This window comes from Papio anubis, chromosome 1, assembly GCF_008728515.1.
Source record: "Papio anubis isolate 15944 chromosome 1, Panubis1.0, whole genome shotgun sequence".
Lineage (NCBI taxonomy): Eukaryota > Metazoa > Chordata > Mammalia > Primates > Cercopithecidae > Papio > Papio anubis.
This window is the reverse complement of record NC_044976.1, coordinates 89,494,576-89,566,664: the sequence shown is the minus strand read 5'-3', so window position 1 is coordinate 89,566,664 and position 72,089 is coordinate 89,494,576. Positions and strand designations below refer to the sequence as shown.

The following is a 72,089-nucleotide window of genomic DNA, read 5'->3' as shown; positions in this document are numbered from 1 at the left end:
GGTGGAGGCAGGGTTGGTAGCTCCCTGATGGTCAGGGGTGGTGTCTTCACCTGGAACTGGCTGGAACATTTGTTACATGATCATCTGAAGCTTGATGATCTCTAGGTGAGAAGAAATGAATTTGGTAAAAAATTTTAATGGGAACTTCAGGGAGTGGATACCTATGCTGTCAGAAATGCTTTTTATAGAGATTTGCAGGAGAAAAAACACACCCTGGTCTATTTTAGAATCTATGTGTTTCTTTAAATTCTTAGCATGAGCAACTCCATTTTGGTTTGGCTTGGTTTGTTGGGGCCTACTGCACGAGTTTAGTCCAAAACAATGGATTCCCATAATTTTGTTTAAAAAAATTTCCCCTTTTTAGTCATGCTCTCACTTAGGTGAGAGTGTAACCAAAACTTAGGGCCTTAGTGCCACTCTCAGTTACCAACATTTTGAGTTTCTGGTCTCAGCACATCATTTATAGGTGTCTTCACGGTTGCACATTTTTTTAAGCTCCTGTTATTCCACTTGAAGAGAGACTATATGACATTCTAGAGATGGTGCATGCAACCATTTAAAACCTTTGAGAGAATACAGCACACCAGGGAGACTGTTATTATGACTATTGGGAGGATAATACCAAGAGTTTGGGGTATGTGCCTTACCCAAGGTCCCCATAAACTGAAACTCCTAAAATAAAATCGATCAAAGAATGAGCTAAAGAGTTTACTTGCTTAACTAAGCAAATTCTTTGTCAATCCCTTACCACTGAATTTCTGTAATCTTCATTTGATGTATTTCTGAATAGGACACAAGTGCTAGCAGCTACACAGGTACTTTTCTGTTTAGCTAATTCTATTGCTTAGCGTAACTTTCACAAGACAATTTAAAGTCTGTTGTGTAACTGTATGCTTTACAGTAGAATTTGCTGTACAGCATATCAGCAGGATACATTTCTAATCATTGCTTCTTTTACTGTAAACCATGGAAAAAGGACCTAACAAACGATGCCCTTTTAGAAGAGTGAAAGCCTCCTGGCATTGTTTTCTTTAACCCATGATGTGGGTTAACAGGAGTGAACCAGTGTTTTGTTTTTGACTGACTATGAGGAAACATATGTACCATTAACGTTTCTTACCTACATTGGGCCTTTATTCTTTATCTATCAAAGTATAAGGTAATCCATGTATAAGGCTGGCTGCAAACTCCTTCACAAATAAAAGTACACCCCATTAGTGCACAAAACAGACCCCTTTTTCACTTCCACTCTTCATAGAGGCATAAGCAAGAAAAAACATTCAAAGGTAAGAGTTTCATGACAATAGAAGTCTTAATCTGTGAATTTGGGAAAAGCTGTTCACATCAAGGATGCCATCTTCTTCTTAGAAAAAATTTCCCTCGTTAGCTTTACCTCAAGGGTTCCAATGAGTGCATAGTTCCAAAAGTGTGGAGGGACCCTTCTCGGTTGCAAGACCATGAACCTAAAGCCCAAAATCTCAAAGTTTTGTTGTAGTGTGGATGGCAAGGAAAGTATGTCTCTGATGTTTCCAGATGATTCAAACTGTAAAAAGCTAGTTTTTACCTGGTGAAAAATACACTGTAGCATAATAATCTACTGTTATAACATCAACCCTCTTGCATGAGAAAGCTTTTATACAACCAGAAAAATTGCATTAAAAATAACAATTGAATGAAATCCCTTTATAAAATGTTTAAATGGCCCACCAGGTGACCAAATGTACCTGAAGCTTTAATTGTTTTCCCAGGAATATGGGATCAAGCATTAGTTATAAACTATTTCAAACAATTTCAGTATTAGCTGGTTTAACATGAAAGTATTTTCTTGATATTTAATTTTTTGTTTTACTTGGGTTAGTAGCTTTGTACAAGGAAATTTGGTTATTTCTGTGGTACATAATAACTGTAATTGTGATTAGTAGTATATACTTAGACATTAGAATTTTAGAAATTCTATCTAATTTTGGAATATATATTAGTATTATTCACAAAAATATAACCTAAAGAATATTGAACATTATTTTGGCAATCCCATGTACCTAAACACATCAAATAATCCTTTTTACCTCTTTTCTGGATGTTTTCAGGGGCCTTTTGATCCATCCAGAAAGCCAGGCATTAGGAAAGACAGTTTTGAAATGGAAGTTTGATTTTGGAATTCCAGATTATGGTTATTTATTTTGCCAAAATAATGACAGAAATTTTAAAGAAGCAAGAACCTTTTATAACCTTAAAAGACAGACACACACACACACACGCGCATTCTACTGTTCTTGCACACCTTGCATGTAAAACTGTTTCTAATAGTCTTAATTGCATGTTACAATGGCAACTCTTAGAAATTTTAACTTTAATGTAGTAAAACCTGGTAAGTTATGTTCTGATAAGGTTTGACTCTTGCCAGCATAGCTAGGGCATGGCCAACTCCATGTGCGTGTCCCCAGGTCTTACCTAGCTGGAAAGCAGTCAAGTTAAACTATTTTCAAAAGCCAAAGAAGCAGTTTATGACCTTAAAGCATTTAGCAAACCAATGTTTGAACATAATTTAGAACACGTTTACATTTTGAAGGCAATTGTATTTTACCAATAATCTTTAAAACCATCTTTATTTCCCAAAGATTGCTAAAGTCAAGTGAACTAAAAAGCATTACACTTTCTATTTTTCTGACAAAATATTTAAGTTCTTATTACTAAACCAATTAATTTAAAACTTCACAGAGGAGATTAACCAGTTTACGCAGAGCAAAAGAGGTAAGAGACTGACTGGTAAGATATTCTTACCCTGCTGGGCCTAAACTGTAGACCCTGGCCAACAGATGAAATGAGTAGTCAGACACAGGCATGCAGTGTAAGAGCAGCTAGGTGATTGTCTCACTCTAGTGGCCAGAGAGGAGCTCAGGAGCTCCTTGCTTTTATTCAGTGTAGATACAATGCCAAAAACCTGGAGCCAACACAACCTGCAGGTAATTGACATTTGTTGTTCCCCTGTCAGGGAATGCATGGATGATCAAAGATCAGTTCCTGGTCAACATAAGTAAACAAGCCTGTTTAAGACAAATTTCCCCACACTCCCTTGTACCTACTCCTTGCCCTCTGCCTCAGGGTTATAGAACAGCTGCCTTCAGCTATTCTCCCCCAGGGTTCTACAGAACTTTCCAACCTTTCAGAGGTTTGCGTCCTTTCCCTATAGTTTTTCTACCACTGTGACTGATCTCCTACATCTCTCCCTTTTCTGTTTTTTACATCAGGTTTTGTTGATTGAGGCGTATAGATGTGCACAGTGATAACCTTGACAGGTGCAGCAGTTACAGCTCATGTTCCAGCTTTGCATCCTAGAACCAGTAAATAACATAGACCAACATCAGTATAATCAGTTTTGTTCTTTTCCAGTCAAGGAGTGATATGTAGTATTACTTGGCACCTCAGTCCAATGTATGCCATTACTGACAGACCCCACTGGAGGCATTCAGTCCTTCCCAGCCTATCAGTCACATTGTTAGAGGCTGGGAAGGGGGTGTTTGCCCAAGTAGCAGGGTTGAAAAAAGGTGGATCTAGAAGATGGACCCAATAGGCTGTAGCAGGTACAGCTGGCAGGCAAAGTGAGATAATAAAAAAGGTTAATACCCTATGAGAGTTGCAATGTACAACAGAAAACATAGCAAGGAACAAATTATCTGGAGTGAATGGTGTCTGTGTCTGGCACAGGATTTGCTTGGCCTCCTGAGTTGTCTTCTTCAGCATCCCCCAGGTAATATATGGGGCCTGTGTCATCCAAGGAAGCTGCATCGTCCAGGCTCGTGGGTCCTGCAGGGTGGGTCATTTTCTTCATTTCTGGTACCAGGTTGGGTGCCAGTCATGCCATGGTAAGGTTTGATGCACTGTGCTGAAATCCAAAGAGGACCTCAGGGGATGTGAACACAAGCATATCCTCTTCCCCACATTAGCAAATCATTTGGCCCACACCATACACTACTATTTACATTTCCATAAAACTGAAGGTTTTATATCTTGAATGTTTTTTGCAAAGTGCTTTTCTATAGTTGATTGAAATTTATCATCTAAATTTAAGAAATTAAGGGTAAATAAGGCTTGTGCCAATAGTATTGCAGGATCCTTACTCATATTCCCCCTTTTTTGTTTTCTGAGCATGTTTTTAAGGGTAAAATGGGCACATTCCACTACGGCCTGTCCTTGGGGTTATATGGGATATCTGTGGAATGTTGGACCTTCCATTGTTGACACAATTGTTGAAATTGTGAGCTGGTGTAAGCCAGACCACTATCAGTTTTAATCTTTGTGGGCCACCCTATAAACACAAAGGTTAAGAGATGTTTAATGACATATCAGGCTGACTCTCTAGGAAGAGCATGAGCACTAATTAGGTGGGAATTGGTATCAATGGATACATGTACATATCTTAGTTTTCCAAATTCAGGGATATGCATAACATGATTTACCATAACTGACTAGCTTCTAGTCCTCTAGGGTTAACACCTGTTGAAGGGGGGGAACATGCCTGTGAGATGGCACGTTTTGCTAGTCTTTGGCTAAGTTGAAATTGTTTAGATAAATTTCTCCAATTCTGATGAAGAAACAGATGTGATTGTGTGGCTTGGTCAAGTAGTGACATCATGACCTGCAAATCTGCTTGATCATTGGCATGAGCCAGGGGGCCAGGCAGTGAGCTGTGAGCCTGAATGTGCGTGATAAAGACAAGATGTGTTCATTGAATTAGCAATTGCTGAAGTCAAAGGAAAAGGGGACTCAGGGTGGGCTCAAGAGTAGACTTAATGAGGGCTGTTTCAAGGTTTTGCAATAAATAAACAGAGTAAGCAGAGTCACTAACAATATTGATGGGCTGAGCGGAAAAGGTTTCCAGGGCCAATATTAGGGCTTCAACCTCAGTTCTCTGAGTGCTAGTAAATCCAGATTGAGTAAGGGAGTTATGCAGTTCCCACCAGATAGCTGCTTTTCCATTTTTTACCAGAGCCATCAGTAAAAAGCATTAAAGTGTTAGGTATGGGGGAGTGAACTATTTTGTAGGTGTAACTACAGGAGTATGAAATAAGAACTGGAGTCATTTATCAGCAGAAAGAGCATGTTCTAAATGGCCCACATAATCAGAGAGTGCGATCTGAAGGTCTAGAGATAGGGGCAGGACTGCTTCAAATTGTTTTTTACTTAAGGGTATTCTTATGACATCAGGGTCATAACCTTGCAATTGATTGAAAATTATCTACTATGGCGTCAATTAATCCTTTCATGAATGGGCGAGCAGCTCTTGTTTCTCTAAAGCTTTTTCTTTTTTCTTTGTAAGTGTTGAAAGTAATGGATTCATGTACTCGATTGCCTTGTTGATCTTGCATCACCAGGCAGGCCAAGAGCTCCCCTTCTAATACCGTTTGCTTAAGACAGGATCCCATAACTGTAATGTATCCCTTGCCTTCTTTCCAATTTATTGGGGAAGGGGGTTCAGGGAAAATCTCCATCTCCTCTGTGGCACCTTTACCCAGTAACGGTGGGGCTGAGGGAGAAGGAGGAGGTGGTAAGGTATATGATGGTCCCTCTTCCCTTCCCTTTTTAGGCTCTTCTGTGTAGAACAGGGCCAAAGCAGCCCTAATTAAGGCCCATAACGTTAAAGATGTTACTGGGACCCATTGTCCTTGTACATGATGTCATTTAAGATTTCTTCCCACTTGTTCCCAGAGCTCCAGGTCTAGCATGCCTTCTGGGAACCATGGGTTATGGGAAACAACAGTCAGCATTAGGTCCCTTAATTGGGCCTCTGAGACTGAGGCTCCACTAGCTTTAAGCAGCTGTTTCAATACTTTTATATACTGCTGCTGTTGAGCTGATAACTGTTGTCCCATTGTGTCCAGAATTGGTGGGTTTTTGGTCTCACTGACTTCAAGAATGAAGCCGCGGACCCTTGTGGTGAGTGTTACAGTTCTTAAAGATGGTGTGTCCGGAGTTTGTTCCTTCAGATGTTCAGACATGTCTAGAGTTTCTTCCTTCTGGTGGGTTTGTGGTTTCGCTGACTTCAAGAGTGAAGCTGCAGACCTTCATGGCGTTACAGCTCTTAAAAGCAACACGTCTGAAGTTGTTCATTCCTTCTGGTGGGTTCGTGGTCTCGCAGGCTTCAGGAGTGAAGCTATGGACCTTCACGATGATTGTTACAGCTCTTAAAGGCGGTGCATCTGGAGTTGTTCATTCCTTCCATCCGGAGTTGTTTGTCCCTCCTGGTGGGTTTGTGGTCTCGCTGGCTTCAGGAGTGAAGCTGCAGACCTTCACAGTGAGTGTTACAGCTCTTAAAGGTGGGGTGGACCCAAAGAGTGAGCAGCAGCAAGATTTATTGCAAAGAGCAAAAGAGCAAAGCTTCCACAGTGTGGAAGGGGACCAGAGTGGGTAGCCGCTGCAGGCTTGGGCAGCCTGCTTTTATTCCCTTATCTGGCCCCACCCACATCCTGCTAATTGGTCCATTTTACAAAGAGCTGATTGGTCTGTTTTACAGAGACCTGATTGGTCCATTTTGACAGGGTGCTGATTGGTGCATTTACAATCCCTGAGCTAGACACAGAGTGCTGATTGGTGCATTTACAATCCTCTAGCTAGACGTAAAAGTTCTCCAAGTCCCCACCAGATTAGCTAGACACAGAGCACTGATTGGTGCGTTTACAAACCTTAAGCTAGATGCTGAGTGCTGACTGGTGCATTTACAATCCTCTAGCTAGACATAAAAGTTCTCCAAGACCCCACCCGACTCAGGAGCCCAGCTGGCTTTGTCTAGTGGATCCCGTGCCAGGGCTGTGGGCGAAGCTGCCCACCAGTCCCATGCCACGTGCCTGCACTCCTCAGCCCTTGGGTGGTCGATGGGACCCAGTGGAGCAGGGGTTGGTACCTGTCAGAGAAGCTCTGGCCACATGGGAGCCCACCACGGGGGGCTTGGGCACGGCAGGCTACAGGTCCCAAGCCCTGCCCCGCGGGGAGGTAGCAAAGGCTCAGCGAGAATTCGAGCACGATGCAGGTGGGCTGGCATTGCTGGAGGACCCAGCACACCCTCTGCAGCTGCTGGCCTGGGTGCTAAGCCCCTCACTGCCTGGGGCCAGTAGTGCCGGCCGGCTGCTCTGAGTGTGGGGCCTGCAGAGCCCGCACCCACCCAGAACTCACGCTGGCCTGCGAGCACCTTGTGCAGCCTCAGTTTCTGCCTATGTCTCTCCCTCCACACTTCCCCCAAGCAGAGGGAGCCGGTTCTGGCCTCGGCCAGCCCAGAGAGGGACTCCCACAGTGCAGTGGTGGGCTGAAGGGCTCCTCAAGCACGGCCAGAGTGGGTGCCAAGGCCAAGGAGGTGCCCAGAGCAAGTGAGGGCTGCCAGCATGCTGTCACTTCTCACCATCATGAAACCCTAGCTTGCAAATCCCCTCAAACTTGGAAATCCCCAACGGGCACCAATTACTCACTGTGCAGTCACTTCATTTTCATTTTTGAGGGTTCCATTGTAATCCATTGCAGCATTCCTCACATGGGGTACCACCTGCCAGGCCTGTGCTGCAGACCCTGGCTGATGGATGAAATGAGTACTCAGACACAGCTATGCAGTGTAAGAGCAGCTAGGTGGCTGCCTGGCTCTAGTGGCCAGAGAGCAGCCCCGAGAAGCTGGAGCTGCTTGCTTTTATTCAGTGCAGGCACAATGCCGAAAACCTGGAGCCAACACAACCTGCAGGTAATTAACATTTATTGTTCCCCTTTCAGGGAACATCATGCACATGGATGATGAAAGATCAGCTCCTGGTCAACATATGTAAACAAGCTGTTTAAGATAAATTCCCCCACATTCCCTTGTACTTACTCCTTGCTGTCTGCTTCAGGGTCATAGAACAGCTGCCTTCAGCTATTCTCCCCCAGAGCCATGCAGAACCGTCCAAACTTTCAGAATATTTGTGTCTTTTCTCTACAGTTTTTCCACCACTCTGACTGATCTCCTATGTTACCCTTTTGCCAGCATGCCAGGTTTCTGGGTTTTTTCTCCCTGAGTGGCCCTGGCAACCCTGTTTGACTATATGCAAACAAACACAATGCCATGAATTAAGAATATTCATAGATATTTTACAAATTTTGGAGAAACTAGGAAGAGAGAGAAATATGACTCAAATTCTATTTGAAAGGGTATACTCAACATACATAAAGTAGCCTAAAATCTGAAGCCTAAATCTGAAAGTAGCCTAAAGAAGCCAAAAATCTGAAAAGTTAGTTTAAGGATTAAAAGCTGGTGTGCTCCATTAATTCCTGCAGCCTTACAAAGGTAGCTCACGAATTCCAGACAAAAGGAATGAATGACAACTTGCTAGGAATGCATAGGAAACAAAATAAACCATTCACAGAACCAAATAAAAGCCTTCCACTAGCATGATTTTTTATATGTGGATACACAAGCAAAGCCAGAGGAGAATAGACAGCCAACAAATGAACACTAGAAGCAAAAATAAACACAAAAAAACCAAACCTAAATTTTCATACTCAATTTGCCCTGAAGGCTACAGTGTTACATAGGGCCCCCAAAACCCCACATATTGAATACTTTAATATGCAATTCAATATCCTTAAGTTCATCAATATCATTATACATTCTGTGCAATCAAGAAATTCACTGTAGGCACATGACCAATAAGTACTCTAGCACTATCCACACAAAACAGTAAACGTAGTGTGAAGCAATGCAAGCATGTGTGTGAAATTTGGCTCCATGCTAAATCCAGCTTCATGCTTAACTATACTAAAAAAGAATTGCCAAACTGCCAATGCATTTTTACAAGATTTCTTACTTTAATCAACACTAAGAGTTTTAACTATGAAAACGTTAATTAGCCAAATGTTTCCAATTCTTTATCATGTTTTGAAGAATATTTTATTTATTTATTTATTTATTTATTTATTTATTTATTTATTTTTTGAGACTGAGTCTGGCTCTGTCGCCCAGGCTGGAGTGCAGTGGCCGGATCTCAGCTCACTACAAGCTCCGCCTCCCGGGTTTACGCCATTCTCCTGCCTCAGGCTCCCGAGATGCTGGGACCACAGGCGCCCGCCACTTCGCCCGGCTAGTTTTTTGTATTTTTTAGTAGAGATGGGGTTTCACCGTGTTAGCCAGGATAGTCTCGATCTCCTGACCTCATGATCCGCCCGTCTCGGCCTCCCAAAGTGCTGGGATTACAGGCTTGAGCCACCGCGCCCGGCCAGAATATTTTATTATTTAAACTTTTTCCACTCCTTTCTCCCCTATTTAATGATTCCTTACTATACTGTCTCATAAATAACCTTTACAAATCTGTAATTTGAACTAACTTTTAGATAACTTCTGAATTAGACAAAAGTACTATTTTTCCACTAATAACAGAATGCTTTATGGCACATTTTGTATGCGGAATTACGTGTTAACTAGAATTTTATCCTTAGTAACCTACAACTTTAGTGAAACCCTAAAACTCAAGAAATCCTGAACCATTAGACACGGGCATTTATACATAAGAACAACTCCACAATTTTAGAAATATTCCTTCATATTACAACCCGTTTTAAATTGGAAAAGGCCCAGATATCAAATGAGCATTAAAAATAACTTTAAGATTTTAATTTACACAAAGTTTACCTAAAACAATTGTCCTATTCACTGTACTTAATTTTTTATTTTTAACAAGGGAGACAGGAGACATCAATCAACATATGTAAAACAAACATTGGTTTGGTCCCGAAAGGCAGGACAACTCTAGGCCAGGAGGGGGCTCAGAGGCTTTCAGATCACAGGTGGGAAACAAACGGTTGCATTCTTTTGAGTTTCTGATTAGTCTTTCCAAAGGAAGCAATCAGATATGCATTTATCTCCGTGAGACTTTGAATAGAATGGGAGGCAGGTTCACACCAAGCAACTTCCAACTTGAATTAACACTGATGTTTAAAAATATCAGCCAGCCACTGTGGCTCACGCCTCTCCACTTTGGGAGGCTGAGGCAGGTGGATCACGAGGTCAGGAGCTTGAGACCAGCCTGCCCAATATGGTGAAACCCCAACTCTACTAAAAATGTAAAAATTAGACAGGCATGGTGGCACACATCTGTAGTCTCAGTTACTTGGGAGGCTAAGGCAGAAGAATTGCTTGAACCCAGGAAGTGGACATTGCAGTGAACTGAGATCACACCACTGCACTCCAACCTGGGCAACAGAGTGAGATTACGTCTAAAACAAACAAACAAACAAAAAACCCAACAGGCCAGGCATGGAGGCTCATGCCTGTAATCCTAGCACTCTAGGAGGCTGAGGCCAGTGGATCACTTGAGGTCAGGAGTTTGAAACCAGCAAGGCCAACATGGTGAAACACTGTCTCTATTAAAAATTCAAAAAAATAGCTGGGTATGGTGGTGGGTGCCTATAATTCCAGCTACTTGGGAGGCTGAGGCAGTGGAATTGCTTAATCCTGGGAGGCAGAAGTTGCAGTGAGCCAAGATCGCGTCACTGCACTCCAGCCTGGGCAACAGAGCAAGACTCCATCTCAAAAAAAAAAAAAAATCTAGCAAAGGCAAACATAAAATTCAGACAAACTGTATGCTGACAACTCTGAAGGCCTTTCTATTTTTATTCCACCAATAATTTTAAAGCAAGTTTAATAAAATTATGCTTAAGTCACATGAACTTAAAAATTGCTTAGGCTTATTTACTTAATTTATGAGTGTTCTTTTACTTATAAGCCAATATGGTAGACACAACATATAATAAGTGTACATACAAATAAACATATCTAGACATGTATACACACACATAAAAGAAGATCCAATAGCTTGGAATCTTAGCCATGAGATAGCAACACAAGCTTGCCAGTTTTACTTTGCCTCAATAGATAATCCAAGAAAGGCTGTGAACCAAAGTTTTGGGTAAAGCAGTCTCCATGGCAGTTTGTTTTTTAAAGGCTAAACCTCCCCAGACTCCAAGGAGCATGGGGGCCAAAGAGTATCAAAGTAGGGTGTCACATGTTAACCAGGCCCCCTGCTTAGAACAGCAGCACAAAAACCTGGATACATGCAATGCCATCCCACTTTCCCATTAGACAGTAAACTTCAGATTCTAAGCAATTTTGAGGCCAAGCAGCATTGCAACTGTGAGACAAAATTCTAAGAAGGGTTTAATACTAGATCTCAGAACCTCTACCAACAGTGTCCTCTTTGGAGAGTTTGAGGTCCTGAGGATCCCCCAGAGCATCCTCCTATGGGGTCCAATCTTAGAGTTCCAGACATCTCTGGCCTTACTTAGGTCGACACCAGTGCCACTTTCCATGCAGTTCCCCCAGAGCCTACTATGAGCTTTCCTTTGGTACCTGGGTGTAATCTCTGACTTTTTGCATCCTTATAATTTGATAAGGCCATACTTTCCCATGCTTTCCATTCCATGAACTTTAATGATAGGAACTGGAAGTTGGGTGTGTTTCCTTTGCCCTTAGTCAGTTGAATAAGGGAAAGGAAGAATTTAGCATAAGAAAAGAAGGTTTAAGTCACCTGAAACATGTATGAGTTTGCTCCAAGCTGTGCCTCATAGGAACCAAGGACCATGCACAGAAATGATTTTTTTTTAAATGGTCCTTTCCCCTTCAGGGAGCGTGATTGTTCCCATTTGTTCCTAGGCCTTTGGGCAATACCAACAAGTGACCTCAGCCAATTGCCCAAAATTTCCAAAGAGCTACTAGGAAACAGCCACTCAAAGACTGAAAAAGACCCAGGTTTCTTGAACAAATTGGCAGTGGCGGTCAGGTTATCCACATGGAAACCCCTTAGTTTCACTGGCCATGGTCAGAGGCCTGCAGTTGCTTCTAGGTTTAGGTGCTGCCCACCAAGCATCCTGGTTTGAAAAGGAAAAGAGATTTCTCTGTATGGAGCTGAAAGGAGAAGGAGAAAGGAGAAGAATAAATCGATGCTTTGGGCTTACCTCGTCCTCTGGGGTAGCTCACCAAAATATGTTAACGGTGGAGGGTGTCCAGGTTCTTGCCATCTTGAACAAAGAATTGGACAAAACACACAAACAAAGCAAGGAAGGAATGAAGGGATTTATTGAAAATGAAAGTACACTCCACAGTGTGGGAGCGGGCCTGAGCATAGGGGCTCAAAGGCCCCGTTACAGAATGTTAGGGAGTTTAAATACCCTCTAGAGGATTCCATTGGTTACTTGGGGTAACCCTATTGTTAGATATGAGTTCTAAATTTCTTTTCAAAGAATTAACATGTCAGTATGTTCAATTCTTTGCCTTCTACTTTTAAGTTAAGCTTTTAAGCTTAACTTCCTCATAAAGCAACCCTTTTTGATTACCTACTCCACCCTGACTCATTCTGATCACCTGCTCCACCCTAACTCATTTCCATCACCTGCTCCACCCTAACTCATTCCGATTACCTGCTCCACTCTGACTCATTCCAATTACCTGCTACCTGCTCTGCCCTGACTACCGCCAAAGCATTCACCCCCTCATTCTCTTTAAATTAGCCAATCGGAATTAATTTAGCCTGTGCAGTCTAACCCTAGCCAATAGGGGAATGACACAGCAGCAGGGACCATGTGCGTCAGGGATAAGAACCCCGTCCCCTCCCTTGTCCAAGTGTGCACTCACCATTTCTCCATCTGTAAGGGTGCACCCTTCTATAGAAGTAACTTGCCTTGCTGAGAATTAAAAATAAAATTTTTTATTCGAGTGCTATTTCTTTTGTGGCACCAAAACTCTCTATATAACAATTTGGGTGCTCATCTGGGATTACATTCCCCTCCTGGAGGGTCTCTGGTTCTATCTCCTGAGGAGGCACGCCCTGCCCCCTTGTGGTGGCCTCAGGAGTGAGAAATCAAGACCCACCCAGTGTGAAGAATAACCCCAGCTCTCAGCAATGGGCGGGGTTGGGGTGGGGGGAACTGACCAGTGACCTAGTTTGAAGGATCATCACACACTGCAGTGACAACTCTGTTCACAGACCAAACAAGGAGAAGCTGCAGGAGCCAATAAAGTACCTCCTTGGTGGCCAGATTCTGGAGGGCTAAGTGTGTGAATGATCACAAACAACCCTGCTTGCGGCGGTGTGTTGTTCATGTGAATGGTGACAAGTCCTACTGCTGGACCGAGTGAGTGGGCCTTCTCCGCGGTTGCATAGCTACCTCATATGGCTTAGGGCAGGTCCTGCTGTGGGATTTATACCAGCACACCAACACTAAGAAGTGCCTAATTCTCCCTTGAGGAAGCAGCCAGAGAGGACAGCACAAGTGGGAAGTGTGCAAAGGACCTTCAGCGGGGGAAAGGAGGGAAACAGATCAACCTCCCAGGACAAGTAAGGCAAGACACCTCCTAGTTTAAGGGGTTGAGCCTTACAGGACAGGCAAGACACCTCCTGGTTTGAGGGGTTGAGTCTTCCAGGGCAGGCAAGGCAAGACACCCCCTGGTTTCAGGGGTTGAGCCTTCCAAGACAGGCAAGACACTCCCTGGTATGAGGGGTTGAGTCTTCCCGGGCAGGCAAGGCGAGACATCCCTGGTGAGAGGTTGAGCCTTCTGCTAATTTAAAGGGTTGAACCTCATACAGCCCTTTCTTTCCTTTCTTCTCAGGGGAAGAAAGAGTAACTCCACTGTCCCAAATACATTCAATCTGTAGCAACAACTGCTTTACTAACAGAAGAAAGTATGAGGCTATTCTGTTTTTGTTTTTTTTTTTTTTTTTAAAGTGATTCAACATTAACCACTGAAAATTCCCTTAACCCAGCAGGTTTCCTAACACGGGATCTAAACCTTAATTACTATACAAAGGTCAGACCAGACCTAGGAGGAACTCCCTTCAGGACAGGATGATAGATGGTTCCTCCCGGGTGATTGAGGGAAAAAACACAATGGTTATTCAGTAAGTGATAAGGAAACTCTTGTAGAAGCAGAGTTAGGAAAATAGCCTAATAATTGGTCTGTTCAAATGGGTGAGCTGTTTGCACTCAGCCAAGCCTTAAAGTACTTACAGGAAGGAACCATCTATACCAATTCTAAGTTAATTTGGACTAAACAAGTCTTACTAATAGCAAAGAATAATTGAAATCCCAAACTTACAAGGGTTTCAACAAAAGTAAAGTTTGCTAAAAGTTAACAGTGTAACATGTATTATCCTAACTTCTAATCTTGTGGCCTTAGGCAGTCTAGTCCACAGACATCAAGAAAGTCCGTTTTGGAAAAGAATGGTTATCATCTTTAGAAAAAAAAAAAAAAGGGTGGGGGGAAGAATTTATATAAAAAGAATGTTACATGGTAAATTATTGTCCTAAAATAACTTAACTGGTTGTTTAAAGAAAGGGATGTTTGCAACAAGTCAGAAGGTTGAAGCATGTCGAAGATTGTGAAAGTTGTGGGGGAAAAAAAAGTTATAAAAGGGAATTTGTGCAAGAAATGTTGTATAATTTAGAAGTAATTAGGCCTCCTGAATGTAAAACTATTGAAGAAACAGTTTATGTGCAAGGTGTATAAGGAAAGTAAAATATACTTTTGATAAGAGGATTATAAGGAGGCATAAGAATGTGGATTTTTACCTACATAAAAAAGTTTTAAAATTTTTTGATTTGAAGGTTTAAGCAAGTTTTAAAATGTTAATTGTAAAGGAAATTCTGTGTGTAAACATTGGCTAAAGTTAAAAAGGTATCATCCAGTTTTTCTGTGAACTGGACATTAAAAGCACAATGGGTTTTTCTTAAAGCACTAACCTGCTCTTTAACAAAAATTATAAAAGGTTAAAAAGAGTCTATGAAAATCTTACCTTATGGTCAGACATTAAAAATTGGACAAATATGTCTACAAGGTTTTATTAAAATTAAGTTTAACATTAATAGCACACTAATATAAAAGTGAAATTTAGCTTATCTGGTATAAAAATCATACAGGAAGCATTGTCAAATATAAAATGGTGTTTGGCTTTCTTTGATCTAAAAACTAATAAAAATATGTCTAAAAAAATTTCTCAGTAAAAGGGCACCAAGGACTATAAAGTCCACTGCTGATGTCCCCACTTTAAAACAGAAGATCAATTTCTTAGAAATTATATACTTGGTTTATCTTCCACTTTCCTTTCCCTCAAAACTAAAAGTCTTTTAGCACAGGTATCACCCTTAGAATTTCCAGTAAACCAACACCAGCCCGAGGATCACGTTCTCATCAAAAGGTGGAAAAAAGGAAAACTCGAGCCAGCCTGGGAAGGACCCTAGCTTGTGCTGTTAACCACCGAGACTGCTGTTCATACAGCGGAAAGGGGATGGACTCATCACACCCAAGTCAAGAAAGTGCCACCCCGTCCAGGGTCATGGGCCATAGTCCCAGGGGAAAACCCTACCAAACTAAAGATAAGAAAAATTTAACTCTCTTTCATCTATTCTATTACTCTTTCTTCTTTCCTTGCTCTACTGCTGACCATCTAGTTATAACATAACCAAGTCAATTTCACCTCAAACTATTGCATTTGATGCTTGCCTTGTTATACCCCGTAGGGGATTGCCAAGTCAAAGACTACTCTCTACTTCAGAAAAGTACCTCTGTCCCTCATGACTCTCCTCAGACTGGGCCTTAGTAAACTAGGACCATTTAATCCAGGGAGATTTTGATAAAGACCCGCGTCAACCAGGAGTCTTGCCCTCTGATAGAGAGCCTTTATGCCATAGTTGGTCCAACATTCTGTGGACCACTAAAGAGCAAGGATGGACTGCCCCAACCGGTTTTTGTAATTTCCTAAAATCATACATTCATTTTACTAGAGGATGGTAGAAGTTAAAGACTTAAAACAACTTTGGCAATTAAGACAGGTTACCAAGATGCAATTGCCTGGTTGGAATGGATCAAATATTCCATCCGCACATTAAACAAAAGCAACTGTTATGCTTGTCCACATGGCAGGCCAGAGGCCCAGATTGTCCCCTTTCCACTAAGGTGGTCCTCCAGTCGACCAGGTGTTGGCTGCATGGTAGCTCTTTTCCAGGATTCTACAGCCCGGGGTAATAAATCGTGCCAAGCTCGCTCTCTCTGCTATATCCCGAAGTCCAGCACCCTGCAGGTCAGCCCCCAAGGGTCACCCAGCTTCCATCTCCCAACATTAAGTTCACTTGGTGTCTCTCACGACAGGGAGGAAACAGTGTTCCTTGGAGACCTGATGGGATGCAGTGAGCTTAATTATTTTCAAGAGCTTATCAATCAGGTAGCCTTTGTTCATCTCTGAGCAGATGTGTGGTGGTATTGTGGTGGACCTTTACTGGACATTCTACCAAATAACTAGAGTGGCACTTGTGCTTTAGTCCAATTGGCTATCCCCTTCACCCTGGCATTTCATCAACCAGATGAAGGAAAAATAACACATCGTAAAGCAAGAGAAGCGCCTTATGGGTCTTTTGACTCTCACATCTATTTAGACACAATTAGAGTCCCACAGGGAAACCAGATCAATTTAAAGCCCAAAATCAAATAGCTGCAGGATTTGAGTCAATATGTTTGTGGGTGACAATTTAAAAAATGTAGATTAGATAAACTACATCTATTATAATCAACAGCTATTTATTAACTACTCTAGAGATGCTGTTAAAGGAATAGCTGAACAATTAAGGGCTACTAGCCAGGTGGCTTGGGAAGATAGGATAGCCTTAGACATGATATTAGCAGAAAGAGGAGGAGTTTGCATCATGATTAAAACTCAATGTTGTACCTTCATCCTAAATAACACCGCCCCTAAAGGAAGTATAACAAAGGCATTGCAAGGTCTGACTGCTCTATCCAATGAGTTAGCCAGCAACTCAGGGGTAAATGACCCCTTTACAGGATGGCTAGAAAAGTAGTTCAGTAAATGGAGAAGAATAATAGCATCAATTCTTACTTCCCTCGCAGCTGTAATAGGTGTACTTATTCTTGTCGGGTGCTGTGTCATGCCATGCATCCGTAAGTTGATGCAGAGGCTCATAAAAACGGCACTTACTAAAACCTCCCTTAAGTGTTCTCCACCTTATCCAGGGAAGCTTCTTATTTTGGAAAATCAGAAAAAACAACTAAGCCAAGACATGTTAAAAAAAAAAAAAAAAAGAAAAAAGGTTTGAAAAGAAAGCTGTAAGGAAATACAAGGGGAGAGGTTACTAACAACCTGAGTTCTAAGTTTCTTTTCAAAGAATTAATATGCCAGTGTCTTCAGTTCTTTGCCTTTTACTTTTAAACTTCTCTTAAAGCAACCTTTTTCGATTACCTACTCCACTCTGACTCATTCCAATTACCTGCTCCACCCTGACTCATTCCGATTACCTGCTATCTGCTCTGCCCTAACTCCCGCCAAAGTGCTCACCCCGTCAGTCTCTTTAAATTAGCCAATCAGAATTAGTTTAGCCTGTGCAGTCTAACCCTAGCCAGTAGGGGAACAACACAGCAGCCGGAGCCACATGCGTCTGGGATAAGAACCCCTTCCCCTCCCTTGTCCAAATGTGCCCTTACCATTGCCCCATCTGTAAGGGTGCACCCTTCTATAGAAGTACCTTGCCTTGCTGAGAATTAAAAAGAAAATTTTATATTCGAGTGCAATTTCTTTTGTGGCACTGATTCTTTATATATAACACTATGTAAATGGAGAGTATGAAGTAAAGTTACAAGGTCATTTACTTGGCCTACACCCTATGAAGAGGATATTTCCTGTCATAGCTGAAGTGTGAATCAGTCTTATGTTCCCTGCCTCCAGACCCATTGTCTTGCCTCAAATCAGATTTCACAGAAAGAGAGACTGTGAGCCTGTCTGGTTAAAAATTCTTACCTCTTTGCTGGCTTGTCAGGTCCTGGGTTCCCTTCGCTGTGGCTTCTAGCAGAGAAGCTTTGGTATCCTGCTCAGAGTACCAAAACTGTATGGGCCAAGGGAAAGTTTCCCCTTCACCCTCTGAAGTTTCACTGAAAAATCAACTCACAAAAGGAGATTAATAGGAGAAATGGCATGCACATTCTTCGTTGTGCACATGGAGGGTGAACCACAGAGTGACTACCCCTCTTTTAAAAGAAAGAATGTGGGTATTGTATAATTCTAAAAAGTATCTGCCTATCAGATGGATGCAGGAGTAGGAAACCTAACTGAAAATCAATGTTGGCAGTATTTTTCAATTTAGAAATTGTTTTAGACAATCTTGATTTCCTCTTATAAATATGTGATTTTATCAAAACCTTTTTTGGAAGCTTCTAAGTATGTTGAAAATAGATCTCCCTGGCCAGGTGTGGTGGCTCACCTGAAATGCTAGCACTTCCGGAGGCCAAAGCAGGTAGTGTGCTTAAACTCAGGGGATCAAGATCAGCTTGGGCAACATGGTGAAATCCCATCTCTACAAAAAATACAAAAATTGGCTGAGTACAGTGGCTCATGCCTGTAATCCTAGCACTTTGGGAGGCCAAGGTGGGTGGATCACCTGAGGTTAGAAGTTCAAAACCAGTCTGGCCAACATGGTGAAACCCTGTCTTTACTAAACATACAAAAAATTAGTCGGGTGTGGTGGTGGATGCCTGTAATCCCAGCTACGCGGGAGGCTGAGGCAGGAGAATCGCTTGAATTGGGGAGGCAGAGGTTGCAGTGGGCTGAGATCATGCCACTACACTCCAGCCTGGGCAACAGAGCGAGACTCCATCTCAAAAACAAACAATAAACAAAAAACAACAACAAAAATTAGCTGGGCATGGTGGTGCATGACTGTAGTCTCAGCTACTCAGGAGGCTGAGATGGGAGGATGACTTGAGCCTGGGAGGTCAAGGTTGCAGTGAGCTGAGATTGCACCACTGCACTCCCACCCAGATGACAGAATAAGACCCTATCTCAAAAAAAAAAAAAAAAAAAAAAAGAATAGATCTCCCAGTTATTTTGTTTTATTCTTCAGCTGGCTGTTTTCAGCTGAGTGTACAGATAATTAGATAATTAGAATGTTGTTTAAAGACAGTTTATTCAAGCACAAAGATTGAGGACTCTAGCCCAGGACACACTTCCAAGTTGCCTTGGGGAGTGTTCCAGAGAACAAAAGAGAGGCTCAAGATTTTAAAGGAAAAAGGGACAAATTAGGAAAGGGGGTAATTATGAAAGTTGTTCATCAGGAATTCTCCTTAGTTTACAGAAATAACATTGGTAGTTACTGGCTATATATTATTAAACTACAGGGTGTGATATAGCTTGGATGTTCATGCTCTCCAAATTTCATGTTGAAATGTGAGGCTCTCTTGATCCCAGGAGTTGAAGGCTTCAGTGAGCTATGATCACACCATTGCAATCCAGTGTGGGTGACAGAGTAAGACCCTGTCTCTAAAAAAAAAAGAAAGAAAGAAAGAAAGGGACTGATTGATGTATCTAAGATGTTTTGTAAGTATGTATATAAAACTAAGTTTGTAATTTATATATACATCTATAAATTATAAAACTTCTTAGATATCACTGTACATGTATGTATGAAGTGTGTGTGTATATATATAAATATATATATATATTTAGGCATATAAGTAACTTAGGGGACAGAAATGATTTTTAAACTTAAGGAAACTGAGGCTCAGAGAAATGAGATTACAGCCCAAGATTCCTGACCTATGGGGCCAAATTTCATTCCCCTCCACATCATCCCTGGCAGCACTTTGCTTCTAGTGTCTGAATTTTGAGGTGGATGTGCATACGTGTGTGTGTGTTCAGTTTTCTACATTAATATTGTGCTTGGAGGTTTTTTGCAGTTATTAACATCTCTGATAGGTTGGCATGGCAGAGATGTTTGTCTCTTTATCAAGCTGGTGACAATTTAATGATAGTATTGTCAACCAGTGTCTTCAATGATTATGCACATTTATCAAACAATATAATCATCTCTACTATGCCAGTTGCTCACACACCAGAAATGAAGCTCCAGAAACAGTCTATTGCTCTGACAAGGATAATAGGTCATTATTACCAAATCAGCAGCCAGTGAGCCCGTGTTTTAAAAATAAACGATCCTGCTTCCCACCATTACTTATTTTTCATAAGTGCCCAGGTTTGTCTTGCATCTGACAGCAGGAGACAATTATGCTATAATATTTTTCTGCTTTTAAAAAACATGTCTTAAATGGTAAATGGAATATTTCTATTGACCCCACAGTAGACACATGGGTGATTTTTATAGGTGCATTAATAGAAAATGGGTAGAATTCATGATATGTGCACACCAAGTACATATAATCTTTTCCTTTTCCATCCAGTTCTCTTGAAAAAGAATGACCAGCTAGGAAAATAGGGGTGGGGTGAGGGTGGGGATGGGGGCAGAAGAAGTACTACATGATTATCACATGACTGAAGGCGAGTTCTCAATGCTCTCTTATTGCTGTTTGATTGGGCAATCAGAGTGCACAAATAGTCTCCATACACTGTCCCTTTCCTATATAGAGGGTTTTCAAATATAATCTTATAACTTGTGAAAGGAAAAATTCTTCCCCACCTGCCAGGAGTTACCCCTTCTCCTCCCCAGACAGGACAGCCTGATGGGAGCTTGGGAGTCTTTCCCAGTTGAACACCTGCCCTTACCACCTGGCCACAGACTGTGCTCAGAGGACACCTCTCCTTGTAATGAAGTCTGGATTAAATTCCAACTCAGACTAGAGATTGTACCATACCATACCTACAGCTGCAATGGGAAAGAAGGCACCACTGAGGAAAAGGGCATTTTTTTCTAAGGAGGGAAAGGGGAGAGCAGCTGAATGACAAACTGTGTTTCTCTAACAACTGAAAACCATCCTGTTAGAAGGGGCCGCTCTCGCTTTCAAAACAAAAAGAAGCTTGTAACTGTAAAAGGCTGCAATGGGTTTCCTGCTACCCCACCCACTTAGAGGAAAAACCTATTTATGAGGCTTTACTAAGTGCAAATAAGTCCCTGGGCTTCAACGGAGAAGGAGCAGCTGCTGAAGATGTGGTCATTTGCATATAAATGACATGATTTCAGCTCAGAGAAGAATATTGAAAAATATACATGTCGACAATGGACTCCTGATAGATTCGCACATATTAAGGTCAGATACTGTAATTTTTAAGACTGCTGCATGCTGATGACGGCATCATATCATACATTCGATTCTGTTTGGATTATATCATATTATCTTCTATGAAATGGAGGATTTTTATTGTGAATTAATTAAACTACTTTTTTTCCCCTAAAGATGAGAACATTTGGGTCAATAAGCTAAATGATCTACAAATATATAGGCTCTGTGACAACCAAAGTTACCAACCACAAACTTGGTTTCCTTCACAGTTAATAAGGAAGGTTGTGTGCTCAGGTGTCTCCTGGGGAAGAGACGACAGAGCTTTCTCTCATTTCTGTCTCTCTATGGCAGGGTCAACCTTTTTTTTGAAGAGCCAAGGAAGTTTCAGTTTCCATATTCTAAGAAGTTTTCCATAACCTTGGCTCGAAGATTAGTGGGAAAATTATTGTAGCCCAGAAATTTCCACAAGTTTGTCACCAACCCACCATTGTTTCCTTGCCCCGGGGCCTGTGCTTTGAGGTTTACAGCTGGCAAAAGACAGCTTCTGGAATCTCCACACTGATTTCAAGCACAAGTCCTCTGTGCTGATTGGAGGAAGTAAGTGGGCTTACCTGAAATCTGCCTGGGATTCTGGCCTTGCAGCAGACAGGGTGCTTATTGGCGCCTTCCCCACCTGCAATATAATTTTTTTTTTTTTTTTTTTGAGGCAGGATCTCACTCTGTCACCCAGGCTGGAGTGGAGTGACATGATCGTGGCTCACTGCAGCCTCAGCCTCCTGCTGGGCTCAAGTGATCCTCCCACCTCAGCCTCCCAAGTAGCTGGGACCACTGGCATGCACCAACATGCCCAGCTAATTTTTGCTTTTTTTTTTTTTTTTTTTTTAGTAGAGACAGGCTGCCCTGGCTGGTCTTGAACCCCTGGGTTCAAGGGACCTGCCTTGCTTGGGGTCCCAAAGTGCTGGGATTATAGACATGAACCGCCATGTCCGGCCAGAGGATATATTTCTCTCTTTCTCTCTTTCTTTCCTTCCTTTTCTTTCTCTCTCTCCTTTCTCTTTCTTTCTCTTTCTTTCTTCCTTCCTTCCTTCCTTCCTTCCTTCCTTCCTTCCTTCCTTCCTTCCTTCCTTCCTTCCTTCCTTCCTTCCTTCCTTCCTTCCTTCCTTTTCTTTCTTTCTTTCTTCCTTTCTTTTCTTTCTTTCTCTTTCTTTTCTTTCTTTCTCTCTTTGTTTTCTTTTTCCAAACTGCTTGTTGTCTAATAGCTGCTAGGAAGGCATGGTAATGTATTATGGAACGCTACCTTAACCTTGCCAGTCAGTCCACAACACCCTCAGGCAGAAAGTTTCCCCATCAATGATGATTATTTACATAACTTTAGATTTTCACTTTCAAAACCAGCATCTTGTGTTCCTTGAAGTAATGGATTCTATTCGTATCAATTCAACATTTATCATTGAATTATTTATTAACTAAGTCAGAGGTCATTAATTTTCAACATATTTTTAAACCCTATGTATTAACATTTACTGGATGAATAAAATTCTTAGTATATACACACTCTTTATAAAAGATAATTAAAGATGGCTGATAAATCATTACATAGCTAGCAGGGAAAAAGGAAAATTTAGAAAGTCACCATAAATATGTGTTTCATAGAAAGCTTTAGCGGCATTTGAGAACTCTATGATGCCAACTTGGAAAAAGACCTGAATGTCAATTCACTGATGTGTTCAACATATTCTCTTAAAATGACTTATAGAGATACCTATGGTGATTTAGGTTTAGCAAAGATTTTGAAACTATCAATTCTAAAAAGATTAGTCTTAGTTATTGATCAAATTATATACATAGAAAATGATTACATTATCCAACATTTAACATCCCAGGATAAGAGAAGGGTAATTTAGACTACCCAGGAGTGGATCCAGGTATTGTAAGGCCTGAAGCTTATAAAATTTGGAGAGCTCTCTTTAAGAAAAAGAAAACAAAATTACTGACACAATATTGGGTACTAAATTAAACATTTATTTAGAATGAGAAAAACAACAAATTATAAATTTCAAAAAATAAATTCCAACAAATTATAAATCTCGGCCAGGTGCGGTGGCTCATGCCTGTAATCCCAACACTTTAGGAGGCTGAGGCAGGTTGATCATGAGGTCAAGAGTTCAAGACCAGCCTGGCCAAGATGGTGAAACCCCATCTCTACTAAAAATACAAAAATTAATAGGGCATGGTGGCAGGCACCTGTAATCCTAGGTACTTGGGAGGCTGCGGCAGAGAATTGTTTAAACCTGGGGGCAGAGGTTGCAGTGAGCTGAGATTGTGCCACTGCACTCCAACCTGGGTGACAGAGTGAGACTCCATCTCAAATCTATATGTATATTATATATCTCACAGAAATCATTAACTGGCTGACATGCCTCTATAATACTTTTCCCCTTACAACTGATTGTCTCTTCAGTCTGTCTTCTAATACGAATGATAAAAATTTGATTTTTAGTATAAGGAGTTTAGAAAAACTTATTTCACCTCCACAACTTGCTATATATAATTTCATGTAAATTTTAGAAATGTAAGATTTGGTAAAACCTTTATTTCTTTCATATGTGAGCTGTAAAGTTTGTGGGAATTTTCTTACTTTATGCCTAATCCTAAATAGTGCCACATTTTCCTAGCTCCTGGGGCCTTGGGCACATTGTTTTCTATTACAACATGCTCTCGTGACTTTTGTGTCCCTGGATGCAGGAGGTAGTGTGTTTCTGGAAGCTGTCCCTGTATCAGGATGGCTCCCTTTACTATACACAGATGGGACTGTGAAACACAAAATTAAATGTATTCCCAAATTAATGTATTCCCAACTCAACTTTGCCATGAGGGCAGGGGGAAAGACTCTAAGAGTGAGCCCTGCTGAAAAATTTCCAGCCCTTTCTGCCTTTGGATAGTCTGATGGTTCTTTATGCCTGATCATTGCTGGCTTTCAAGGCACCAGATCTGTGATGAGGGAAGAGAGGTTGTGAAAAGCAGTAAAAGGTAGTTGAACACAGTTCCCCTCTGGCAGCAAACAAGCTTCTTAAAGATTTTTTTTGTTTTAAACTCTTCTCTAACTTCATGAAAACAATGCCCTCCAGACTGCCTCCTACTAGCATTCTCTGTACAATAGTTCAGTTTGGCCAGAGTAAAATTAAAACCAGAAAAGCCACAATAAATAGAAAGATAAGTGCCTCAAGTGGATGCCAGTCTCTCTGGGGTGTGACTGACTGCACACAATCAATTCTCTAGTGGATCAGTACCCATCATCCCTGGGAAGAGCATGGCTAAAAGCCGTGCATCCCAGAGCTGCCAGAGATGAAATGGACACTCCCTTCTGTCCTAGAGAGAAGATGAAGCTGGCAGTTTAGATTGCTGAAAAACAGTTTGAGATAAGCTTGTGGTTCCATAGAAATTAATCCGTGCCTCTAGACAGCACGTAAGCCTATTGGAAAGCTTCTTCAATTCAAGCAGTTAATAATATATCAAGTCTTGTAGCTTAAGGGATACAATTTTCAAAATTATTGTACTGAGGGAACCATAAATTCCACCAAGAGGAAGGTTGTAGTCCAGATATTTTATTTTAGATTTCCATCTAGGGTGCATTATGACACTCCACATGAAAGTCAAATCGTCCGTGTAAAATGGTTTCCAGGTGATAAGTTTACCCCAAGGGGTCCAGTAAAGTAATACATTCAGAGTTATATCTGACTTTCACAATCTATAAAGACTAGTTATCAATTTTTTGAAAGATTTGATAAGCAGGAACAAAAAAATAGCTTATGGATGCTGACATTTGTCTCATTAATGGGAGCAGCATAAGAAGTACAAGCTCCTTCTGGATTTGGCTGTAAATACACCACTGACATACATTTTGGAAGGTTGCTGTTTTGTGCTGGTGGGAATGTATTTGTCTAACCTTGCACCAACTACAATAGACATAAGGAAGCAGTGATACTACTGTCAGCCACGTTCAGCTTTTTAAAACGGGCACCCACTCTGCCAATATCTGTCAGATTCCAGGATACTGCATATTAAAAATTATGTTCCATTAACACTGCCTGGCCTAGTAGAAGTTTTATAAGGAAATAATTCTGTTGTGTTTGGGGAAAGGAAGGAAAAAAAACACATTACACAATAGAATTTAAAGGGATAATTAATGTTTCCTCCTGCCTCAGAATAGGAATGCTGCTGACTTCTCTAGTGTTTCATATGGAACACTGCAGCCCACTTTGCAGGGGCAAAACTAATAAACATGTTCCAAATAGCAAGAGACCAAATGTTAATTAATCACCAGTTTGAATGTTGCCTATCACTACATCATTCTGTGTATTATAGAGCAATATTTTCCATAAGTTGTTCCTTTATTACCAGGGAAAAAATTAGATCCTTTTTTCAGGAAGATAAGATTGGTAAGTTTGCTGAAGATGCTTCTTAACGCAGTAATAGTAAATAACACGGTGCTTACATTTGCTTGGCCCTGGATAAACTTTCTAGTTTAAAGTGCATTCCTGGGAGGATACTGACTGCTCAAATTGCAGAAGAAATGCTTTGAGCTGCCCCATCCTCTCTTAGGTTCATGGGGTGAAATACAAGAATGGCTATACTATTCAACTGTCCAGAATTTAACACTAAACCCAATCTTTAAAAAACTCACCATGCACTTCAATAAAAGTGTATTGCAATAATACCTCATTTATCTAACACCATCAGTTAATGAGTTGTTTTCTATAAAAGTGAATCTTCCAAATAACTGTATTTTTCTTTTAAAGCATTCAGGGTGACCATGTTACATTTTAGCCTTTCTAAAATAATTACATACTTCTGTATCTCTTGATGCTAAGTAAACATAACTTTTTCTTTGTGAAAATGAATTATTGTCACCAGTTACCGCCTAGGCTTCCAGGGCTACTGAGGTGCCTAAGATTCTTTGATGGTGGCGTTCGGGCCCCTTCTTTGCCTTAGCATCTTCCCCTGCTTCTCGTGTGCTTATCTGTAAATCCTACTTACCTCTTCTCATCAGAGGGAGGTGGAGTATAACAGGCGAGAGCAGGAGTTTGGGACTTTGACACATCTGGAGTGAATTCCAGCTCCACCACTAACTACCTGTAAGAACTTAATTAACATCTATTGGGCACGGTGGCTCACGCCTGTAATCCCAATGCTTCGGAAGGTGGGGGTAGGAGGATCACTTGAGACCAGGAGTTCGAGACCAGCCTGGGCAACATAGTGAGACCCTGTCTCTACAAAAAAAAAAAAAAAAAAAAGTTAAAATGAGCCAGGCATGGTGGTGCATGCCTGTAGTTCCAGCTACTCAGGAGGCTGAGGCAGGAGGATTGCTTGAACCTAGGAGTTCAAGGTTACAGTGAACTATGATCATGCTATTGCACTCCAGCCTGGATGACAGAGTGAAACCCTGTCTCTAAAAAATAAAAAATAGCTGGGCATGGTGGCTCATGCCTGTAATCCCAGCACTCTGGGAGGCCAAAGTGGGCAGATCACCAGAGGTCAGGAGTTTGAGACCAGCCTGGCCAATATGGTGAAACCCCATCTCCACCAAAAATACAAAAATTAGCCAGGGGTGGTGGCATGTGCCTGTAATCCCAGCTACTCGAGAGGCTGAGGCAGGAGAATTGCTTGAACTTGGGAGGCAAGGGTTGCAGTGAGTTGAGATCGCACCACTGCACTCCAGCCTGGATGACAGAGCAAGACTCTGTCTCAAAAAAATAAATAAATAAAAATATAAAAAGTTAGTGTTGTCAGTTTTCTCGTTTATAAAATGGAGGGTTGTGAGACACAGGGATGTTAGCAGAGAATCAGGCACGGAGACTTCTGGGGTCCGAGGCATCAACTCCTCAACTTCTGTAAAGTACAACTAAAAGTAAATAGTTCTAAGCAAAAAACCTGGAGCTTTGCAAAGGCTCATTTCACGTTCAGGGCCCTTATTTATTTACTTGCATGTCCTTTGCTGGGTATTAGAGGGCTAACCTTGCCAGCACCTCACCCCTGAAGACATGGACAGACCATTGCCACAATGGTCCAGCACCATGGGGTTTAAAGCAGTACCATCCAGCATCTTCTCAGTGCCTTTCTGTTCGTCTTTGTAAATAAGCACAATTAAGGTTTTGAATTGTTTTTCCATCACGTGAAAATGATTGAACAGATTTCACCATACAGTGTATGCAGGCCTGACTTTGTATATAAGCTGTACAGAATACCCAACAGATCCTCAGTTCCGTGGTTCTCAAATTTGAGCATGCATCAGCATCCCTGTAGGGCTTCTTCAAGTGCAGATTCCCGAGCCCCATTCCTAGAGTTTCTGATTTAGTAGGTCTGGGGTGGGGTTTGAGAATTTACATATCTAACAAGTTCCCAGGTGCTGCTGATGCCGACCTTGTTGGTGAGAGCCACTGCCTTAGGTGTTCTAGAGGACAACGGCTGTTGATGTGCAAGCAGTAGCCTCATGTACCGGCTACTCCCCGGGCTAGGGGTTCCCTGGAGGCAGGCTGGGAGGCCTGCTAGTTCTAGCTAGTTCTACTAACCGAAGCCTGATCTTAGGGGCAATGGCTATTTGCAACTTGATTCCTAAAAAGAGTACGATGGAGGTGAGGTGTGAGGCAGATTTTCTTGTAGCCTTAATTTCTTCCCACTCTCCATTGCCTAGTGAATGCAAATAGCTGAGCCCCCAGTCCAGTGCCCGGCCTGCTCTTACTTTGTCTCCTAAATCTGCAGTGGCAGAATTAGCTGGGATGAGTGGGGCTTGTGGTCTGGATTATTATCTGATGGGTAAGGTGACGCCCATTTCTGTTGTTCTTCTCAGTTTCCCATCACACATCTGGGTTGAGAAGGAAGCAATTTTCTAATGACTTTAACTGGAAATTGTTTTCATAAAACATTTAATTGAGATAATCCCAAACCATGTTGTCACAATTCAAATCACACTTGGTTAACTGAAATAAAAAAACAGCTTTCTGAGACCTGGTCTTAGTGTCCAGGTCTCGGAAAGCTGTTTTTTTATTTCAACTCCTTTAATTCAATGCCTTTACCTTAATGACACTGCAAATAAAGGCATCCCAGGCAACTTCTCGCCAGACCCAAAGAGGAGAGCTATAGCTGTGGGCCAGGCCTGTGTCTATGTGTGGCCTGAGGAGAGAAGTGGGCACTGCGAAATCCTGAGGGGTAGAGGAGGGGTGACCAAGGGACTTTTAGGAAGAAGGATACCGAATTTTCCACTTAAATGCGTTAACATCTTGAACTGTGATGAAACCCCTAACTTCAGGATGAGCCTGCTGTGCATGCCACTCTGTACCAGTAGGGTACAGTGGTCTCCGCAGGATGAGAACAGCACCAAGACCATTCCAACGCATGTCAGGCACACAGTTAGCAGGCCTGAGAACTTAGTGAGAGACGTAACTCAGAGAACTTAGGCCTCAGGGATTTACTGAGATTTGGGGGTAGGTGAGCTGGAACTCCCTGCAGCCTCAAACTCCTGTGTTCAAACAACCCTTCAGCCTCCGCCTCCTAAGTAGCTGGAACTACAGTCATGCACCCCAGGGGCAACTCGTTTTTTAACTTTTTGTGGAGACGGGTGTCTCACTATATTGCCCAGGCTGATCTCGAGCTCCTGGCCTCAAGTGATCCTCCTGCCTCCATCTTCCAAAGCGCGGGGATTACAAGCACGAGCCACTGTGCCCAGCAGACATGAATGAAGTTTATACAGGAGTAAATAGTAAATAATAAGGTGACATAGCAAGGGGACACCCAGGTAATAAACTTCTGTGTAACCTCAGGTTATAGGAAGGTTATGAAATCAACAGCAGTGATTAATTTTGCCTTCATCCTTGTTCAGGTATCTCCAATCTGAACAAAACATATTCTTCTATTCAATAGATATTTCCAAGCAGCTGCTGGGGGCCCAGTTGTGTGCCAGGTGCTGGGGATATAATGATAACCAGAAAGTTGGTCCTGGTCTCAAACAGCTGGGATTCCCGGCTCTCCTCTGTGTCCCCACTCCCTCTGAAGCCCAGTCCTGTCACATTTACATGACCCCTCCACCTTCCTCTTCTGCACTTTCACCAATGACCCTCCCAGAGCCTCAGGTATTCATTCATTTAGTCAACAACTGTGTGCCAGGCACTATTCAGGGCAATGGGGACTCAGCAGTAAACAGAATTGACTAAAATCCCTGCCTTCTTAGAGTAGATGGAAAAACAGTAACTAGGATAAAATGCAGCCAAGATACAGCGTGTAGCAGATACAGCATGTTGGGCAGTGACAAAAAGAAACAACAGAGCAGGGGAGAAGAGAGGTAGTCTGAGGGGTGGTCCAGCCAGGCCAGGAGTCTTTCAGAAGGTTTAAGACAGGAAGAACTGGAGAGAGGATCCCAGCAGCAGGAAAAGCAAACACAAAAGCCAGGGGTGGAGGTCCACTCCTGACCTCATGAGCAAGAGCAGCGGGGAGCAGTGTGGCTGCAGCGGAGTGCAGGGAGAAAGAGACGGAGGTGAGCCCAGAGTGGGGTGGGGCTGGAAATCAGACCAGGTAGGTCCTTGCAGGAAGAGGAAGAACCTGGCTTTTCCTCTGAGTGGTGCAGGAAGCCACGGGTGTGTTTTGAGATGTGGGGAAACATGGCATGTCTTAGTTTAGCAGGTGGCTGGCTGCTATGGGAATAGCATAAAAGAGCAGGAATCTACTATGGAACCCAGGCAAGAGATATTGGTAGCCTGGACCAATGTGTGACGGTGGAGTGAGAGATGTGGTCAAATCCAGGATATATTTTAAGGTGGGGACAATGGGATTTGTTGACAGATTGTTAGATATAAAAGACCTAAAGATGACATCAAGTGTCTTGACCTGAGCAATTACTGAAACCAGGGAGACTGCAGGAAAAGCTGATGGGAAAGAGCATAAGCTTGACTTTGGACATGCTGAAGTCTGAAGAACCTATCAGATGTGCAAGTGGAGATGTCAAGTAGGCAATTGGATACTTGGTTCTAGCTTAGGAGAGAATTCCGAGCTTGAGATGCAGACTGGGGAGTAATTATGACTGACTATGGACTTTAGGCTGGGAAAGGAGAAGATGAAGGGTTTAAGGGACAGTAAAAAGGGAAAAGGATTATTAGATTTGGGAGTGGAGGGTGGGGAGGGTCACTACCATACTGAGAAACTGAACAGGCCATTGCTTGTCCTCAGCAGAGCAAGTTTCAGCAAGGGAAAGGGAGCATTCAGAGAAGAAGTGCAGAGTTGGGGATTTTGCTGATGACTGGCAGTGAGTTCCAGAGAGCACAGAAGTTTCAGGAGAAGCAGGGGAGAAGAGGAGGTGGGGCTGGAAAAATGTGACATTCTGAATAGAATGTGCATAAGAGGACAGAAGATGAGGAATGGTCTCTGAGTTTGGGGCCTGTCATGGGGACAGAGGTAAAGAGGGAAAAAGGCATAAGGATGTTGGACCTCTAGGGACCAAGACCAAGGAGGTGAAGAGGGCGTGAATGTTCTGGTGCACGGGGTGAGGGTGGGCCTGGGGCAGGGAGCACTCCCACTGGACTTCAGAGTCCACCCTCACATAGTTACCTTTCCAGCCTTGGCCCTGGGCTACACTGCTTTTCTCCATTCCATCTTAGCCTCCACCCAGGCACTTTTCCTTCTGACCTGTTGACTGCAGGCTCCCAGGCCTCTGTCCTGAGCCAGGCTCTTCTTTCTTTTGCACTGCTCTGAAAACACCAAAGCTTACAAAGATTCCTTCTGTTTCATGCAGGTGCTGCACTTGCCTTCTTCGAGGTCCTGAAAGTAAAGATGTGTTTGGGACTCATGGGATTGCCCAATGTGTGCCCAAACTGAGCTCATCCTTCACAAGCTGTCACATTTTCCCAACATCTTAACGTCTATTTCCTTTTCCTCACAGCCACTTCCTTAACCAGCCATAAATGAAACTAAACTTTTTAAAGCCAATATTTTGCATTCTTTGTTTTTAATTTTTAAAACAAATAAAAGTCAACTGTCTTCCTCCTTCTGGGGTCTCCTCCAACCTTTTTTTTTTTCTTTTCATATATTGATTAATTAATTAATTAGTTAATTTTGAGACAGGGTCTCCTGTTGCCCAGGCTGGAGGGCAGTGGTGTGATCACAACTCACTGCATTCTTGACCTCCTGGGCTCAAGAGATCCTTCCACCTCAGCCTCTGGAGTAGCCAAGACCACAGGCACACGCCACCACATCCAGCTATTTTTTTTATTTTTTGTAGAAATGGGGTTTTGCCGTGTTGCCCAGGCAGGTCTCAAATTCCTGCCCTCAAGCAATCCACCCACTCTGGCTTCCCAAAGTGCTGGGATTACAGGTGTGAGCCACCACACCTGGCCTTTAAAAAAACAAGCAAACAAACAAACAAAAAACAAACTATAAGATTGATAGCCTTCTGTGATGAAAGGATTCCCTTGTGTTCCTCTAGCCCTTTGAAGCATTGGATTTCCTACAGAATTTTTCTGAGGGCCTTCTCCTCTCTGGGCACAGTGTCACCCATAGCCTTTCTCCAGCCCAGGGCTTCTACCCTTTGGCCCACATTCTCTGGGCCCCACTTCCTGACCACCAACTGGGCACTGGCTCTCCAGGAACCCCATCTGTCTTCAAGCAAAACTAACAGCAGAAACATCACCTGGCAGAAGAAACAAACGGGAAGATGGTGCTTGACTGACTACTCATCTGACATGGTTTGGCTCTTGTGTCTCCACCCAAATCTCTTGTCGAATTATCATCCCCAGTGCTGGAGGAGGGGCCTGGTGGGAGGTGATTGGATCACAGAGGTAGATTTCCCCCTTGCTGTTCTCATGATAGTGAGTGAGTTCTCAGGAGATCTGATGGCTTAAAACTGTGTGGCAGTTCCCCCTTCTCTCTCACCTGTCAAACTGTGAAGAAGTGCGTGATTCCCCTTTGCCCTTCCACCATGATTGTAAGTTTCCTGAGGTCTCCACAACCATACTTCCTGTATAGCCTGTGGAATTTTGAGACAATTTAACCTCTTTTCTTTATAAGTTACCCAGTCTCGGGTAGTTCTTTATAGCAGTGTGAAAACAGACTAACACACCATCCAAGAATGAGCAGGAACAGAAAAGGCACATTGTACGCAACACTGTCAGATGGAAAATACAAGGCTAATCAGAAGGACAGAGAGAAGAAACCCCTTCAGTGGCCAGGCTGTTCTCTCTAAAGGTGTAGTCTTTTTAAGCTATTGTTTGCAGCTCTGCCAACAGGTTTCCTATCAGAGATTCCAGGGCAGAACAAACTAATCACCATTAAATGTTCATAAGTAGCTAGCACAGAGTTGGATCAGAGCGAGTGATGGCTGGGTTCTTGGGTTTGCTTTCTTTCTTCCAACACAAGCACATGACATTGGTTGCCCTGACTTGTGGGCAGCTGGGCCTGCCCCTTGCTCCTGCTGGGCTCGTTGGAACAGATTTTTAAAAACAGGTCAGGGAGGAATCCGTCTCACATGATGCACTGCACATGAACGGCTCCCATGTGCTTTCTCACCCTGAACATGTCCTCTTATTAATTATGATGACAATCTCAAGCTTGGATGCTTTAGGAAGTCATCCATCTGCCTGTGTGTGTGTGTGCGCGTGCACGTGTGTGTGCGTGTGTGTGTGTGTGCTATGTGTATGTTCTTTGTGCTCTGTGTGCATGTGCGTCATCTTAGACAAGAAAAAAATATTTCGCTGTTTAAAATACCTTGTCAAGGTACAGGTGGCTGGCAAGATGGCCAAACAGGAACAGCTCCAGTCTGCAGCCCCCAGCGAGATCAATGCAGAAGCTGGGTGATTTCTGCATTTCCAACTGAGGTACCCGGCTCATCTCATTGGGACTGGTTAGACAGGGTGGGGCATCACTTCACCCAGGGAGTGCAAGGGGTGGGGGAATTCCCTCTCCTATCCAAGTGAAGCTGTGAGGGACTGTGCCCTGAGGAATGGTGCACTCCAGCCCAGATACTACACTTTTCCCATGATCTTCGCAACCTGCAGACCAGGAGATTCCCTCAGGTGCCCACACCACCAGGGCCCTGGGTTTCAAGCACAAAAATGGGCAGCTATTTGGGCAGACAACAATCTAGCTGCAGGAGTTTTTTTTCATACCCCAGTGGTGTCTAGAGCACCAGCAAGACAGAACAGTTTGCTCCCCTGGAAAGGAGGCTGAAGCCAGGGAGCCAAGTGGTCTAGCTCAGTGGATCCCACACCCACAGAGACCAGCAAGCTAAGATCTACTGGCTTGAAATTCTCCCTGCCAGCACAGCAGTGTGAAGTCAACCTGGGTACTCAGCTTGGTGGGGGGAGGGGCAACCACCTTTACTGAGGTTTGAGTAGGCAGTTTTCCCCTCACAGTGTAAGCAAAGCTGCCAGGAAGTTTGAACTGTGTGGAGCACACTGCAGCTCAACAAAGCTGTGTAGCCAGACTGCCTCTCTAGATTCTTCCTCACTGGGCATGGCATCTCTGAAAGAAAGGCAGCAACCCCAGTCAGGGGATTATAGACAAAATTCCCATCTCCCTGAGACAGAGCACCTGGGAGAAGGGGCAGCTGTGGGCACTGCTTCAGCAGATTTAAATGTTCCTGCCTGCCAGCTCTGAAGAAAGCAGTGGATATCCCAGCAGAGCGTTTGAGCTCTGCTAAGGGACAGACTGCCTCCTCAAGTGGGTCCCTGCCTCCTGATGGGGAGACACCTCCCAGCTGGGGTCAACAGCCACCTCATACAGGAGAACTCTTGCTGGCATGAGGCAGGTGCCCCTCTGGGATTAAGCTTCCAGAGGAAGGAACAGGCAGCAATCTTTGCTGTTCTGCAGCCTCCACTGGTGATACCCAGGCAAACAGGGTCTGGAGTGAACCTCCAGCAAACTTCAGTGGACCTGCAGCAGACAGGCCTGACTGTTAGAAGGAAAACTAACAAACAGAAATGAATAGCATCAACATCAACAAAAAGGACGTCCATGCCAAAACCCCATCCAAAGATCATGAACATCAAAGACCAAAGGTAGATAACTCCATGAAGATGAGGAAAAATCAATGCAAAAAGCCTGAAAATTCCAAAAACCAGAATGCCTCTTCCTCCAAAGGATCACAACTCCTCGCCAGCAAGGGAACAAAACTGGATGGAGAATGAGTGTAATGAATTGACAGAAGTAGGCTTCAGAAGGTGGGTAATAACAAACTCCTCCGAGCTAAAGGAGCATGTTCTAACCCAATGCAAGGAAGCTAAGAACCTTGAAAAAAGGTTGGACGAATTGCTAACTAGAATAACTACTTTAGAGAAGAATGTAAATGACCCGATGGAGATGAAAAACACAGCACAAGAACTTCGAGAAGCATACACAAGTATCAATAACCGAATTGATCAAGTGGAAGAAAGGATATCAGAGATTGAAGATCAACTTAATGAATTAACGTGTGAAGACAAGATTAGAGAAAAAAGAATGACAAAGCCTTCAAGAAATGTGGGACTATGTGAAAAGACCAAACTTACGTTTGATTGGTGTATCTGAAAGTGATGGGGAGAATGGAACCAAGTTGGAAAACACACTTCAGGATACTATCCAGGAGAACTTCCTCAACCTAGCAAGACTGGCCACATTTAAATTCAAGAAATACAGAGAACACCACAAAGATATTCTTCGAGGAGAGCAACCCCAAGACACATAATCGTCAGATTCACCAAGGTTGAAATGAAGAAAAAAATGTTAAGGGCAGCCAGAGAGAAAGGTTGGGTTACCCACAAAGGGAAGTCCATCAGACTAACAGCAGATCTCTCTTCAGAAACTCTACAAGCCAGAAGAGAGTGGGGGCCAATATTCAACATTCTTAAAGAAAAGAATTTTCAACCCAGTATATCATCCAGCCAAACTAAGTTTCATAAGCGAAGGAGAAATAAAATCCTACACAGACAAGCAAATGCTGAGAGATTTTGTACCACCAGGCCTGCCTTACAAGAACTCCTGAAGGAAGCACTAAATATGGAAAGGAAAAAACAGTCCCAGCCACTGCAAAACACATACAAAATTGTAAAGACCATTGACACTGTGAAGAAACTGCATCAACTAACAGGCAAAATAACCAGCTCACATCATAATGACAGGATCAAATTCAAACATAACAATATTAGCCTTAAATGTAAATGGGCTAAATGCCCCAAGTAAAAGACACAGACTGGCAAACTGGATAAAGAGACAAGACCCATCAGTGTGCTGTGTTCAGGAGATTCATCTCACGTGCAGAGACACACACAGGCTCAAAATAAAGGGATGGAGGAAGATCTACCAAGCAAAAGGAAAGCAAAAAAAAGCAGGGGTTGCAATGCTAGTCTCTGATAAAACAGGCTTTAAACCAACAAGGATCAAAAGAGGCAAGGAAGGCCATTACATAATGGTAAAGGGATTAATTTAACAAGAAGAGCTAACTATCCTAAATATATATACACCCAACACAGGAGCACCCAGATTCATAAAGCAAGCCTTTAGAGACCTAAAGAGAGACTTACACTCCCACACCACAATAATGGGAGACTTTAACACCCCACTGTCAATATTAGACAGATCAATGAGACAGAAGGTTAACAAGGATACCCAGGAATTGAACTCAGCTCTGCACCAAGCAGACCTAGTAGACATCTACAGAACTCTCCACCCCAAGTCAACAGAATTATACATTCTTGTCAGCATCATATCACACTTATTCCAAAATTGACCACATAGTTGGAAGTAGAGTACTCGTCAGCAAATGTAAAAGAACAGAAATCATAACAAACTGTCTCTCAGACCACAGTGCAATCAAATTAGAACTCAGGATTAAGAAACTCACTCAAAACCACACAATTACATGGAAACTGAACAACCTGCTCCTGAATGACGAGTGGGTAAATAACAAAATTAAGGCAGAAATAAATAAGTTCTTTGAAACCAATGAGAACAAAGACACAATGTACCAGAATCTCTGGGACACAACTAAAGCAGTGTTTAGAGGGAAATTTATAGCACTAGATACCTAAAGGAGAAAGCAGGAAGATCTAAAATCTACACCCTAACATTGCAATTAAAAGAACTAGAGAACTAAGAGCAAACAAATTCAAATGAATTCAAAAGAAGACAAGACATGACTAACATCAGTGCAGAACTGAAGGAGATAGAGACACAAAAAACACTTCAAAAAATCAATAAATCCAGGAGCTGGCTTTTTGAAAAGATCAATAAAATAGACAGACTGCTAGCCAGACTCATAAAGAAGAAAAGAGAGAAGAATTAAATAGATACAATAAAAACTGATAAAGCGGATATCACCACTGATCCCACAGAAATACAAACTACCATCAGAGAATACTATAAAAAATTCTATGCAAATAGACTAGAAAATCTAGAAGAAATGGATAATTCCTGGACACATACACCCTCCCAAGACTAAACCAGGAAGAAGTCAAATCCTTGAATAGACCAATAACAAGTTCTGAAGTTATGGCAGTAATTAATAGCCTACAAACCAAAAAAAAAGCCCAGGACCAGAGAGATTCACAGTCGAATTTTACCAGAGGTACAAAGAGGACCTGGTGACATTCCTCCTGAAACTACTCCAAACAATAGAAAAAGAGCGACTCCTCCCTAACTCATTTTATGAGGCCAGCATCATTCTGTTACCAAAACCTGGCAGAGATACAACAAAAAAAGAAAATTTCAGGCCAATATCCCTGATAAACATCAATGTGAAAATCCTCAATAAAATATTGGCAAACCAAATCCAGCAGCATATCAAAAAACTTATCCACCATGATCAAGTTTGCTTCATCCCTGGGATGCAAGGATGGTTCAACATACACAAATCAATAAACATAATCCATCACATAAAGAGAACCAATGACAAAAACTGCATGATTATCTCAATAGATGCAGAAAAAGCCTTTGATCAAATCCAACACCACTTCATGCTAATAATTCTCAATAAACTACATATTGCTAGAACATATCGCAAAACAAGAAGAGCTATTTATGACAAAGCCACAGCCAATATCATACTAAATGGGCAAAAGCTGGAAGCATTCCCTTTGAAAAGCAGCACAAGACAAAGATGCCCTCTCTCACCACTCTTATTCAACATAGTATTGGAAGTTCTGATCAGGCCAATCAGGCAGGAGAAAGAAATGAAAGGTATTCAAATGGAAGAGAGGATATCAAATTGTTTGCAGATGACATGATTGTATATTTAGAAAACCCCATCATCTCAGCCCAAAATCTCCTTAAGCTGATAAGCAACTTCAGCAAAGTGTCAGGATACAAAATCAATGTGCAAAAATCACAAGCATTCCTATACACCAATAATAGACAAACAGAGAGCCAAATCATGAGTGAACTCCCATTCACAATTGCTACAAAGAAAATAAAATACCTAGGAATCCAACTTACAAGGGATGTGAAGGACCTCTTCAAGGAGAACTACAAACAACTGCTCAATGAAATAAGAGAGGACACAAATCAATGGGGAAACATTCCATGCTCATAAATAGGAAGAATCAATATTGTGAAAATGGCCATACTGCCTGAAGTAATTTACAGATTCAATGCTATCCCCCTTGACTTTCTTCACAGAATTAGAAAAAACTACTTTAAATTTCATTTAGCACCAAAAAAGAGCCTGTATAACCGAGAAAATCCTAAGCAAAAAGAACAAAATTGGAGGCATCATGCTACCTGACTTCAAACTATACTGCAAGGCTACAGTAACCAAAATAGCATGGTACTGGTACCAAAACAGATATACGGAACAATGAAACAGAACAGAGGCCTCGGAGATAACACCACACATCTACAGCCATCTGATCTTTGACAAACCTGACAAAAACAAGCAATGGGGAAAGGATTCCCTATTTAATAAACGGTGTTGGGAAAACTGGCTAGCCATATGCAGAAAACTGAAACTGGACCCCTTCCTTACACCTTATACAAAAATTAACTCAAGATGGATTAAAGACTTAAACATAAGACCTAAAAACCATAAAACCCTAGAAGAAAACCAGGCAATGCCATTCAGGACATAGGCATGGGCAAAGACTTCATGACCAAAACACCAAATGCAATGATAATGAAAGCCAAAATTGACACAGGGGATCTAATTAAAGGGCTTCTGCACAGCAAAAGAACCTATCATCAGAGTAAACAGACAACCTACAGAATGGGAGAAAATTTTTGCAATCTATCCATCTGACAAAGGCTAATATCCAGAATCTACAAGGAACTTAAACATATTTACAAGACAAAAACAAACAACCCTATCAAAAAGTGGGCAAAGGATATGAATAGACACTTCTCAAAAGAAGACATTTATGTGGCCAACAGACATATGAAAAAAAGCTCATCATCACTGGTCATTAGGGAACTGCAAATGAAAACCACAATGAGATACCATCTCAAGCTGGTTAGAATGGTGATCCTTAAAAAGCCAGGAAACAACAGATGCTGGAGAGGATGTGGAGAAATAGGAATGCTTTTACACTGTTGGTGGGAGTGTAAATTAGTTCAACCATTGTAGAAGACAGTGTGGCAATTCCTCAAGGATCTAGAACCAGAAATACCATTTGGCCCATCAATGCCATTACTGGGTATATACCCAAAGGATTATAAATCATTCTACTTTAAAGACACATGCACACATTTGTTTATTGCAGCACTATTCACAATAACAACGACTTGGAACCAACCCAAATGCCCATCAATGACAGACTGGATAACGAAAATGTGACACATGTACACCATGGAATACTATGCAGCCTTAAAAACGGATGAGTTCATGTTTTTTGCAGGGACACGGATGAAGCTAGAAACCATCATTCTCAGCAAACTAACACAGGAACAGAAAACCAAGCACTGCATGTTCTCACTCATAAGTGGGAGTTGAACAATGAGAATACATGGAAACAGGGAGGGGAACATCACACACTGGGGCCTGTCAGGGGGTGGGGGGCTAGAGCAGGGATAGTGTTAGGAGAAACACCTAATGTAGATGATGGGATGATGGGTGCAACAAACCATCATGGCACATGTATACCTATGAAACAAACCTGCATGTTCTGGATATGTATCCCAGAACTTAAAGTATAATTTAAAAATATGTATATATATCTTGTAATGCTATTCTTTTAAGGAAACAGCCTGAGGCAGTGGGCAATGGAGGAGATTATACTTGATGGATTGTTTAATAAAAAATGATAAATGAATATAAAAATAAAGTTAATAGAATAGATAAAACTGCATTTTAAATAGTTTTTACTAGATATTTATTGGGTATGTTTACTATTCTAGGCATTTCATATACAAGAACTTGGTTAAGCTCTCTAATAGCCCCAATTGAGTAGGCATTATTAATTCTACTTTATATATAAGGCAAAGTAACTTTTTAAAAAATATGCCATTAATAGGAGATAAAACAGAGGTTTTTAAGCAACTCTGCCTTACTCTAATGCCCATGCTTAGCCCACTACATCATGATGACTTTAAAAGCAACCAAAGGGCCCATCTATAAGGTGAAAATGTCTTTTGCCTGGCCATTATGGTTTGAATGATGATGTCCCCACAAAAATTCATGTTAAAACTTAATCCTCAATGCAACAGTATTAGGAAGTGTGGCCTTTGGGAGGTGATTAAGTCACAAGGGCTTCATTCTCATGAATGAGATTAGTGACCTTATAAGAGGGCTCACAATTGAAGGAAGCTCTCTCTTGCCCTTCTGCCCCTTCTGCCAAGTGAGAACACAGTGTTCCTCCCCTCTGGAAGATGCAGCAATTAGGGACTATCTTGGAAGCAAAGAGGAGCCCTCAGCAGACACCAATCCTGCTGGCACCTTGAGCTTAGACCTCCTGGCCTCCAGAGCCATGAGAACAAATTTCTATTATTTATAAGTTACCCAGTCGATGATATTTTGTTATAGCAGCACAAATGGACTAAGATACTCACAAATAATCAAGAAGTGTTTATCAAATATTGACTAGATGGGCAGCACCGAGATCGGGGCTAAGAACTCTTCCCACATTCAGATGAGACAGAAGCTAATTCTTGTGAGTTGTAGTTGGCTAACAACTGGGAGGGTGGCATGTATTTTTACTATGTCAAGCATTGCTTCCCAAGTAGCAAAGAGTGAAACTATTGATGTCTGAAGGAGGCAGCAAGGGACTAGGCATATTCTACACGGTCTTCGGTTGTGCCTCAGCTCTGACGTAAGTCATAGTATTACCTGGGACTGCATCTCGGGCTTGGCTCAGAGGACAAGAACAGCCTATATTCCAGCTGGAACACACACACACTCCTCCCTACACTTTACCTGCCCCCAGCTGATACAAGTCCATTTTTTTTTTTTTAAGATGGAGTTTCACTTTTGTTGCCCAGGCTGGAGTGCAATGGCACAATCTCAGCTCACTACAACCTCCGCTTCCCAGGTTCAAGCAATTCTCCCACCTCAGCTTCCTAAGTAGCTGGGATGACAGGCATGAGGCACCACGCCTGGCTAATTTTTTGTATTTAGTAGAAATGGGGTTTCACCTCATTGGTCAGCCTGGTCTCAAATTCCTGACCTCAGGTGATCCACCCACCTCAGCCTCCCAAAGGGCTGGGACAACAGGTGTGAGCCACTGTACCCAGCTCCTCAGGGAATAGTTCTTTTTTTTTCTTTCTTTTCTTTCTTTCTTTTTTTTTTTTTTTTTGCGGTTGCAAGATTTAATAGAGTGAAAACAGAGCTCCCATACAAAGCGTGGAGACCCAAAGAGGGTAGCTGTTGCTGGCTTGAATGCCTGGGTTTATACCCCAATCATTGTCCCTCCCACTGTGCTCTCAGGCGATAGATGATTGGCTATTTCTTTACCTCCTGTTTTTGCCTAATTAGCATTTTAGTGAGCTCTCTTTACTACCTGATTGATCAGGTGTGAGCTAAGTTGCAATCCCCGTGTTTAAAGGTGGATGTGTTTGTCTTCCCAGCTAGGCTTAGGGATTCTTAGTTGGCCTAGGAAATCCAGCTAGTCCTATCTCTCAGTACCCCCTCTCAACAGGAAAACCCAAGCACTGTTGGGGAGGTTGGCCGATGACCACTCTAACTGCTTCCTGCTGAATTGAGGAGTAGTAGAGGTTGTGTAGTTGAGATTTCCTCGGGAGGGTGCCTTTGATGTCATCAACATTGGAGCATGGGCTAGCAGGCCGATCCAGGGGTCTGCGGTAGATTTTAGTCATGTACTGCATCTGGGGCTCCATTTGAAGAATGATTTGTAGCTTTACAGCTTTGATTCTGGAAGAGACAAACTTAACAAGGAGGCTAAAGATACAGGGATTGAAATGTATGGCCTAAAGTGCAGGGGAGTTTTTTTTTTGGGGGGGGCACACTTCACAGGCCCTGACTATCTGCTTGATAGTTTTGAAAAGGCCTGGTCCAGTAAATAATGATTTGACCATCTGATGGGTGCTATCAATGCTTAAGTGAAAGGTTTGGTGAAGGGTTTTAAGTAATTTTCATTGGGTAACTGCTGGTGAAAGTATTTTTCCTTCTTTGGTGGCTAGCCATCCTGAGGGGAGGAAACTATGTCCTTATGAGGTTCCCCATTTTATTTCTTCTGCTGAATATTGGGGCTTGGTTTCTCAGAAGGGATTATCCCACACTAGGGGTCTTTCTATAAGCATTTCTAATGGAGGGTCCTGTCTTGTGGTTCTTTTTGCTTTAATATCCGCTTGGCGGTCCCCTTTTATTTCCCTTTCCCTTCCTTTCTTTTTTTTTTTTTTTTTTTTTTTTTTTTTTTTTTTTTTTTTTTTTTGAGACAGAGTCTTGCTCTGTCACCCAGACTGGAGTGCAGTTGCACAATCTCGGCTCACTGCAAGCTCTGCCTCCCGGGTTCACGCCAGTCTCCTGCCTCAGCCTTCCGAGTAGCTGGGACTATAGATGCCCACAACCATGCCTGGCTAGTTTTTTGTTTTTTAGTAGAGACGGGGTTTCACTATGTTAGCCAGGATGGTCTTGATCTCCTGACTTCATGATCCGCCCACCTCGGCCTCCCAAAGTGTCCTTTCTGATGACCCCAGCAGCGTAAGACTGCCACCTTTTTCAGTTTCTGTACTGCCAATAATAATCTCCTAATTATCAGGGAAAACCCCACCCCCGATATTTAATGTGGGTTCTTTTTTATTTCCCTAAGCATTGGCTGGTCTGAGAAATAAAGGGAAAGAGTACAAGAGAGATAAATTGTAAACCTGGGTATCTGGGGGAGACATCACATGTCAGCAGGTTCCGTGATGCTCCCTGAGCCGTAAAACCAGCAAGTTTTTATTAGCAATTTTCAAAAGGGGAGGGAGTGTATGAATAGGGTGTGGGTCACAGAGATCACATGCTTCACAAGGTACTAAAGTAACACAAAGCAAATGGAGGCAGGGCAAGATCACAGGACCACAGGATGGGGCAAAATTAAAATTGCTAATGAAGTTTTGGGCTTGCATTGTCATTGATAACATCTTATCAGGAGACAGGGTTTGAGAGCAGACAACCTGTCTGACCAAAATTTATTAGGCAGGAATTTCCTTGTCCTAATAAGCCTGGGAGTGCTACAGGAGACTGGGGCTTATTTCACTCCTTCAGCTTCTACTGTAAAAGACAGCCACCTCCAAGGGGGCCGTTCATAGGCCTACCCTCAGGGGCGCATTCTCTTTCTCAGCGATGTTCCTTGCTGAGAAAAAGAATTCAGTGATATTTCTCCTATTTGCTTTTGAAAGAAGAGAAATATGGCTCTGTTCCATCTGCCTCAGTGGCATCAGAGTCCAAGGCCATCTCCCTTGTTCCCTGAACACTGCTGTTATCCTGTTCTTTTTTCAAGGCACCCAGATTTCATATTGTTCAATCACACATACTCTACAAACCAATTTGTGCAGTTAACACAATCATCAAAGGGTCCTGAGGGGACATGCATCCTCCTCAGCTTACGAAGATGACGGGATTAAGAGATTAAAGTAAACACAGGCATAGGAAATCACAAGGGTATTGATTGGGGAAGTGATAAGTGTCCATGAAATCTTCACAATTTATGTTCAGAGATTGCAGTAAAGACAGGCATAAGAAATTATGAAAGTATTAATTTGGGGAACTAATAAGTGTCCATGAAACCTTCACAATTTATGTTCTTCTGCCGTGGCTTCAGCTGATCCCTCTGCTTGGGGTCCCTGACTTCCCGCAACACCTAATGGCTTCCTGATGTGTGATAGGTGTTCCCTCGGAAGTTAGGAATTCCCTTTCCCTCCATATTGCTGCATGGGCATGGAGGACTAGGTAAGCATACTTAGAGTCTGTATATATATTTACCCTTTTTCCTTCTCCTAATTCTAGTGCCTGAGTGAGGGCTATTAGTTCTGCCAGCTGAGCACTAGTTCCTGGAATGAGGGGATTACTTTCAAGTATTCCATTATCACTGACCACTGCATACCCTACTTTCTGAAGTCCTTTTTCTACAAAGGAACTTTTATCAGTATACAAGTTGAGGTCAGGATCAGTCAAGGGAACCTCTAGAAGGTCCCCTCGAGCGGCGTAGGTTTGAGCAATTACTTATTGACAGTTATGTTCTATCTTTTCTTCATTGTCTGGAAGAAATGTGGCTGTGTTAAGAGTTGCACAAGTATGCAGTTGCAGCACTGGCCCTTCAAGTAATAGAGCCTGATATTTAAGTAAATGGTTGTCTGACAGCCACAAGTCTTCTTTAGCAGTGAGTATGCCATTCACATCATTAGATGTCCACACAGTAAGATCTCTTCCCTGTATCATTTTAACTGTTTCAGATACTAAGACTGCTACTGCCACCACTACCTGTAAACAATGAGGCTAAGCCTTTGCCACCACATCAATTTCCTGACTTAGGTATGCCATGGGTTGCAAGCTCGTCATCCCTTGGACCTGTGTAAGGACTCCTAGAGTTATTCCTGTTTTTTCTGTGACATATAAAGAAAAGTCTTGCCCTGTTGGCAACCTTAACACTGGGGCTTGGGTTAGGGCCTTCTTTAGGGCCTGGAAAGCTGCTTCTGCTTCAGGTGTCCATCTTACTAAATGGGTATTGGCTTTCTGAGTTTCCTTAATTAGTGTATATAATGGCCTCCCCAGGGAATATTTCTTAGAATTTTTTTTTTTTTTTTTTCCTTGTAAAGCCTACTAGACCTAAAATAGCCTCCAAATACACACATGCATGTATGTCAGTGGCTTCCTACAGGCCTCACTGACAAACACTCTTCCTTCATACACTGACTGCATGAAAGGGAATACCTGGTCCCCATTGTTCTTGACAAGGCTGTAGGGACCCCACGCTATTTGGTTGTTCTAAGTGTGTTGCCAAGGCCACTACCATGAACAACTTTGGGCAGCAACTCCAAGTCTTGTCCTGGTCTTGTCCAAGGTAACCTGAGCCAGGAAAATGCATGCCAGGATTTTGGGATTTGTCCCAGTATTAGCCATCTTGCCCTGAAAGAAGCTGCTGGAGCAATTAAAAATCAAACAAAAGAGAGGCCATGCACACACACCTCCCTACCTCAAGGAAAAGGAACCCCATGGGGAAAATAAAATTTAGGAGGTTTATTGAACCCACTGTAGAGCTGATCCAGAATTTAAATTGATTCCATAATTTATTGCATTTTAATTAGCAATCACAGGAGACCAAGAATTGTTTACTCTCTTGTTAGGAGCTCTAGCTGGAAACAAATACCAGTGAGTCTTAATAAGGATGAGTTATATTTACTATTTTCCATTTTACAGCCTTGTTATAATCATCACAAGAAGAGATTCATTTAGTGCTCATCTGTTCTTGGTATGACATTTGTTGACCACTAGGGTGACATAAAGTCAGAACATACCCCAGAAGCCAAGCAAGAGCCCCTCTAGCCCTATCCCACCCCATGGTTGCTCCTGCATTGTTTTCAATAATATAATTTAATGTGGAAATATTTCTAGCTTAGTTTAGATAATATGAGTTCCCATGTGCCACTGTCACCCAAAATGCATCCATCTGACTGTTGTTGGTTATTTATTTAGAAAAGAAAAATGCTACAAACAGACAGCTGTATTTATATGCACCACTCCAACTTAGAAGCACCAGCTCCATCAGGCAGCCAAGACGCTCGCTGCCTCTTGGCCACAGCGCACACCCTTCACTTAGCAGCCATCCATCCGACGTGTGATTCCACTTGCTTGCTTTCATTCTGCATTGTTGTTTTGGGGGTTTATGTAATATTAATTCTTTTTAATGACAGTTCTCCAGGGCCAGAGCTTTTCGGACTTCTAAACAGCTCTTGTTATTTTACTTAAGCAGGAAGAATCCTGCACTTCTACTTGTGGGTTGGGACTCTCCGGAGTAATGCGTTTCCTTGGGAGCATTCTGGGTTCCTATTTCTTGCTAGGAACATTATCAAGTACTTTTTAAGTACCACTGTATACTGTTCCAGCGATTCCCATCAGTCATCCCAATTCTCCCTCTTGAATCGGGCTCCTAGCAGGTCAGGAAGCTCATTATCTCAAGTCTAAAGGATTTTTCATTGAATGAGGAAGGAGGACTAGATTCCAAAAGGCCATCCTCACAAAAGGGATGTTTTGTGTAACCTGAATACACATTCTCTTTTGAGACTTTTCATTGAAAATGGACTTTTTCCCCCGAAAAGCAGGTAGAGTAGGTGCTATTGTTTATTTACTCCTCTTTTTCTTTTTTAACCTAGTTTTTCTGCTTAGCCACAGAGGTACCAATCCTATGCTGGAGTTTTAATTAAACCTTGCTCTCTATTAAAAAGCTCCTATTGTCCTTTTCATTTAAATAGGATTCTTCTTAGATCTTTAACAAGACCACGGAGGAGTAATAAATCTAAGTAATTGTCCTTATTAAGAGGAGATTATTCTCACAAGACTATAACAGTCACCAAAGTAACTAAAGCCATTTCCAGATAGCACTTAGAGTATTCTCCTCCTACCCAAATACAAAAATGCCTCGTTAGTCACTTTCTTTGGTGCTCAAATTAAATTAGATGGCATTCTGTTTATTTTTCATATCTTTTGCTAACAGAAGGGGATTTGCCTTTTGATGACATTAATCAGGAAACCTCAAGTCCAACTACACTGAGTCCATGGGATGGAGACGACCCCTCCCTCCCTTTTTTCCTTCTTCTTTCCTTCCTTCCTTGCTTTTACAACTGATGACTGAGTTCCTGCCAGGCATTCTGCTAGGCATTAGTGGCTCCAAGATAAAAAACCTAGTCCCTTGGATGGTATATCATATGTTCATCTAATCTTTACTAAACATCTTCCATGTGCAAGGCACTGTAGTAGGTGCTGAGTTTTCAGAGGGGGAAAAGCCTGCCTTCTTGGAACTTAAAATGTAGCAGGAATTTAGACATTAACCCAATAATTACATAATCGACTACAACCATGGTGAAAAGTTATGAAAGAGAGGCCAGGGTACTATGTGAGCGTGTTCCAGAGAGTTAGAAGCAGTCCACCAGAATTACCCACTTAGTTTATTCCATTACAGATGCAGACCTCTGCTTTCCTGTCTTACAGGGGAAGCTTTCCCATTTCCAGGGAAGCTTTCCCATTTCCCAAGTTCTTATGTAGTCAGTGGCTCCTGATGTTTTCAGTTTTTATTTAAAATCCATGTTCTAAATAAGCCTCCCTTAGAGAAAGCCAACCTAACATTTCTAGAATAGAGTTGTCAAACAATAACAACAACAAAAACTGGTAGCAAACTCAAGCATCCCTTAAAGTTTAAGAAGTACCTTACAGAAGTGCCTGCCAAGAAATGGACTCCCTAAGGAGCTTGGGGAGGGGGGTTTAAGCCAAAATGAGAAAGTATTGTGTGTCAATCTTATTGGCTTCAGAGTTTGTCTTCAGATCTTGAGGGCACAGTTGGCATCAGCTTAGCTCTTATAAACACTTCATGTTGAGTGTTCTGTGATGTTTGGGAATTGCTAGTAAGAACTGACACATTTGTTGCTCCCCAGATTGCCAGTAACAGAACTTTTGGGTATTACTTGCAAAATTCATTTTCAGGGCACAAAAGAGAAGCAACCTGAAGCTGTGCAGAGATGAAAATTGGAATCTTGCAATTTGAGATGGAAAATTTCGGATTATATGACAATAGAAAAAAATAGCTCTCTTTTCACGCATCCAACAAGTCAGAAAGTTTTCTTGAAGAACAAGATCAGCAGCCCATCTGCTGGGAAGCCTTGACTGGTGGACTTCATGGCCTTTGCAAATTGTCCATGAGCTACGTTGGACTTCAGCCTTGTGGATTCAGAACTTAGACAACGTACCAAGAGTAGATCCACTTTTCTGAGAGAGACCGATTAGCTAAGTAGTGAGATTGAAGGATAAAAGCACTATGCCAGGGTACTAATTAGCAATGAGAAGTAACTGTCAAAGGGGCTGAAATGCTCCAAAGTCTACATGACCAGCACATTATTTTCCTGAAGCCCACTCCAAGTCATGATCAGAAGACTCCTGGGGAAGTGTATCATCAGAAAAAGAAGAGTTAGATGACTTGAATATTTAGTGAAATAAAACTAATACCACTCAGTCCTTCCATTTAGCGACAGAACTAACTGGGGCTAGAAGACTGGAACTCAACTGGCCTTACCCCTCCACATTCATCTTCACATTAAGGATACTTTTGCCAATGAGAGGGAGTGGCTCCGTTTGTTGAGTTTGACCTCCTTTAACCTCCTTTAAGTGAATCTTCCCCAAATGGCACTTTGCTATTCACAATAAAGTAATCAAGAGAGCATTCTCAGGAAAACATTTTTGAAGTCTTAAAAGTAAGGCTACTTCCTCTTTACCAAGGGATGCTTAAAAACAAAATCCTCATCTTATACATGAGCATATATGATAACCATTTATAATTAAGAATCAGTAATTAAGTGGGGACCAGAACCATGACCTCAATAGGGTGGGATTCTCTTCCCTGATTTCCCACGGCCTCTGGGATCCAGTCACAATTCCTTTGCACTGGGATTCAATGCACTTCGCTTATGCCACTAGCACATGCCCTGGTACTTCTTCTTCCTCTAGGCTGCCAAAGCTGACTAGCTTTTCTTCTAATGGGCATGTTCTTCCTTTATCTATGTTACCTCTTCCCTGGATTGCTAATGGGGTTTTAGAGGCCCTGGAGCCATTTTGCCTTCATCAAGAAACTTTGCTTCTTTCCGATATTGATCTTGTTGTTTGGCTTTCAAAGGGCAGTCTTATTTCTGGTTCTCAGGGAAGCAGGGTGAGGTGAGGGAGTACCTTACTAAAGCCCCAAGTACACAAATAAGGGCACCACCATCATAGCATACTTGAAACTACAAAAGGAGTTGGACTTTCACAGTTACCAGTATACAGCACAAGTGTGAAAACACATGCACACACACTTCCTCTTTGTAGGCTCTGCTTCGAGATCTCTAGTAGCAAAATTCTTTTGAATGAAAATGTAATGACCCAAAGTAACAAAGAGAAATATCTGTATTTTCCCTTAAGCTTAACAGAGTTCATTATTATAACTTTCTCTCTCTTCTTTTTTTGAGACAGAGTCTCACTCTGTCACTCAGGCTGGGGACAGTGGCACGACCACAGCTCACTGCAGCCTCGACTTCCCCCACCTCAGGCAGTCCTTCCACTTCAAGCCTCCTGAGTAGCTGGGACTACAGGTGCATGCCACCATGCCCTGCTAATTTTTGTAGTTTTGTGTAAACAGGGTTTCATCATGTTCTCCAGGCTGGTCGTGAACTCCTGGGCTCAAGAGATCAGCCAGTCTTGGCCTCCCAAACTGTTAGGATTACAGGTATGAGCCACCACACTTAGCTATTATAACTTTTTCTAAAATGACTTAATACAACAAATCTTTAGTGACAAATAATCGTAAATAATGATCAGAAAACTTAAGATTAACCCACAACTCAAGTTATGCCATATCCTCTGGGCTTATTTGTGTTTCCACAGAATAATAGGGTGGCTTTGACTTCCTTATTAGTTAGTTCCCTTTACAGAACTCTTGCTGCTTATGTTGTTGCATTTCTTGCATTATTAGTATCCATTTCTTGACAAATGAAGAGGCTGCCTCTCATGCATTCCTATCCTACTGTACAGGGTTGTCCTGTGGCTCTGGGCAGGAGGTGAATCACGCAGGACACCTGTGCTAAAGGGGCTCTGATTTAATGATGCTGGACATAGAAAACAAAAGGCCTGGTAAATGGAAGAGAAAATCTCTAGAAAGTATGAAAATCGATCTTTGAGCTTTAAAATTGTCCCCAGCAGAAATGGGTCCCTACTGTGTGTAGCAGAGACTGCTGGTGTTCACTGAGACCGCAGGCTCCTCTGTTCCCAGCCTCCTTGCAGTTAGGAGGGGCAGCATGACTAGGTTCTATCCAATGTGGGCAGAGCATGTACTTCAAGGCTTGGCCCCTAAAATGCCCTGCAAGCTCTTTTGTGGTCCCTCTCTTTGCCAGCTGTGTTCCTGGAGCAAAGGACTCTGAGAAGTCAGAACCACATGCCATGTCAGGAACTGAACCCCTGAACTCATGACTTAAAGTTGCCTGACCTGTGACATTCACATGGGACCTTGTGTGAATGAAGAATAACTTTTATTGTGTTAAGTCCCTAAGGTTTTGCAGTTGTTTCTTGCCATGCTTAGCCCAGCCTCGCCTGAGGGTAGGCAAGCCCAGTGAGTCAGCATGCTGCCAGCACTCCATGGAGTCCATCCCCAGGTGCCTCTGTCCTCTTGGTTCTGATGCATGAACACAGGATGCACGTACCACCCAGGACGTTTTCACTCTGGGAATCCAGCCAGCTCCATACTTTCTAGTACATTTGCAAATGATTTTCTTATTGAATAAATATTCCAGATGGAAAAGCCCATCAGACCCACTATTGTGCCCAAACTTACCACTGTTGGTGGACACAAATTGTAATTGTGTCCAACAGTGGACACAAATAAACAACTTTGTCCATAGCTTTCTCCTAAAAGGCATTTTTCCACAGCCCAAAGACCCCAAGAATTCTTTAGATATCCACGTAGGAAAGGAAAGCCCATCTAGGATCCTGCTAGACGTGAACAGAGTCTGTGGCTCCATTCCCAGCATTCTCTGGAGTTTAGCTTGAGAAAATAATAAGAATCCTATAGGATCAGTGATCTCACTCATTTGGACTACAGTAAATCTCTTCTATATTACTGCTCAGCCTCTGAGAATATTACATTGGGTCTCATTTTATTAAAGAATGTCATGCATGCCCAGAAGTCGCTATTTAATTTTTAGCTGCAAGATACAATTTTGAAAAACCATTATCTAGAAAGTGCAATAATCAAACAATGTAATCATGAATGTTAAACCTCCTTGGAATATTATTTTAAATGCTTGCCAGCTGGAAGCAAAAGTTGACAAGGAAGTATCTGACTTGGTTGGCTTTGTAATTTGTCAAAGCATCTACACTTTCCAATATGATATATTTGTTAAGATATGTTTTTTTTCTCTGCATGATTGTTTTGAAACTATCAAAGAATACAAAATCCTTAAACAAGGAAGACGGCTTTGCATTTTCTATTTGTTCCAGCCTAAGATTTAGGATTAAATCACTTTAAGAGACAGAATTGAATCCTTTCTCAGAGGAGCCAGACGGTCCACATACATCATCAATTGCCTCTGAGCTTTCTGGCTGCTCTGTGAGATCAGACTCATAAATTCTGTGACATATGGAAAACATCAGAAAGCCACGGCATGCATTTTAAGAGAGCCCAGCAAGTTGGACTTACGCTGTCATGAAAGATTCCTGGCAATTTCCCCATTTTTCCCATCACTCAACATTGAATCTCCACAGAAAGTGTCGATTGGATATTTGGCCCATTACTGGGAGTCTGGGGGGCGATCCAGCTATCTGGCGAATGTGCCACCCTCCCTGCCTAAGGGGGCCCAGCAAGTCTATGCATCATTGAGCAGTTCCCCAGGAAGGACATCTTTTTTTTGTGGGGGGGAGGGGCGGGGCTCTGAACTTTGGTTCAAGAAAGTCCTGCAATCAGTGAACTCCCCATTTCATTCCTACACACTTCCCACCTACCTCTCTCTCAGCACTTGTTTCACTGTACTATAACTTACAGATCTGTCTTCACTATTGGGCATTGAACTTCTGGAGTGTGCTTCTCTTAGCACTTTGAATCGCTAAATATCAATGTCTGCTCCTTAAAAGGAAGACTGGAAGCAGGATCGTCATGCTTCCTTCCTCCCCAATACCATTTCTAAGGAGTCCTCGATGGACCCGGAAGGGGTGGTGATGTTCAGCCTAGGCCTTATTGTCTTTGTATGACCTGAATTCGGCACTTACCAGGCATACAGCAGGCACTTGAGATGAATGGGTGAATGTCCACCTGCTTGGGGAGCCTGGATTGATTTTAACTCCTGGCTTGTCTTATTCACGCTACTGTCTACCTTCAAAACCTTAGGCAAGATATTGAACCTTTCTTTAAGTTTTTTTTGTCTATGAAATGGGAATTATAGTGTTGCCTACCTCATAGGATGTGATGAATAGCGAATGGTGTATATATCTATTATATAAACTAAAAGCTAAAATGATAGCTTGCACTAGTAAGAGCTCAATACGTCTTAGCTAACAAAGTGAGTTCTCAAAAAATACGAGCTGTCCTTACTAGACGTAATAATGCCTTTCCAAATGGCCCACTCCATTGAACTTCCTTCTACAGCCTAAGTCTCTGTGTAAAAAAGTGATGATTATTGGGTTTACTTAGAGGAGCTATTTGCTGGGGCCTCAGGGATTCTGGTAAAGTAAATAGGGATTTTTTTTTTCTTGGAATGTCCTTCCCTTAGCACTTTGAATGACTGTATCAATGTCTGCTCCTTAAAAGGAAAACTGGAAACAGGACCTTCATGCTTCTTTCCACCCCAATGCCACCTCTAAGGAGTCCTTGATGGACCCTGGAAAAGGTGGTGATGTCTGGATCTGGCTTTGGACAGCGCTTCAGGTTCTAATGTCATTGAAAGTCCACAGACCCAAGAAGGACTCTGAAGGGCACAGGGAGCCACGGCCCTTGAAAGCCACAAGCCCTGCCCTGTGCAGATGGTGGGGAGAAGACTTGGTCACCATCCAAGGCCCCCATTGACTTTGGAGGCATAAACTATAGAGCTTTAAACATTTCTAGGCAAAAGGGTAAGGGCATGTTTGAGAGAATGGACATGGGCATGGGTTGGGGGGTGGATAGATGTGCAAAACTGCCCCAGTCCTGATGGCAGGTGTCTCCATCCTCAGATCTGCCTTGCCCTCTGAGCAGGGGCTGTGAACTGGGGAAGCAACTATCTGAGTGTTGTCTGCAGGAGATGGAGAATGGAAGAGTAAGTAAGAATGAGACACCCTAGAGCCATTTCCCTGGAGACTCCCGAAATCCAGAGGCCCTCACCCGCAAAGGAAGCGATTGTGTGATGTTGGTCCTGAATCCATAGGCAGGTGACAAAGGAGCAAGTTCTAGCTCTCTGTCTATCTGTTTGGGGCCTTAGGTGGTCACTTAGCCTTGCCTTAGCCCCTCCTCCTGTAAAATGAAGCTAATACAACTATGTCACAGAGCCATTGTCAGTCTCTAATGAAGTAAGGCTTGAGATGTGTTCTGAGATCTATAATGTGATAAATTAATAGCAAGCATTTTACATATAATAATTGTACTTATGATTTAAAGACTCCTGGGATAGAACTGAACTAGGTTTTGTCTCAGGGGCTAGCTGCTGTGGTAGCGATGGTAGAATGAGTCCCATGAGGTTGGATGCCCCTGTCCAAACTGGCCTCTCTCCCTCATCTTTCCTCCACAGCCTGGATAAGATTAGCAGTAAAGGAGAGTGGTTGTATGGAAGCCAGAGACCTGCATTTGAATCCTGTCCCCGTCACTGACTAGCTTCATGGCCTCAGGTAAGAAATTTAAATTTTCTGTATCCATTTCCTTGTTTGTAAAATGGGATGATATTGTTGCCTACCTTGTAGGATGTTGTAAACACTGAATGATTTAATGCATGTATTATTGTTAAAAATGATAGCTAACAAAGTGAGCACTCAGAAACTGTGAGCTGGGTTTATCAATCATGGTAATGTCATTCCAAATGGCCCAACTCCATTGACCTCTCTGCTCACTCAAAGAATACTGGGTCTGCTGGGTTTGGTGGTGCATGCCTGTAATCCCAGCTGCTCAGGAGACTGATGTGGGAATATCACTTCAGGCCAGGAGTTCGAGACCAGCCAGGGCAAAAGAGAACCCCGTCTCTTAAAAAAGACACACAACACAACACACACACACATGTGCACACACATACTATATATATGTATATATACACATATATATGAATATATACATATATTCTTTGTGTGTGTACACACACACAGATTACACACACACACACACACACACAAAGAACACTGGGTCCTTTCCACCCTGGCAGGTCAACCAGGAAGCCAGAAGAAAAAAAAAAATTAGAAATCTCTGAAGAATGAAAATGTGTTTTGAGGGGAGAGGTTACACACCACGAGTAGTTATATGATTTATGAGGAATCCAGTAGATCCACAATTGGGGCTGTTCCCTCATGGTCTGATTTGACTTCCTATAGAGGAAGGCCCTCAGGGAGGCACCACCTTAGTTCAGTAGGACCTGCTCTCTTCTTCAGTTTCTCCAATGCTACTGCCAGTGAGAATCATACACTTTAAGACTGGGAAGGACCCTACAACATCACTCAGGCCAATGAATCATGAGGTACAGGGGAAAGACAGTTGACTGAGGGAGTTCTGTTCTTGAGAGGCAAAATCCACTACCTGCCTCCCAGAGCCAAATGCAGACAATGCAGCTCTGTGCTGCATAAGGGAGGACTGAGGATGTATTCCAGCAGTTCCGTGACACTCCTGGAGCATCTACCAACCTACCACAGTCCTGTGCCACTAAGAACCTCACGGTTTAGTAGAGGGAGGCACACGGTGAACATCGTCTCAACACAGTGTGGTTAGAGCCATGTTTTGGGTATTCACAGGGTTGTGGGGAAGCAAAGGGCAAGGGCACCAAGCCAGTCCTGGGTTATGTGTGGAAGGTGCTCTCCAGGAGTTGGTGACACTTGAGCTAAGATTGAAAGGAGGAAGACAAGTAAATCTAGGAGAGAAAAATGAAAAGACCCTCCAGGTAAGAGTAGAGAGAGTGAATGAGCAGATCAGTGTGGATGGGGGCTAAGGTGCCAGAGAGAGGGGAGAGTGACGAGGCCAGAGAGACCAGGAGCCAGGGTGCAGGGCTTATGTTCCTGAATGGAACAGGACTTTAGCTTGGATAATGGGAGCCACCAGTAGGGTTTTCCGCAGAGGAACTGTGTAAATGTGCAGACACTTGGGGGCTGACTGGGAGAGGATGGATTGGAGTGGACAGACTTGGAAGACGTTCAACTGGCTTCCCTGAGTGACGCTTGGGTTTACCACTTCCTTAGTGAACAACAGGGCTTCCTAGAGACCGAGGGCAACAGGCTCACAATGACATTCCACATGTGCCACCAAATATCTACCCCTTACCCTGTGGTAACTGTCCTTAATTATCCGGGTATTCCCTCACTCCAACACAGCCCATGTACTCATGGGGGACACTTTACTGCACCCAATGGGGATGAGGCTTACGCTTAAGTGAATGAGCACAACTGTATCCCTCTGGTCACAGTATTTGCTTTAAAAATGGTCAAGTGGCCAGGTGCAGTGGCTCATGCCTGTAATCCCAGCACTTTGGGAGGCCTAGGCAGGTGGATCACCTGAGGTCAGAAGCTCAAGACCAGCCTGGCCAACATGGCAAAACCCCGTCTCTACTAAAAATACAAAAATTAGCTGGGCATGATAGTGCACACCTGTAATCCCAGCTACTCAGGAGGCCGAGGCAGGAGAATCTCTTGAACCCGGGAGGCGGAGGTTGCAGTGAGCTGAGATCGTGCCACTGCACTCTAACTCCAGCCTGAGTGACAGAGTCTCAAAAAAAAAAAAAAAAAAACAAAAAATGAGTGGTCAAGTGATTCCATTCAGGCCACTGAGACTCATGGCAACATTTTGCTGGGGGCTCTAGAAGGTGAAATGTGCAGATGTGAGGCTGGGAACTGCTGCAGCTATTTTCCATCATGAGGGAAGGCAGGCCTAGGACAAAGCTGGCCCATGGATAGCAGAAAACATCAGAAAAATGGTTTGAGGCCCTGACGATGGGGTGAATCAAATGGGATCAAAATGGGATCTCCCTCCCCACAGAACAGACCTCTGGACTTTTCAGTCACAGGAACCAATATACCCCCTTTGTTTTCTAAAACTTTTTTTCTTGCTTGCAAAAGCTCAGAGCTCAGGGGCAATAATGTCTCCCCTAGAGCACAGTGGTTGGAACTGACCAGTTCTAAACAGCTCAAAAACAAAACCACAGGGTTTTCCTGACATTATTTTAGAAAACTTAAAAGTTGTTTTTAATGAAAACCATTTTTCAAAGCTCTTTGCTCTATGGGACTTGCCTCCCAAATCCACTTCCTTTCTGGGTCCCCCTAAAGCAGTGGTGCGCTGCCACCTGCTGGCTGCAAAGCAGAATGTGCTCTAGAAAGCAGATGGCGCGCATTAATGCCGAAAAAGGCGTTAGAGGTCAGCGTGGGGAATACAATTAAGGGGAAATTCGTTCTCTGCTAATGTATATTGTTGAGCTGTTTGAATTTTGATTGGGAGTTTTATTTTAAAAAATAAAATAGGGACAGTCACTTTCACAAATATAATATTGCATATCTTGTGGCATTTGTTTATTATACTTGGTTATATTCAACAATACCTGACATTTCCTTGAAAAGCAACAACTGCAACGACCACCACAAAAAAGCCCTCCTTTCTCTCTCTGCACAAGCACATCTGGAAGCACACATGCACGTATTTTGCCTCTACTAACTCTGCCTGAAGCAGCAACCACCTCCCCTTAACTCCGTTTCTGGGGCAGTCGGCCAGCCCATTTCTTACCTGTCAGATTTTCTAGGCAGAAGTGTGACCTTAGTCCAGTGTCTTTTTATTCAGGAAAAACTTACCAAGCTTTCCAAGTATTCTCCTTAGAGTCTCTCTCCAGACTTCATGCAGGGCGCTGCCACAGATCCCCTCCTACCAACCCTGGGAGAGAGGGGATTTAACAGCTTCTCACTTTAAAAATTCTCTTTGCAAATCCTCTTTGCCTTTTCCTAATGGTTCAGGAATTTAAAAGGTGTTTACCCTGTTCTTAATACTACTTTGAAATTTCTGCACAGTAGCCCCTTCGGAATTTAGCATTTATTGTATTCATGCCTCAACCAAAACTAAAATAATAAAAATCCCGTCGAGTGCTGTTACAAATTCCCTCCTAGCCTCCATTTGAGGTGGACCTGCCCAGAGCCAGGGTAGCAGTAGCCTCAGTCTACCAGCAGGTGGCGCCCAAACAAGCCTTATTGCCATTGCTCCATCTGGGACTGAGCTTGGTGCCAGACCATCACCCCTCCGCACAAAAGCCTCCCGCCACTACAACCCCCCTTCAGTCTGCTAAGGTGTGACTTAGATGCTTCCTGGACTTTGGCTTCTGTTACCGGTAAGCCCTGACATACCTGCCCAGCTCCAGCGGGCCCCTCCTCCAGGGATCTTTCCCTATGTTGCCCCAAATTCAACCCACCAGCTGGGGGCTGACCTGGCTGCCCTCTTCCCTCCTGGATGTCCACAGCCATGCTCCTCTCTGCATGACCATGCTCTCTCGAACCAGGCTTGAATTTTCCAGGTCTCTCTAGACACAGCATTGTGGACTGACAGCCCACCTCACGGAGTTCACCATATAGCCAGGCCGGCTTTCCCTGGCCCCTTTCTACCTAGTCCAGGACCCTCTTACCCGCTGAGGCAGCGTTGAGGCTGCTCCCCCACGTCCACGGTACATGTGCATTTGTAGTCTGGAGCTGACAAGGCCAAATATGATCTGGTCCTGTTCTAACATCATCTCATCTGCCCGTCTCAGCCTTCATCTCCACTGTGCATGTTGGGAGAACCTCCAGTCTCTCGTAAAAGCCCACTCTCTCATTATTTCAATATTCTTCTATTTTAGCCTATTCAGCAGCCATGTGGTACCTGGCAGTTTCCTCCAGTCCAATTCCCAGTGGAGTGTCTGTGCTAAGGTTTCTGAGGCCCGCCAAGCCCATGAAGGTACCCGGGCCCAGCCACAGCTGCCATCTCCCTCAGAGTCCACCTACATCGTGTGATATTACCTTCACTGAGCCACAGCTCTGGGCACCAAGGGCTCAATGACATCGGTGGGCCCCTCTTCCCTGTTCTGTGTGGCCAGAATGTCCTTCCCCATTTTGTCCCTCTGTCATCCTTTAGGAATCAGCACTGATGGCCTTCTCTGTGAACCTGCTCCTGTATTTGGAACAGGAGACTCACCTGGATTGAAGGTGTGGTGCCTTCACCCAGGTCCTGCAGCTCCTCTGGCCCAGCCTCCTCAAGAGCTCCTGTCTCTCAAGCCCACACTGATCCCCTCAGAGCTGGCTACACCAAGGCTCTTTGCATCCTTCTGCCCATGGGGTTTAGAGTAAAGTGTACCTGGGCTCAAACCCTAGCTTCTCTACCTATTAACTCTGCGTGACTTTGGGGAAGTTACTAAACCTCTCTGAGCTTCTGCCCTCTTTGTAAAATGGGGTTGATAACAGCATCTGCCCCATAGGTTTGCTGTGAGGCTCCAGTGAGACTGACGGTGCACATAAAACAATTACTAAAGGCGTGGCAGAGATTTCGCATTCCATAAAGGGCAGCTCTTGCTAACCGCAAAAACCAAGGCTGCTCCCAACATTGCTCTCATCAGAGTAGGAGGTGCCTTTGAAACAGGAACTAACTTCCTCAACTTTATGTGCCCACCTAGGATGGTGCTTGATACACAATGGGGACTCAAATATCTATTGAGCTGAAATATTTGATAGCACTATGTTCTCTCTTCTCATTTAGGTTTTATCTTTCTTGAGGATAAAAATTACATGTCTTTTGTATACTGACTTTTTAATTTTGGTAAAATATACATAACGTAAAAGTTAACCATTTTCACTGTTTTTAACTGCACAATTCAGTGGCATTAAGTCCACGCACATTGTTGTACATTCATGTGGTATTTTTTAAAACATCCACAGCAGTCAATGCAGGAGCAGGAATAGAAGCCGAACGGATATTGACTGAGTGGACATGGATAGAGAAGCCCTGCAGCAGCAGGCAGGCTTCATTCAAACAGGGGCTGTGCCTGTCCCCCAGCACTCGGCACAGTTCCTGGACGTGGCAGGTGCCCAATAAACGTGAAATGTGCCACAGCAGGAGTTGCACACTGGCAGGGAAGCGGGACGGGGCAGTGAGGCATGTTGTCTGGGGCCACACAAAGTTTTTATTTTTTAAAGTTTAAAAAAAAAATTGTTTTGAATAAATTGCGCTCTCACACAAAAATCTATATTGTAGTTTCTCTTGAAGAACAGAAGGCTCTAGCAGCTTTGGGCCTGCAGTTTTGGACAGCAGCACTCTGCGAGCACTGAGCGCCAGCTGCCCCTTTGGATGGGATGAGTGGTCTCCAGGCCGCTGCTCTCACTGAAATGACTCCACTGCTCCCCTGAGCACTTGAGTTTCAGACCCCCGCCACAGAGTCAGATGAACAGCTGACTTCCTCCGCTGAACAGCTCAGAGCTCTTAGGAGGTCAACCAGTCACCGAGCCTCCACATCCTCATGTGTAGAATGGGAAAAATGGCAGCTTCCTTTCCGGGTTTCTGTGGAGAGTGTTATGAGATCATGTATATCAAAGTGTGTGAGAGGCTGGGTGCTGTGGCTCATGCCTGTAATCTTAGCACTTTGGGAGGCTGAGGCAGGAGGATCACTTGAGTCCAGGAGTTTGATACCAGCCTGTGCAACACAAAAAATTGTCTCTACAAAAAGTTAAAAAAAATAGTTAAAAGATTTTAAAAAAGGTTTTTTTTTAGTTAAAAAGTTAAAAAAAAGTTTAAAAAAAAACTTAAAAAAAAAATAGCCGAGTGTGATGGTGTAAGCCTGTTGTCCCAACTCCTCGAGGCAAGAAGACCACTTGAGCTGGGAGCTGGAGGCTACAGTGAGCCCCACTGCACTGCAGACTCTGTCTCAAAAACAAAGGGGCAACACAGTGAGACTGTCTCAAAAACAAAACAAAACAGTAACAAAAAAACACACCAAGTATGTGAGAAAATGTCAAGACCATGATACAAATGCTGGCCCTTCACCACAGGCCTGCTACCTGCAGTCTTTGTGCCTGCACTGAGGATGTATGGATTCCCCTGCCAACTGGAATCTCCAGGGTTTTTTATGTTGCATTCTCACCTGGGAAGACACCAGCACCTGGAAAAGCCAGGGTGCTGGGGCACTATCTGGTAAACACAGGCAGCTACCAGGTACCTCCATCACCTGTCAGTCACCTCAGGGCTTTTGCAAAGTCCCTGCCTGGGTGTGGCACAGTTGAGAGCAAGTTCCATGGGCACAGGCCTGCTCTCCAGTGCCCTTTCGCCTGAGCGCCCCCCACACACCGCACAGCAGCCCCACAGGTATGGGATTCCATGGCGCACATCAGTGCATAACGCACTGCGTATTTGCCACACCTTAAGCCAACTCCTAAGGGTGGGGTTTTTGGCATCAGAACACCACCAGTTCCCTCCCCTGCCTCCTTCTCTCACTCTCCCTGCCCTTCCATTCCCTTCCCAGGCTAAATTTCCATGGTACTTTTTCAGCCTCTGCTGTTAACACCATCCTTTCAAAATCTAAAGGAAATAAGGGCTCTTTCCCTTTAAGTCCTTTTTACAAACCCCTTTCTCTCAATTCACCTGAAAATTCGGGTCCACTGTGTTTCATTAGTAGCATCTTGATATCAACAAAAGAATTCAAGACAAGAAATAAATAGAAAAGTAAGTCAGGTGATTCTGTTTTGAAATAAAACAAGTTTGTATAGTAACTGGTTCCAGATTGCCTTACAGTCTAGCTTGGCAGGTAGAGATTTATTCCTGATAGCGTACCACATGTCACACTTGCTCTTCTAAGACATTTGCTTTTATCTCCAGCAGTTCCTGATGGAATAGATACAAAGAAAAGACTAGAGCCTTGTTTAAGCAGGGACTAGCGTGTTTGCATCCTGACACCAGAGATCTGATCATCTGAGAGCTTCCAATCTTGGGCTTAACAGCTTTAAAGAAATCAAACATGTTAAAACAAAACAAAACAATAGAAAACAAAAGCACAGAGAAGCAGTTGCACATATTGCAATCTTTTGTGTAAAAAGCAATAACATGCCCATGATACAAGAACCAGCCACCACCTAAAACAAGATGTGCAGTTTGCCTCTTCTAGAAGCAAACTAGGCCTCCAGAAATTGAATATTAGTTTCTGAGGAAAAGCAGAGGGTCCTTTGACAGCATTTCATTGTGACAATGAACTCAGAAACTCCTCTGAGACTCGTTTTTGCCAGGAGGGGCAGCCTTCTCCCAAGCCGGGCCCTTTGGTAGCAGCGCCTGCCCTGGGCCTTTCCTTCCCTTCCTGCCTCCTTCAGGCCGCTGCCGCGCGGTCCCGAGAGCACTCCCTGGCTTAGCAAATCTTAAGTACTGGAGGCTCTTTAGCAAGTCGCACAGACCCACTACAAACTGGCTTAAACAAAACAGCACAGCCCTGAGAAACTTAACAGCACTGATGCACAGACCTTTGCTCCAGACCTGTCGTTAAGAGGAATCAGCTCCTGTCTCCTGATCTCAGGGTCTCTCAGCTCCATATCCCAGGAGAGAGACGCTGCGTGCTCCAGCTTGGATCTCATGTCCCTCCTGCTGTAGTCAGCTAAGTCCAGGTAGGAGGGTCTCATAGACATGTGGCTCTTGAAACTCATCCTGGAGTTGGGGAGGTGACCAAAGGAGCAGGTCACGGCTGGCCAGACACCCTAGGAGGAATCTGCCACTTCATACGACTTGGTTTTGATGAGTGGCTGTGGCAGTGTTACAGTAGGTAGCGAATCAGACATGAACAGGGCAAGAGAGGGCCTCCCTACTCCACCAGGAGTTCCAGGTGACCATCAGGTGATGGTCAGGCAGTTGTTACACTGTCTCTCTAAAATAACTGTTGCTGGCAGCTGGCGCCAGGGCAAGGCAGTCCCCCTATAGAGAGAAAAAAAAACCTGAACATAATCAGCAGTTTCCTGATAAGATCTCAGGAGTTGAGTGAGTGAACTCAAGTGTGCGCATTAAGAGGGGAAATGGTGGAGTTTAACCGGTATATGATCTCAGTGACATTTGGCTGGTAAGGGAAAAACACCTCAAGTTGAGCATGCACACAACTCCAGTAAACACACTGCGCATGCTCCCCTCCCTGGCGCTGGCAGACTACTGCGCATGCTCCCCTCCCTGGCGCTGGCAGACCACTGCGCATGCGGACAGCCCACCCCAAAGGAAGAGTCAGGGGAGAAGGCAGGCAAGACTCCAGAAGCATGCCAGCATATAAAATCCCAAGTTAAAAGGTCAAATTGCACACTTGTCTTTCAAGTTGCCCAGTTGGCCCTCTTCCAAGTACACGTCTCTTCCTTTCCTTCCTGCTCTAAAGCTTTTTGTTTTGTTTTGTTTTGAGGCAGAGTTTCGCTCTTGTTGCCCAGGCTGGAGTGCAATGGTGCGATCTTGGCTCACCGCAACTTCCGCCACCCGGGTTCAAGAGATTCTCCTGCCTCAGCCTCGGAGTAGCTGGAATTACAGGCCTGTGCCACCACGCCTGGCTAATTTTGTATTTTTAGTAGAGATGGGGTTTCTCCATGTTGGTCAGGCTAGTCTCAAACTCCCGACCTCAGGTGTTCCACCACCCGCCTCGGCCTCCCAAAGGGCTGGGATTGCAGGCGTGAACTACTAGTAGCGCCTGGCCTCTAAAACTTTTTAATAAGCTTTCACTCCTGCTCGAATTCTTGCCTCAGTCTCTCCTTCTGCTTCATGCCCCTCAGTCAAATTCTTTCTTCTGTGGAGGTAAGATTTGAGGTTGCTGCAGACCCATAAGGATTCACCGCCAGTAACAGCAGGGGTGGGACTTCTGTGTTGACTTACTCCCAGCATGGAAGCATTATTTACAGGGGGATGAGAGATCACATGGCAAACTTAGGAGCTGTGGTTCAGGGAGCTTGTATTAGGAGTTTTCTATGGCTGTTATAACAAATTACTACAAATTTAGTGGCTTAAAACAACACAAATGTATGATCTTACAGTTCTGTAGTTCAGACCTCCAACACAGGCCACTGAACTAGGCACATGGCATCTGATTCCTTTCTGGGGGCTTCGGGGAGAACCTGCTTCCTTGCCTTTTCTAGCCTCTGAGGCTACCAGCATTTCTTGGCTCCCGGCACCCTCCTCCATCTTCAAAGCTGGCAATGCTGCATTTCTCTGACCAGTCCATTGTCACCACTCTCTCCCTGAGTGCAGATGGGAAAGATTCTCCACGTTTAAGGACTCAAGTGACTAAATTAGGCCCCTCCAGGATAATTCAGAATAATTTTCCCATCTCAAAGTTATTAACTTTAATCTTCTGCAAAGTCCCTTGTTAGGAGTTGAATCATGTCCCCCAGCAATTCATATATTGATGTCCTAACCCCCAGAATGGGACCGTATTTGGAAACAGGGTTCCTGCCATTGTAATTAGTTATGTTGAGATCTTACGGTAAGCCCTAATCCAAAATGAGGCATCCTTATAAAAAGGGGAAACTTGGACCCACACCCATGCAAAGAGGAAAGATGAGATGAAGAGATACAGGTTGAAGATGGCCATCTCCAAGGCGAGGAGAGAGGCCTGGAACAGATCTTTTATTCACAGCCCTCAGGAGGAACCAATCCTGCCGACGCCTTGCTTTCTTACTTCTAGCATCTAGAACAGTGCCACAATGCATTTCTGTCATTTAAGCCACCTAGTTTGTGGTAGTTTGTTACAGTATCCCTAGCAAACTAATACATCTCTTTTGCCATGTAAGGTAACATATTCAGATTCTGAGGATTCAGACATAGGAATCTTTGCGGGGACAGGGCCATTATTCTGCCTACCACAGGATTAGACAGCAGATCCTGGCCAAATGATTTTCACTTGACCTTGTCGTGGGACTGTGGTCGGTAGCCCCCTACCATAAATGAAATAACGTCCTAGACCACAGGCCTGTTGCTCGCAAACACCCTACCAGCACGAGAGTAGGCAAAATGATTGGTCTTTGCATGGACACCATCCAGCTCCAGGCTCACTGGTTCTTATATACGACAGTGGAAGGTGTTGGTATTTTCTGCTATTTTTGAGAGGAAAGATTGTGTTCCCAGAATCAACTGAACTGGACATCGTTGGCTACTTTTGTACAACAAATGAAAACATATGTTCTGTGTTATCCTTTGTGATGGTTAATACTGAGTGTCAACTCGATTGAAGGATACAAAGTATTGATCCTGGGAGTGTCTGTGAGGGTATTGCCAAAAGAGATTAACATTTGAGTCAGTGGGCTGGGGAAAGCAGATCCACCCTTAATCTGGTGGGCACAATCTAATCAGCCTCCAGTATAAAGCAGGCAGAAAACCGTGGAAAGAGAGACTGGCCTAGCTTCCCTCCCTACATCTTTCTCCCGTGCTGGATGCTTCCTGCCCTCAAACATCAGACTGCAAGTTCTTCAGTTTTGGGACTCGGACTGGCTCTGTTTGCTCCTCAAACTTGCAGACAGCCTATTATGGGACCTTGTGATCATGGAAGTTAATACTTAATAAACTCCCCTTTGTATATATATACATCCTATTAGTTTTGTCCCTCTAAGGGATCCCTGACTAATACACCCTCCACTGTGAGTTCACTATAGGCTGCTTCCCTTATGCTTTAGTGAGCAAGCAATGCTCCCAGACCTTCCATCCAGCTCCACCACCCACACAGGAACCAGGCCAGCTTGGCACAGACCATCTCCCCTGCCAGTTGGAGTAGCCCAGATGCCAGATAGCAGAAACTGAAGTAGAGTCCTAGCTGGAGAGACATGAACAACAACATTGGAAAGTAAATCTGTGACTGATAATAAAATAACAGGTTCATGCTCACTACAAAAAAGTGTTCACCTTGCTCCATGTCCCCCACCACTGCCCTAATCATGTCCTTATTCTCTTTGATTTGGACCATGCAACACTCTTCTAGGTGGCTCCATATCCTCAATCTCTTTCCTTCCATTTTTCATCCTTGATCTGTTCTTGTAATCAGGAAAAAGAAGAGTAAAAAAACACACAGAAATCTGATAGTGTCATTCACCTGCTCAGGCCTTAAAGCATCCAGTGGCTCCCCCTGACATAAAGTGCAAGTTTCTCACCATGGCATTTGAAGTCCATCCCACATGGGCCCAGCCTGCTTTTCCAACCTCACTATTCACGGCTCCACACACCCGGGAATCTATGACAGTTTTCCCCAAAGTAGGTCCGTGAGCACCAGAATTAGCATCACCCAGGGTTCTTGTAAAAATGTCAGTCCCTCTGAATCAGAATCAGCAAGTGCAGGAAACCATTTCTGTGCTCACTACAGCTGAAGTCACTCACCTAGAGCCACCACGTTCTTTCCCCCTGTGTCTCCCTAGCCATTCCCCCTTCTTGACTGCCTCCTTTTGAAGCATTGTTCATGTAGCCTCTTTTCTTTCTCATAAGCCAAATAAGTTATTCCTCTACCCCTATTTCCTTAGCACTTTATGCAGACCCTCATAATACGTTTTGTTTTACAGATGTTTGCTACAGATCTGTCTTTCCTGTTGAGTTCTGAATTCCTTGTCATTAAGAACCAGGTCTTATTCATACTTTTTCCTGTAAGTAACTCTACAATTTCTCTGTTTCTACAGTGGGAATGTGTATTGAACATGTTTTCCTTTTCCCTGGCCCCCTAATGCGCTTAGGGTAAAATATCCAACTCAAGTATAACAATTAGGAAGGCCTGCATGGGCTGTGTATCTGTGTCCTCTTTTCCCTCTGGACTTGACCTATTTTAATTTATATTTCCCTTGCCCTGAGTTTTAAAAACCTGCATTTGGATGTTTTATTTTATATGTTTCTGCTACAAGCTGCCTCACATCCTTTCTGGAACAAGGTGGGAGAGAAATAAATTATTCATCTCTGTATTTCTACCAACCTGGACAGCATCTGGCAGATAGAAAATACTCAATAACTGTTTGTTAAATGTAATCAAAGGAATAAAGTTACGTAGATTCTGTGACAGCTATTTGAATTGTCGCTTAGACTTTCTGCTGATTTTTATCATAGTGTTCAAGAGCTAAAAATACTGAAAGGATACCTGGTGGATAAGTGCCTATTTCTGTATTAGGTTGGTGCAAAATGTATTTGATTGCAGCAACTCAATTATTGCAGTTTTCCACCTTGATCCAAATGTAACCCATTTGAGAACTCGGACTACTCATCAACTCTGTACTGTGTGATTAATCTTAAAAGATGGTGACTAGGTAGCCGGGAAATGAGAAAGGGGGCCAGGACAATGCAGCTCCATAAACAGGGAAGAGAGGCATTGACATGGGATTGCATGAGGACAGAGTTGAGGATGGGACACAGGATGTTAAGGACAGGACCTCAGAGATGGGGAAGCACACCAAAAATGGCAATAGACCAAGGGTGAGCCCACGGGCAGAGGCAAGACTTCTGTTTCCTAAAGACAAACCATCGCTATGTCCCCGTGTGCTGCTGGAAAGATGAGTGTGTTTAAGCACACAGTTAAAGATGTCAATATCAAATCTCTGCATAATAAAACTATGAAGAGATAAGAGGAAAATCTTCAGAACAAAAAACAATCTCACTTTTTATACTCATTTTTCTTCAATTTACAACTAATGTTTCCTTAAGAAAAGCCATATTTTCCATCCCTATGTATTGTATCTGAAAAAATAACAGCAGCACCCACATCTCTTTAAATTGGAGATTTTTTTCCCTTGAAAACACATGAGCATGTGTAGTCTTGACTTTCAGTTGTCACCTCAACTTTCTAAACAAGTCCCTCACGCTTCCAGTTAGCTATTTTCAAAACATCATTCAATTGGAATTTTTTTTTCTTTGAAGAAAATAAAGGTATGCTAACCTACTGATTGCTACACATAACCAACTACATGTAAAACCACATTTAATTTAAATTTGCTCCAGACATATTTGTTTCAATCAAAAACATCAATTCAATGCGTTGATTTTAATCGTGTTTTTCTTCACGAAAACCTAGGGAATCTGAGTGAATTCTTTGAATGACATAAAAGAAAGGTGTTAATATTAAAAATATTAAAATGGAGAGTTTGTAGGAATGAATTTGGTTACATTGTTACCATGTGAAAACATACATATGTAAGATTAAAGGACTGGCCCATCATAATAAAGTATGGCTCTTTCTCTCAAAATGATTTGAACAGAGAAACTGTGAGTTAAGGTTTGGGATACATGGTTTTTTACGTTGTCTTGGCCCAGTGAGCTACTTGTTCTGCCTAAGAGTTTGGTCTGGGCCTCAAAGGATTGAGTGTTAATGACAAGGCAGTCACCTCATCAGCCCAGACAAGGAGGCCTAGTTAACCTATGATCTGAGGGTCCAGTGCCTGGATATGTTAGACCAGGGCTGGGGTCAGGGGTCATGTGCCAGCCCCTCTATGGCAGGGGCCTCCTGCTCAGCTGAAGCTAAGCTGAGAGTCAGGCAAGTCTCTCATTTGTCACCCCCAGCCCTAACTGATGGCACCAATACTCTCAACTTGTAGGCATAGCCCTCTCGCATTCTGAGCCTGGGAATCACACCATGTGTATGGCCGAAACAGTAAACTCAAAGGGACTCGATGCTTGGCATGAGATTAGTCAAGTTGCTGTAAGCCTGGGAATGGGCTTAGGGACATCCTGGAAGCGTCTCTGCACCCATCAGGCTGCCTGGGCACTTCCTTGAACCCTTCTGCAGTCCCCCAATTCCCAGAATATGTAACTGCTCATAGCTGCTGCTATTTCCTCTGTAGCATTCCAGTTTCCCTTCTGAGACCTCAGCCCCCTTAATGGAAGTCTTGATACCTCATCAAACTTTGGTCAGTTCCATCCCAGAAGCTGTATCCTGACTTGTTAAACAGAGGCACAATCCCCTCCCCACATTCCTACTGGTAGCCTACCTGGTTCATCCTCCCTCCGGTCCTAGTCCCTAACAGCCCCCTTTCTATGCTCCTTTATGCCTCATGACTACTGCTGTTGTGATGTCAAATCACAATAATACTAGCTGACATGACTTCAGCCGTTGCCGTGCGCCAGGCTAGGTGCTAAGAACTTAACATACAGTATCTCAGGTCATTCTCCCTACAACAGGATGAGATAGATATACTGTCTTAATTTTACAAAGTAAACTAAGGCTCAAAGAAGTTAAGTCGCTTATGGGAACAACACTCATAAATGATAGGGCCAGGATTCAAACCTAGGACTGAAGAAGGCCAAAATCACCCTATTTCTCCCTTACAATGAATGAGAAACAAAGAGATCATGGGAGTCATCTAGAATCTTAAGGATATTACATTGCAATTGGTTGATTTATTGACATGTCATGAGTACCACTCCAAATCCCTTCAGCCCTACCTCTTCCAGTCATGGAAAATGCAACTGGTTCTGTGCAGGCTTCAGTTTGCCTCATGCACAAGTAAGCAGGCAGTGCCTTGCCTCATCTTGTGTCTCCCATCCTGTCACTTCTTGCCCTGTGACTTCTCTGATGTCACACCATGGGACACCACAGCACAACATTTCTACAGGACAACTCAAAACATAGGGAGTTAACCTCCTGGGGCCGCTCTTGACCAGTGGCAGATGAGAGCTGATAAATAGATGTTTTACTCTTCCATTCCCACAGTGGATATTCTGAAACACATCTCATCTGGCTTCGCAGAAAGTTTCACTGAGTCAAGCTCTAGTTGCCTATGGCTGTAACCAACCCAACAATACATCCTTATATTGGCTCTCATTCTCCATCCCTGCCCCCCTGGGACCACATCTCAAGTTACCTACCTGTACATAATCCTTTGTCTCAGGCTCTGCTTTCAGGGGAGCCCAGGCAGGTGAACAGACAAATGCCCATTTCTCAAGAAAACTGGTCCATTAACTTACATAATGCTTACATAATGCTTTCTCCTAGTTACCACGGAGATTTTTCTCTCTGTTTCTGTTCAATATTTTTCATTGTGGGATCCCAGGCCCCCTTTCTCTTTCCAAAGTCACCACTGATTAAAATGTCCTGAAGAATATCTGACTGTGGCAGAGAGGACAGTCAACATCTCTAAGCCAAAGGCTTAGTGAGGGCAGGGCTTCCACAACACAGATGAAGATGTGAATTTAAACCAAACATAAAAGCTTTTCCTGCTACAAAGATAGAATAATTATTTTTGGAAAGAAGCCTCTCTCAGGACTGACAAAACACACAAAGAATATCGCTCATCACCTAAATGCAGGCATCTGGGCTGGGACTGCAAGTCTGTTTCTAACCTGCTCCCACCAGGCTTCCCAGCATTTCTCTCCCTGTGGCAGACAGAGTTCCAGCCTCTTTGTTTCCTTAAACCATTGTTACTTTTAATCAATGTAGTTGCTTCTTCTTTCCACATATATTCTCAATGGGGAGGTCAGTGTCATCACTCTCAGCCTGAAGATGGGCCTAGGGAAATCAGGAAGATGAAATGGATCAAGAGAATCCCCATGGCAGCCATACTTTCCATCTTATCTCAGCTGCTGAGGTGCGCACTGAACATTCCTGAGTGCCCTACTTGAATTCCTCCATCTACTTGAGCACAGGCAAAACCAAGGAGTGTGCCAGCCTCTTTTCCAGCCCTGAAATGAAATTTATTCATTTTTTTCCAGATATTTATTTATTCTTATGTATTGTGAGACAGTCTCACTCTGTCACCAAGGCTGGATTGCAGTGGCACAACCTTGGCTCACTGCAACCTCTGCCCACTGGATTCAAGCGATTTTCCCGCCTCAGCCTCCCAAGTAGCTGGGATTACAGGTACCTGCCACCATGCCCGGCTAATTTTTATATTTTTAGTAGAGACAGAGTTTCACCATGTTGGCTAGGCTGGTCTCAAACTCCCTGACCTCAGGTGATCCACCCACCTTGGCCTCCCAAAGTACTGGGATTACAGGCAGATATTTATTTAGAGTTAATTTTACGTGAAGCCTTTCTGCTAAAATAGGCCTTTTACCCTTTTAGTTATTTTCATCCTGGTGACCCATTTTTTGCTTTTGGATGCAACAGTTTCTTTTCTAAGAAACCTAGAATTTAATAAAATCATAGCACCCATGTCACATAATACATTACACTAAGAAATGGCAGTTCCTCTTTTTGTGACTCTAGTAATGATCAAATGATTGCCTACAAGTCCCCTAAACCATTGTAGCCACAGTCATCTTAATGGCCACTGCATTGCAGGGCTGTGTCCCAAGGCTTCAGACCTCTAGGGCTTTTGGAGCTGTTATGAGAGAACTCAAATCCAAGCATAATTTGTAGTCTTAAATACCTAATACCTATCGTATACATATTTATGACCATTTAAAAGTGTTTTCAGAAGCTGTTGTGAACAATACAATGCAAACCTATGCATTTGTTTTAGCTCATTAGAAACTACAGTGGTGGTAGGAGGTAGTATAAACATATTTTAACTATTAAAATGAGGTCCTAGTGCCCCCAAAAGATTAGAGTAATTGGTGTCATGGAAAGCATACTCAAGACAAGAATTAGAAGACTTAGGCCCATATTCTAAACTCAGTTGTTGATGGGTTCTGAAACCTTAGGCAAGACACTGGTCTTGGTAAACCTCAGTTTCTTCATCCGCAAGAAGATAATCACAGCCACATCACAGAACTTTTATAAGAAACATAATCTGGGCCAGGTGCAGTGGCTCATGCCTGTAATCCCAGCATTTGAGAGGCCAACGCAGGAGGATCTCTTGAGGCCAGGAGTTTGAGGCCAGTGTGGACAACATAATGAGACCACACCTCTACACAAAGTTTTTAAAAGTTAGCCAGATGTGGTGGAACTGAAGGGAAAAACAGACACAAATACAATAATAGAGGACTTCAACATCCCACTTTCCACAATGGATAGATCATCCAGATAGAAAATCAATAAGGAAACAGTGGACTTCAGATGGACCTAAGACATATGGAACATTCCATCAAACAGCAGCAGAATACACATTCTTCACAAATACACAAACATTCTCCAGGATACATCATATGTTAGGCCACAAAACAAGTGTTATTAAGTTTAAGAATACTGAAATCATATCAAGCATCTTTGCTGATCACAATGGTATGAAATAAGAAAATATGAGAAAAACTACAAATATGTAGAAATTAAACAAATACTCCTTAACAATCAACAAGTCAAACAAAAACTTAAAAGGAAAATAAAAAATAATCTTGAGGCAAATGGAAATGGAAACACAAAATACCAAAATGTATGGAATGCAGCAAAAATAATTCTTTTTTGTTTGTTTGTTTGTTTTTTTTGAGACGGAGTCTCGCTCTGTCGCCCAGGCTGGAGTGCAGTGGCCGGATCTCAGCTCACTGCAAGCTCCGCCTCCCGGGTTCCCGCCATTCTCCTGCCTCAGCCTCCCGAGTAGCTGGGACTACAGGCGCCCGCCACCTCGCTCAGCTAGTTTTTTGTATTTTTTTAGTAGAGACGGGGTTTCACCGTGTTAGCCAGGATGGTCTCGATCTGCTGACCTCGTGATCCGCCCGTCTCGGCCTCCCAAAGTGCTGGGATTACAGGCTTGAGCCACCGCGCCCGGCCTGCAGCAAAAATAATTCTAAGAGGGAAGTTTATAGTGCTAAACACCCACACTATAAAACAAGAAAAACTCAAATAAACAACCTAACATTATACCTCAAGAAAACAGAAAAAGAAGAACAAACCAGGCCCAAAGTTAACAGAAGGAATGAAATAATAAAGGTCAGAAGAGAAGTAAGTGAAATAGACTAGCAATACAATTTTAAAAACCAGTGAAACTAAGCATTTTTAGGAAAGATAAACAAAATAGACAAACCTTAAACTAAACAAATACAAAAATCAAATAAATAAAATTACGAACAAAAGAGGAGACATAAAACTGATACCAAAGAATATAAAGATTTATGGGAGACTATCATGAAAATTTAATATGCCAACAAATTGGATAACCTAGAAGAAACAGATAAACTCCTAGAAACATATAGGCATACCTCATTATATTGCACTTTGCTTGAAGATTTGTGACAATTCTATGTTGAGGAAGTCTATTGTTGCCATTTTTTTCAATAACCTGTGCTCACTATGTGTCTCTGTGTCACGTGCTGGCAATTATCACGCTATTTCAAACTTTTCATTAATGCCATATTTATTATGGTGATCTGTGATCAGTGATTTCTGATGTTACTATTATCACTGTTTTGGGTTGCCACTTACTGTACCTATATTTAATTTGATCAAGATGGCAAATTTAATCAATCAATGTTGTGTATATCTGACTGCTCCACAGACCAGTTGTTCCTTCATCTGTCTCTCTCTCTCTTTGGGCCTCTCTATTCCCTGAGACACAATTATATTGGAATTAGGCCAATTTAAAAACCTACAATGGCCTCTAAGTGTTCAACTGAAAGAGTCATATGTCTCTCATTTTATTTCAAAAGCCAGAAATGATTAAACTCAGTGAGGAGGCATGCCAAAAGCCAATATAGGCTGAAAGATAGGCCTCCTGCACCGAACAGTTAGCCAAGTTGTGAATGCAAAGGGAAAGTTCTTGAAGGAAATTAGAACAATGATCTTGTTCCTGATCTTAGAGGAAAAGCTTTCAGTGTTCATCATTGACTATCATGATGGCTGTGGGTTTCTCATATATGAATAGGAGGGGATTGGAGCAAGATGGCTGAATAGAAGCCTTTATCAATCATCCCCCACACAGGAACACCAAATTTAACAACAATCTATACAAAAAAAGCACCTTCGTAAGAACTGAAAATCAGATGAGCAATTA

At 43.0% G+C, this 72,089-nt stretch overlaps 1 long non-coding RNA gene across 1 annotated transcript; it reads right to left on the bottom strand.

Moving 5' to 3' along the window:
- Positions 1–44,132: 44,132 nt before the first annotated feature.
- Positions 44,133–61,680, bottom strand: LOC116268913. Its single transcript, XR_004176159.1, has 3 exons — positions 60,774–61,680; positions 56,112–58,830; positions 44,133–47,534 (listed from the first exon to the last, which is right to left on the bottom strand). It is a non-coding gene; the product is annotated as an uncharacterized LOC116268913 (long non-coding RNA).
- Positions 61,681–72,089: the final 10,409 nt, after the last annotated feature.